This window comes from Phoenix dactylifera, chromosome 6 (assembly GCF_009389715.1).
Source record: "Phoenix dactylifera cultivar Barhee BC4 chromosome 6, palm_55x_up_171113_PBpolish2nd_filt_p, whole genome shotgun sequence".
NCBI lineage: Eukaryota > Viridiplantae > Streptophyta > Magnoliopsida > Arecales > Arecaceae > Phoenix > Phoenix dactylifera.
The window spans coordinates 9,492,048-9,564,136 of record NC_052397.1 but is presented as its reverse complement, the minus strand read 5'-3'; the positions used below and the strand labels follow the sequence as shown (position 1 = coordinate 9,564,136).

General features: G+C 40.2%; 2 protein-coding genes across 2 annotated transcripts; both read right to left on the bottom strand.

Annotated features, from left to right (window-relative positions):
* Positions 1–13,745: 13,745 nt before the first annotated feature.
* On the bottom strand, positions 13,746–15,171 carry LOC120111184. The gene is made up of 2 exons (XM_039127743.1): positions 14,400–15,171; positions 13,746–14,086 (listed from the first exon to the last, which is right to left on the bottom strand). The coding sequence occupies exons 1-2, from the start codon at positions 15,169–15,171 to the stop codon at positions 13,746–13,748; spliced, it is 1,113 nt and encodes a 370-aa protein (XP_038983671.1).
* A 9,083-nt stretch (positions 15,172–24,254) lies between these two features.
* On the bottom strand, positions 24,255–48,243 carry LOC120111042 (F-box protein At4g02760-like). The gene is made up of 12 exons (XM_039127368.1): positions 47,837–48,243; positions 42,470–42,645; positions 31,404–31,598; positions 31,208–31,318; positions 26,204–26,289; positions 26,002–26,123; positions 25,545–25,609; positions 25,357–25,429; positions 25,177–25,239; positions 24,994–25,058; positions 24,844–24,918; positions 24,255–24,717 (listed from the first exon to the last, which is right to left on the bottom strand). Exons 1-12 carry the CDS (start codon positions 48,179–48,181, stop codon positions 24,495–24,497), a joined length of 1,599 nt encoding a protein of 532 aa, XP_038983296.1. The 5' UTR covers positions 48,182–48,243; the 3' UTR covers positions 24,255–24,494.
* Between the last annotated feature and the right edge of the window lie 23,846 nt (positions 48,244–72,089).

Here is a 72,089-nt window from a genome sequence, read left to right as displayed (position 1 = left end):
TTGTAGCTGCTGGGATCCCGCACGAAGAGGTAACGAACGCGATACAGGTGGAAGAAGAGGTGGAGGAGTTTCGGAATGGCTGGATGAAGGAGAATAATCCGGATTGGATCTGGGAACGGGATGCTTCACGATTGGCCGCGGGATCACTGGGAGGAGCCGGGAGCGTGAAGAGGACAGACGCAATCAACGAGGCTTCACGAGCGGCTAGGTCGCGGATGGAATCCGGAAGGATGGGCGCGATGCTTGGATCACGCTTGCAGTCAGACGGGCGTGAGATCCTTTCTTCTCCCCTGTTTCCGCAGGGGATGAAGCTGGAGATCTTTGAAATGGGCGGCCGGATGCGATGCTTGGATCACGCTTGAGGGGCGCTGATTCGGAAAGGGGGTTGATTACGAATGCGATGGAGGTTGGGATCATGGGAGATTGCATGCGTTGGTGATGCTGAAACGGAGGAGGAAATGCTGATGTGAACGCATTGGGAGGATTGAAATCAGGCGTGGAAGGCTTTGGACACTGATATCACAGGAAGGATTTGGCTGCGGCTGGAACGCGGGATGAGCTCCATCACGTGAAGATGCTGGCTTGACTTGAGCTCGGACATGTGTTTGCTCGAAACGGCCGCAAGGAACAGAGACGAGCTGGACATGGGGACTGCATGGCTTCGGTTGGGACCTTCATCGCGTGAAGCTTGGAATGGGCTGATATGCTGAGGCATGGCACGGCACGGCACGGGCTGTTGCTGGCTGGCACGCTGGGATGAGCTGAGCTCAAGCCCAATGTTATTGGGTCTCTTGGATTACTTGCACTTAAACACAAATACAACGTTAGTTAGTTAAGTTTATTATTAATGATTAGCTATAATACTAATTAAGATGGTATGACGATTGCACTTTTGTGCTCTCATCAGTTGCAAAATATATGGAATATACTGGGATAATTTTGGTATTATATGGTTAGTGATCTTGAATTTTTATGACATAACAAATAGCTTACTTGTGGATAACCGAAGATCTTTGATCACTGAAATATAGCACACCAAATATGGTGATCTTAGATCATCGGGATCAAATTACCCTAGGATGAAGAGCGATAGGGATTTAAGATCCCCATAGTGATTCCATTTGGATCACTAAATGATACCTAACTGAATTGGGCAAAATGCTATCCACATTCATCCAAATGGAGGGCTAGATCTAAAATTCATGTGGATTTTCCGTTCCTTTTCTTAGGGAATAAGAAAAGGAAACGTATAAGGTTAAACACATTTTGTTTTGATCCTCTTAAAAGAACAGGTCAGTTCCACTAAGATGTAAAACAACATGCATGAATTATGAAATTCAAATGCAAGAAAGACATCTAGCCTGAACTTCCTTTGAAATCTCCGAAGGCCTATCGGAAACTTCCTGTAGGATTGCCTGGATGAGATTGTGCTAGCGGTAGAGAGGGACAGAGTGGAAGCACGAGAGAAAAGGGCTGAGGGGGTAAAGGGTCACGGATCAGGCCCGCAACACCATGTTCTCCCCCTTTCCCTTTAGTGATCTTTTCTCGGATTGATCCGTCGAATCTACTTGGAAGTTCCACGTATGTCTCTTTTTTTTTATACTTTGATGGGTACTTCATACAATGTGGGTACGAATACACCCAATAAAATCAAAAAATACAGGCTCGCGAAGTGCTTGTGGAATCTCTTATTCTCTTGACCACAGAGTGTATCCTGAGTGATGGGCTGCATAGGCAGCCACTAAGTCGGCCGTCCCGTTGGCTTCTCTGAATACATGCTTGGCCTAGAAGGCCACCGTTCCATATATGTTGTTCGTTGGTTGGATCATGCAGAGGGTGTTTGGAGTTCGGTAAGCGGAGCCTTACAAAAAATTTGCAAGTATGGGTCAGCTCACACATTTGGATACTTTTAGCTCAAATTATATAGAAAATTGAGTTCTTATTAGGAAGCAATTTAAGGCTACTTTGTTGTAGATCAACCCACAGTCAAAATGCCGGTGGGATGAATTGTAGCTGCTTGAGTAGCTATATTAATTAAAAAAAGAGACTCTATACCATCTCAATCAAAGCCATAGCACACCACCCGATTTCATTATTTCCCTTCTCTTCGATGCTTAATCCCAACATTGCCTCTCTCCGAATCTCCGTGGCTATGTCTTGCCAAACCTTTCCACATCCTCCTCCTCCTCCTCCTCCTTCCCTCTCTCTCCTCCCGCACCTTGCTCTCGAGTCTCTCCTTGCCACCAACGTTGACGTTCCTCTGGCACCGGCCACTCTCGAGGGGCCCACTGCTGCCTCTGCATTTGTCTTCAATGTAGCAACTTCCTTGTCCCTTGACTCTACCACTACATTTCTCGCCACTTCATCCCCATCCATCTCTATCCACTCCTCGTCTACGTCTTGGTCTCCCGCTCCAACTGTTATGTGCTACATGGTTGCATGCCTCGTATGTGCATGGTATGCTACATGTTCCTCACCAACATTGCCAAAGAAGACTCACGTGCCTTGTTATTTGCTTTGCTGTTATCCAACCGACAAGAGAACCACCCCCCCCTCCCTATGGAGGACACCCGGACATCCAATCACGAACTATGCGATTAGAATTTTCTAAATTTGATGGCACTAATCCTTCTGGTTGGATTTATAGGGTGAATCAATTTTTCACATATCACCAGACCAATCCAGTGCACCGCTCTTGATTTCTTCATTCCACATGGAGGGTCAAGCTCTCACCTGGTTCCACGATATGGAAGAGTCTGGTAATCTAACAAGTTGGGATGCCTTCACAAAGGCATTGTTAACTCAGTTTGGGCCTCCAGTGTACGGCAATCCGATGGAGAAATTAACAAAGTTACGCAAAACCTCTACTGTGGATGTCTACAAAACCAACTTTGAAGCTCTCACCAACTGCCTACCCCGGTTAGATGAACAATATAAGTTGAGCTGCTTCCTTGGAAGACTCCGAGATGATATCCGCTTGCCGGTAAGAATGCTCCAGCCTACTTTCCTTACTACTGCCTTTGGCCTTGCTAAAATTCAGGAGGAGCACAACAACGATTTGAGGAGGAAAATCCGGGCTTTGCCGGCCCCGTCCAGCACGGCCATTATACCGGCTTCACCTACAACGATCACCACGACCCTTCCATGCCGACAGCCCATTCCGGTTTCGCGACTCTCCCAAGTCTGGATGCACGAATGACACAACTGAGGTCTTTGCTACAACTACGATGAAAAATGGTCACAGGGCCATCAATGCAAGGGTCCACGATTTTTTCTTATGGAAACCTCAGATTTTGATGAAGCTGATGACTCCACCGCCGCATCTTCTATTGCATCATCTTGCCTGCCAAACATAGAAGTGCGCATTGAGGAGTTTCAACTAGAACCGGAGGGTACCCTAGCTCCTCAGATATCTCTTCTTGCTCTCTCCGATACGCCGGCGCCAAAAATCATGAGGTTGCCAAGCACCATTCATGTCCAGGCGATGGTCATCTTACTGGACTTCGGGAGCACGCGCAACTTCATCGATCCAGCAATCGTTCGCTGTGCCCAGCTGAAAGTGCAACACAGTGAACCAATTCGAGTAATGGTTGGAAACGAGAATGTGCTCACTAGTTCGGAAAGGTGTGCGCAGATTCGACTGGAGGTGCAAAGCCACAAGCTAATAGCCGATTTCTAGTCCTCACCCTTGGTGGTTGTAACCTAGTCCACGGGCACCTATTCTCTGGGATTTCATGCACCTCACCATGAAATTTGAGCTCCACGGGCAGACTATCCATTTGCAAGGTAAGTCTTCCACTGATTTGGGGTTTATTCAAAATGATGCGTTGAAAAAAGTTATAAAAACTCCAGCAAAGGGCTTATTCCTTCAATTATTCATGCCTTCTACGAGTGATGAGGCCCAATTCGAGACCATTAGCCTAAACAGTGATAAGGTAACCCTTGAGCAAGAATTTCAATTACTGTTAGATCAATTTTGGGATTTATTTGATGAGCCCAAAGGCCTACCTCGCCCTAGAAGCCATGATCATCACATTTCCCTTCAAAAGGGAGCTAAACCAGTTTGTGTTAAACCTTACCGATACCCTTACTACCAAAAGGAAGAAATAGAGCGAATTGTCCGAAAAATGCTTGATTTCGGCATAATTCACCCAAGCCAAAGCCCATATTCATCTTCGGTGTTACTTTTTCACACGGCGGACGGTAGTTGGAGGTTATGTATTGATTATCGTGTATTCAACCGCAAAACGATCAAAGAAAAGTATCCAATCCCAGTTATGGGTGAGCTTCTAGATGAGTTCAATGGCATGGTAATTTTTTCCAAATTAGATTTACGCTCAGGATATCATCAAATCCGAATGAAACCCGAAGATGTGTCCAAAACCGCTTTCCGCACTCACCAAGGATATTACGAATTTTTCATAATGCCCTTTGGCTTAAATAATGTTCCTTTTGTCTTTCAAAGTTTAATGAATGACATTTTTCGTCCCTTTTTACGAAAATTTGTCTTAGTATTTTTTGACAACATTTTGGTGTATAGCAAGATCCAAGAAGCGCATCTCAATCACTTGCATATATTTCTTGGCCTACTCCGGAAGCACTACCTATTCGCCAAACTTTTCAAGTGCAAGTACGGGTGTCCCCAAATCGACTATCTTGGCCACCTCATTTCCAAAGGAGTTCAAGCTAATCCCGGCAAGATTGATTCTATGCTCACTTGGGCAATTCCCACTTCTTTGAAGCCTCTTAGAGAATTTTTATGACACACCGGTTATTACCAAAAAATTATTTACGATTATGGTAAGATTGCGGCCCCTCTTACTTTTTTGTTAAAGAAAAATGCTTTTCAATGGACTCCCGAAGCCACTACCGCCTTCAACTAACTTAAGAGGGCAGTAACATCTCCACCAGTTCTAGCTATCCTGAATTTTTCGAAACCTTTCACTGTGGAGTGCGATGCATCGGGATTTGGCATTGGGGCGGTCTTAATGCAAGCCAGGCGGCCAATAGCCTTTCTTGCTCATGCTCTTAAAGGTCAGAATCAGCACCTCTTCACCTATGAGAAGGAGCTACTTGCCTTAGTGGTGGTCGTTAAAAAGTGGCGACCTTACCTCCTTGGGAAGCCCTTTATTGTACAAACTGATCAACAATCTTTAAAGTATACTTGGAGTAGTGAATTGGAATGCCTATGCAGCAAAAGTGGGCAACTAAGTTAATTGTCTATGACTTACATGTCCAGTACAAAGCAGGAAAGGAGAATTGTGTTGCAGATGCACTGTCACGAAGAGTCATACATCACTCTCTGTCAGCTATTACAGGGCCTATTGTAACTTGGGTTGACAACTTAAAGGCCGCCTACCTCACAGATCCAGCATTAAGAGCTATCAAAGCCCATTTGGAGCAAGGTACAATGGATTCTCCTAAATATCAATTGCAGAATGGGCTCATATTTTATAAAGACCGGGTTTTAATTGGGGACCAGCCCCACTTAAAGCAACTGCTCCCCTGCCAAATGCATGACAGCTCGTAGGGAGGACACTCTAGTTTTCATCGGACACTTCAACGCTTGAAGAGAGAATTTTTTTGGAAAGGCTTGTAACGTGATGTTATGCAACATGTACACGAGTCTGACATTTGCCAATGAAATAAAGCCAAGAACATCAAACCAACGGGCCTTCTTCAGCCACTCCCCATCCCGCAACGTATATGGTCGAAGTTGTCCATGGATTTTATCGAAGGTTTTCCAGCATCCAAAGGGTCTAGTGTAATCTTTGTGGTTGTTATTGGCTTATTAAGTACAACCATTTTATTAAGCTCTCCCACCCATACATTGCTTCCACAGTTTCATGATTATTCATTGATAATGTTTTCAAACTCCACGGAATGCCGCAATCCATAGTAAGTGATCAAGACCCTATTTTTACCAGCTATTTTTGGCAAGAGTTGTTTTGGCTCAAGGGCATTACGCTTTCTCACGGCTCCTCCTACCACCCACAAATCGACAACCAAATAGAAATTGTGAACAAGAGCATGGAGTACTACCGCACCTTTGCAGGCTCTCGGCTATGAGATTTGTCTTCCTGGTTATCCTTGGCAGAATTTTGGTATAATACCAACACCCTTGAAGCCACAAAAGTCACTCCTTATAAGGCGGTCTACGGTGTCCCTCCCCCAAAGCTTATTTCGTATGTCTCGGCACTACTCGTGTAGCAACAGTGGAAGAGACCCTACGTACACAGAGCAGATTTTATCTCTTCTGCGAGACAACCTCCAGGAAGCTCAAGCATGTATGAAACAACAAACCGATCATCTCCGCACCGAACGAACCTTCTCTATAGGAATTGGGTTTTCCTCCGCTTCTAGCCCTACCACCAACATTTTTGGACCTCCGCCATAATTTGAAGATTTTCCCTCAATTTTTTGGGCCTTTTCAGGTGCTCCAACGTATCGGGAAAGTGGCTTATAAGCTGTCTCTCCTAGAGGACTGCAAACTCCACCCGGTGTTCCATGTTTCCTGCCGCAAACCCAAATACGGTACCAACATCCCAATTCAGCCAACTCTACGCCCAATGACTCCTGAAGGAATATTACACCTGGAGCCAGAGACTATATTAGATCGTAGAATGGTCCGTAAGAAAAATTGGGTGGCCACTGAGGTGCTGGTCAAATGGGTGGGAACCACGGTCGACGATGCCACGTGGGAAGATTATGAACAATTATGGCAGAAGTTTCCAAACCGTGAGGATACAATTTGGAGGGAAGGGTAAATGTTATGTGCTACATGGTTGCATGCCTTGTGGATACATAGTGTTCTACGTGTTCCTCACCAACATTGCCAAAGAAGACTCATGTGCCTTGTTATTTGCGTTGTTATTATTTCCCCGTTATTGCTTTATCAATTGTTATTGTGGACTAGGTCTTACGGAGAGATATTCTTCATTAATTATGGCTAAATAAAAGTGTTAGTTTCCTGTTGTAGCACTAGGCCAATAAGCTACATTTTAGATAGTTAGTTTGTTCTTGTTGTAATGTAGTCTATTTATTTGATTCCTATGCAATGAGAAAGGCATGACTACTTTCATTCAAAAAATTGTGTTAACTTGTTTGGAGGATACAGGTCTCTCAAAGTACCTGGGTTCGTTCATTATTTTTTTTCTGAGCATAACACCAACCCATTCCTCTGGACTACCCTTATGCACAGCACCATCTTCCTCCACTCCGCCTCCTCCTTCGCCACCCCATCCCTATACTTCTACAATGATACAAGCTTCCTTTGATCCCCCACCTTGCTCCTCTCCTTCGCCTTCTCTAGCCTATTCATGGCTTGCACTGTCACCTACTCCCTCCCCATGATTGCTAAGCTCCACACCTGGGTTCTCACCACCAACAGCTTCAATGCTGACCTCTTCATCTAGAACACCCTTATCTTCATGTATGTTGAGTGTTCAACCTAATGTCTGCTCGCATGATGTTCGATGGAAAGTCTACTAGAGATGCCATAACTTGGACTTCTTTAATTATCTCCAATACCAAGATCGGCAACATGAGCTCCATCTTTTCAAGAGAACTTTAGTGAAAGTCATGGTTGCATCGACCACATCGTCCACATCAACCACCATGATCACCAGGTATGACCACACCCCCTCTCCTCTCCGTCTTTCCTATTTCATTCCTCATTTTTACCAAATCTCTTCTAAACACGAGGGATGAGCTTTCCTGTAAGTCAACTTTTGTAACCTAAAATGCAATACAACTTGAGTTGCAGTGCAACTTCAGAACTCTAAATGACATTGTAAAGAAAAAAATATAATATGTTTTTAAAACTCCCAATACTAAGTGGTTCCCAACAAGGTAGTGGTTGCTTTTAGACCTTCCTAAGCTACTACCAATTTTGCATTGGAATGAACTTTCCAAGGAGTAAAACTGAATTGTTTTAATGAATCCATGCTCGAGAATATCAACTGATAGTTTGAATGATGTGCTAGACCTTGTTTCTATCTGTTGACTAAAAAGAATTGATTTTGTTGATACGAAACAATTGAGTAAAAAGTTCACTAATCAGTTCCTTGGAGTGTATTAGAATATTTGCAGAAACCAAGAACACATCTTTCTGTAACTCTCAAATATGGAGAAATGGAACTTAGCTATCTAAAGCTCTCCACAAAGAGTTTCGACTCCAAAAATACCTTGAAGTAACGCTTGACACTTACATGCAATGACAATAAATTTCAACTTGGGCTATCTCACGAGTGGACCCTTGAAATTCGATGAGTCGATCCTGGCACACTGATATAGACTGATACGCTTTTACGAGTGGACTCCAAAAGCAAAAAAGTCGATCCCAGAATAGTATCAGAAGAAGGACAAAGAACCATAAAATTCAGCATATTGGCGAGTCGACTTATAAAGATCACGAGTCGACTTCAGTTAGAGAAGTGTTCACCCTAGAAGCAAATGAGTCGACCCCTAACTGGCCATAGACAAAAAAGAGAGAGCTATAAAATTCAGCATATTGGCAAGTTGACCCATAAAGATCATAAGCCGACTCCATTCAGATATGAGAACCTCAGAACCAAATGAGTTAACCCCTAAATGGACACAGACAAAAGACAAAGAGCTGTAAAATTCAGCATATTGGTGAGTCGACCAATGAAGATAACGAGTTAACCCTATAATGGTTATAGGAGAAAGACAGAGCATAGCAAAAACAATAGCTATATTGAGTCGACCCCTGAAGATCACAAGTCCACTCCTAAAGAAGACGATTCAACCCTAAAGAGGGCGAGTCGACCCGTTTGTGCCTTACAATAGTAACAACTAATTTTTTTGCAAATCAGAACAACCATTTTTGTTTCACAATGGCTCTTTCAACTTGTCTAACGGCTAGAAGTGTCTTCCAACTATTTCTTGATGGTATAAATACATGAGAACATCAAAAGGAAGATAAGATTTTATTTATAGAATGAATGAGAAGTAATTGAAGAGCTAAGAGAGAGAAAAGAGGTTCAAAAAAGAGAACTTTCAAGGGCAATCATTAAGAGCTGCAAGTTCGCATCCTCCAATGTTGAGATAGTTGGTGAAGAGCATTCAAGTTTAATCAAGGTTAATCAACTGATTCATGGCTCCATTTATTTTTGGGTACTAAATTTAAGATTCTTGAAGGTCAAGGTACTTGGTCTATGCTATTTTCACTATCTTTCTTCGATCATCATCTTTTTTGGCCAATCCGACACTAGCATGCCCGCGTATCTACCACAAGCCATCTATTAGGCTTGTTATCCCCTTGCCTATCTCCCAGCAGAGAGACGGCGGCAGCATTAGCACTTCCTAGAAAGAGTAGTTTTGTCTCTTGGGGCAAAACTATATACAAGTTCAGCATAATACCCTCAATAAAATGGACAAACAGAGGTAGTTAAACTATTGCTTGGAAAACTTATTTCGGTTGGTTTTCAGGCAAGCAACATAAAAGTGACTAAATGGCTTTCTTGGGTGGAGTGTTGATATAACATTTCTTTTTCTTCTTCTATTATGATGACCGCATGAAGCAATATATAGGTAGCCGCCTCCTATTATCCTTTCTTATTTTCCTGGTTCTACGAATGCTCATCATGCTGATATTGAATCCCAGGATAGGGATCATATATTATGAATGTTGAAGGAAAATCTTGATAATGCAAAAGCAAGGATGATGCAAGAAGCAAATAAGCACTGAACAATAAAGTAATTTGGAGTTGGTGATATGGTCTATCTTAGGCTTAAACCATACAAATAATCCATAAGTTATTTGCAACAATCTCAAGTTGCCTTCTTGCTTTTATGGACTATATAATATATTGGAGAAAATTGGCCTAGTTGCCTACAAGTTTGGTCTGACTAGTGGATCCAAAACCCACCCAGAAAGAGATTGGGATCTTACATAACCGCATCAAGAGACTAGCCTCAAAAATCGGAAGATGGAGTACTCCAAATTTTGCAAGTTGCTATTCTTGACAGAGACATAAAAGTAGAACAATATTCGAGCCATTACTAAACTACTAGTCCAATGGACTCATTTGCTTCGACAGGATGCCACGTGGGAGGTGTAGCAAAAGCTTCAAGAGTGATTTCTTGATTTCTAACATTGAGGACAAGGGCATTAATTTAAAAGAGGTTAAATAATAGGGTCCGAGTCATTATTACATTACTTTGCTCTTCTCTTTTGAGAAGTTTAGTTTGCTATTTGGTCTTTGAGTTATCTATTGTTTTTGCTTGCATTGGAGTCAATTAGGATTCTTAAGAGTCATTATAAGTAATCTGTCCTGGAGTCTAGGACGAACAAAATTCGATAGAATTTTTCTTCTTAAAATTGGAGGCTTGATCCCCTCAAAGCATTTAATTCTCTTTTCGATATGGTAATATGATACCAAATCGATAGAATGGTAATCTTCGTGATGTTAACTTTTCTTACCTTTATGATCTTTCTTCTAATAAACATTCCTTACATGCTCAAGTGTAGGACAATGATTTCCAAGAATTTACATTCTGAATAAATATTGATTCAAATCAGCCACTCTCTCTTAGCTTATGGATGTCATAAAACCACTTCAACCTTTCTTCTCAATTGTCAAAATTGTGTGGATATGGAATGAATTTGGAACATTCATAATTAAATCCTTTACACATTTCCAAATTTTAGTGGCATCGAAATAGAGAGAGAGCAATGGTCTTGTGGACTACTTGGTTATATAAAATGGTAAAACTCTTCTATTTGTTTAAAATTTGAATCTTGAGAAAGAAACTCCAAATCCACCCGTGGGCTCTTCGTGTTGGTTGTCTAAAGAACCTGAATAAAATTTCTGATTTAATCAAACTTGAGTTGCTACTGCAGAGCTCACAAATCAGATGTGCAGAGAGTAACAGAGGCAATATTTTGAAGGGATTTTTCTTATGTCTTTTTGACTTCCTTTCAAGACAGCAGGGCTTACAAATTTTTTTTAAAACATATTGGATAGTTCTGGAACATTAAAGAGAGCAGACATAATTATAGAGAAATGAAGAGACACATTGACCATACAACTTGGACTGCATAGGAAAAACAACAGTAATTAAAACAGGTTCTAAGTACATTAACTTCCAACACTCCCCCATAATGCACTTTCTTCACAACTCCAATGAGATTTCTGAGATAACAAAACTTATGCTTTGGGAGTGCCTTTGTCAGTATATCTGCTAGCTACTCTTCACTCTTGCAATACTTGAGCTGAATTTCACCATTCTCTATAGCTTCCCTTATGAAATGGTATTTGATTGCAATATGCTTGGTACGATCATGACTGATTGAATTTTTCCCAATAGCAATGGCTGATTTGTTGTCACAAAACAATATGGTTTCTTCTTCCTGTCTTTCTCCAATGTCTTCAAGAATTCTTCGCAGCCACACAGCTTGTGAAGTTGCTTTTGCTGCAGCCACATATTCTGCTTCTGCTGAAGATTGTGCCACAATGTTCTGCTTCTTAGATGCCCATGAACATATGCCTGAACCAAGAGAAAAAACATAGCCACTTGTGCTCTTCATATCATCCAAACAACCAGCCCAATCACTGTCACTGTAACCAATTAAACTTGCACATTCTCCAGCCTTGTAAAGAATCCCATAATCAAGAGTGCCTCTCAAGTATCTAAGAACTCTTTTCCCAGCTCCATAATGGTTCTGACTTGGTTCTTGCATGTAGCGGAAAAGTAAATTTGCAGCAAACATTATGTCTGGTCTAGTGGTTGTAAGATACAAGAGGCTACCAACTAAACTTCTATACATTTTAGCATCTGCCTTCTTAGCACCATCATCCTTCTTCAACTTTTCATTTGGAACCAAGGGAGTAGAAACTGACTTGCATCTGTCCATATTGAATATTTTAATAATGCCTTCTGCATACTTCTTTTGAGAAATGAAAATCCTATTTTGTGTTTGGGATACTTCAATTCCCAAAAAATAATGCATTAGCCCCATGTCACTCATTGCATAAGCCTGCATCATATCTCTTTTGAACTCTTGAATCAAGCTCTCATCATCACCAGTAAAGATTAAGTCATGAACATAAATTGAGACTATCAACATGGAAGCTTTTTTCTTTATGACACAGAGAGTGGGTTCACTTTGGCTTTTCTCAAAGCCCTTCTTAGTGAAGTACTTGTCTATCTCACTATACCAAGCTCGTGGAGCTTGCTTCAGCCCATAAAGGGTCTTTTTCAGTTTGTACACTTTATGTTCTCCCCCATTCACCAAGAATCTCGGTGGTTGCTCAATATATATCTCTTCTTCAAGTGTCCCATTTAAAAAAGCAGATTTAACATCAAGCTGGTATATTTCCCAGCATCTTTGAGCAGCAAGAGCAATGATAGTTCTTATAGTTTCAAGTCTTGCAACTGGTACAAAAGTTTCATAGAAATCAATACCTAGCTTTTGCGCGAATCCTTTGGCGACAAGCCTTGCTTTGTGCTTTTGAATGCTGCCATCTTAATTAAACTTAGTCTTGTATATCCACTTCACTTCAATTACATCTCTTCCTTTAGGCCGATCAACAAGCTCCCATGTATGGTTGTTTTCTATCATACCCATCTCTGCTTCCATTGCTTTGACCTAAACTTCTTGCTGTTTTGCTTCTTCAAAGCTTCCAGGTTCTAGGACAGAAAAATTGCATGCCTCATACACTTCACTCAGACTTTGCATCCTTCTTGGAGGACTTTCAGGTGAAGAGTTGATGGGAGAAGACAATCCCGAGCTTGAGCTTGGATTTGATGGGGCTGTAAATGACTGAGAGGAAGCTCCATCATCTGAAATTTCTGGAGTATTGTGCTCCACTTCACATGTTTCAGATGGAATCTCCTGCACTCTATGGTTAGTCCACTCCCATGAAGCTTTTTCATCAAAAATAACATCTCTACTGATGAATAATTTTTTAGTTTCAATATTATAAAGCTGATACCCTTTTGTCTCTGAGCTATATCCAACAAAGATACATTTTTCACTTTTCATATCAAACTTTGCTCTCTTCACACTAGGAATGTGTGAGTAGGAAATGCAACCGAAAACTTTGAAATGCCTTACCGATGGCTTGATTCCGCACCAAGCTTCAATTGGAGTCTTGTTCTTCACTGCCTTTGTTGGACTTCTGTTGAGAATATAAGCTGCTGTATGAACAGCTTCAGCCCAGAAGGTTTTTGGTAAGCCTTTCTCATTTAACATTGAGGTAGACATCTCCACAAGAGTCCGATTTTTGCGCTCAGCCACTCCATTTTGCTGTGGGTTGTATCCTGCTGTCAATTGCTTCCAAATGCCTTCATCTTTGCAATATTCTTCAAAATTTTCTGAAGTGTACTCGCCTCCTCTGTCACTTTGAATAGTCTTAATAGTCTTGCCACTTTGTTTCTCAACAAATGCCTTGAATTTCTTGAACACAAGAAAGGCCTCTGATTTTTCTTTCAAAAAATAAACCCAGGTCATTCGAGAGAAATCATCAACAAAAATAAGAAAGTACCTATTATGATTCAAAGAGGGAGTTCTCATTTGTCCACATATATCCGTGTGTATAAGCTCCAATGGTGCCTTTGCTCTCCATGAGTTTTGTTTTGGAAATGATCCACGGTGTTGCTTGCCCATTATACACCCTTCACATGGATCCAAACTGATTTCAATGTCAGGTAGTCCATTCACCATATTTTTCTGCTTTAATAGCTTTAGCCCATGGAAGTTTAGATGACAAAATCTTTTATGCCATATATAGCCAAGAATCTTCAACAACTTCTCCTTTAAAAGCTGAAACTGATTCATACTTGAATTCAATAAAAAAATTTCTGTTCTTGGTCATCTTGACAGATGCAATTGCCATAGTCTTATTTTTTCGATCATAAATTATGCAGCCATCATCTTTAAAGCAGAGACGATAGCCATTCTCCACTAGTTGCCCAACACTTAGCAAGTTCTGTTCAAGATTAGGAACAAGCAAAACATCATGAACATGCTTCGTTCCTTTTCTAGTTTCAACAGCAATGCTTCCTTTTCCTTTGGCTTGAACAATAGCTCCATTTCCCAACCGTACCTTAGGTGTGACTGTAGTATCAATACCAACAAATATTTTTTTCATTTGGTGACATATGATTACTACACCCACTATCTAGGTACCATACACTATTCTTTTCTTCACAAGCTACTTGGCAAGCATAAAATAAATTTCCTTCATCATCATCCTTTTGCTCAGTGAAGTTAGCTTGATTATTTGTCTTAAATCTGCAATTTTTTTCAATATGCCCAAACTTTTTACAGTGATTGCATTGAGGCTTTCCACAATGCCAGCAACTTGAGGTATCATGATTTGTCTTTTTGCAAATCTTACATGACATTTTAGAGTCATTGGAGAACATACCTGTCTCATATTTTCTTTCTTCCTTCTTTGAGTCATTCTTCTTCCATCTTCTTTGTTGATTGCTTGAATCACCTTTCTTGAAGGATCTTTGAGGCTTCAAGTTGAGCTTTGATTGAAAAGCACTTTCAATCGATTGGTCTGAACGACATTGTCTCCTTTGCTCATGAGACTCCAAGGAACCCATCAATTGCTCAACGGATAAGGTGCTGAGATCCTTTGACTCTTCAATTGCTACAACAATGTAATCATATTTTTCGGGCAAGCTGATTAAGATTTTCTCAACTATCTTCTGATCAGAAATATCTTCACCATACGTCTTCATCTGATTGACCACATTAATGACTCTGGAGAAATAATCTTTTACAGATTCAGATTGCTTCATTTTTAAATTTTCAAACTCCCTTCGTAAGAATTGGAGTTTTACTGTTATGGCCTTACTGTCACCTTGAAACTCCCGTTGCAAGGTCTCCCAGGCTTGTTTGGCTGTATTGGCTCTGATGATTCTTGGAAAAATGGTTGGAGAAACTCCATTTTGAATCTTGGAGAGGGCTCTAGCATCTGTCATTCTGTTTGCATCAAGTCTCTTCCTTTGGGCATCAGAAAGTCCACTCTCATCATCAGGATCTTCGAAACCTTTTTCAACAATGTTCCAAAGACCTTCAGACAAGAGCAAAGTCCTCATTTTCACCTTCCAAAATTCATAATTTTCACCTCCAAAAACTGGAATAACAGAGAAAGAAGGAGCAGGATTTTCTGCAGCAGAGGAAGCCATCTGGTCTTGTAGTTGCTGTCTTCTTTTGTAGGAGAAATACACCCAGATATATCTATCGAAACACTACTCTGATACCAGTTGTTGGTTGTCTAAAGAACCTGAATAAAATTTTTGATTTAATCAAACTTGAGTTGCTACTGCAGAGCTCACAAATCAGATGTGCAGAGAGTAACAGAGGCAATATTCTGAAGGGATTTTTTTTATGTCTTTTTGACTTCCTTTCAAGACAGCAGGGCTTACAAATTTTTTTTAAAACATATTGGACAGTTCTGGAACATTAAAGAGAGCAAACATGATCATAGAGAAATGAAGAGACACATTGACCATACAACTTGGACTGCATAGAAAAGACAACAGTAATTAAAATAGGTTCTAAGTGCATTAACTTCCAACACTTCGGACTCTTGATGAAGGAATTCCTCCCTCTATGTTCCAGCCACCACCTGTCTCCTTCCCTCCTCTTCGCCTTCTCCTTCTATCTCTCACTCTCCGTCCTTCTCTCTCCTCCCCACTTCACCTCTTTCTCTCTTCCTCTTTATCATTCATTGTGATCTCTACTCTTTATCTCTCTCTCTCTCTCTCTCTCTCTCTTGTCCTCTTTGCTTTCTCTTATTTTGTGCTCACTCCACTCTCTCTATGGTCTCCCATGATTCCCCACCCCCTCTCTTTTTGTCCTTATTTTGTCTCTTTCTTTCTCTCCTCATGGTCCCCTAAGGCTCTGCTTCACCTTCAACTTAGGGTCAGTTTCACTTGGTATCTCTCGAGTTTAAAAAGTTTCAAAATAATCCTTTAAGTTAATTAAGTGGTTCAATATGGTCCTGCCATCCATCTTCTTTGACTTGAGCTCATAAAATTCCTTCATGAGATAGTCACATGAGACTTTTAGAACTAAAATACTTTTATAAGGAGGGATACAAAGGAGGGATGAAGAGGTTTGGAGAGGAAGAAGAGGAGGTATTGAAAGAGGAGGAGATGGTATGAGTGGTTAGGCTCAGGACTAGGTTAGATGGAGAGAAGGAATGAGGACGATGGTGGAGTTTAAAGAGGAGTAGTAGAAGGTGATGGGAGTGGGTGTGGCTCGGGTAGGGCTTGGGGCCAGATTAAATGGAGAGGAGGGATGGAAAGAAGGAATGAGGATCACGGTGGGGTTTAGAAAGGAGGAGAAGGATGTGTTGGAAGAGGAGGAGAAGGATGTGTTGGAAGAGGCTTGGGTGGGACCAGATTAGATGGAGAGGAGAGATGAGGATGGCAATAGGATTTAGAGAGGAGGAGATAGTGGAAGTAAGGAGAGGTGAGAAGAAGAGAAGAGAGAGTATTGTAGATAAATAAACTATTCCAATGAGGTCAAAATTGTTCTTTATGATGACGTCTTAATAGCATTGGATATTGAAGAGGGCTCGGGACCATATTGAGCCACTTACCTAAGTTCAGAAACTATTTTAAAACTTTTAAACTCGAGATTACTAAGTGAAAATGGTCCTAAATGAAGGGGGTGGTTAAGTAACTTTTTTTATGACCACCTTCCTCCCTCTCTCTTTCTTCTTTCTTCCTTCTTTTTTTATTTCCTTTTGGCCCTTTGTGTTCTTATCTCCCTTTTTCTTCGCCTGACCTACTATTCCCATGTGACTGGGAACCTAAACTTCACCCTCTTGACCTTCCTTCCTGGTTAGGTTGTGAGACCTCAATTTGCTAGAAAAAGCAAAAAATCACTACAGAACATTATGGATCGTATGTTCAAAAATATTAGATATCTAGATTTGTATGAAAATGTTGTTGCGTTACCCTTTAAAACTTTAAGTCAGTTCTAGGTAATGGTGGCATGAATAAAGTTATGGATGTTTTGTATACATATCCTCCTAAATTTTGAAATTTGCATGAATACCATCCTAAAATTGATATTTGCATGTATATCCTTATAAAATACTTGTTTCGCTTATATAACCTTTATTTTTCCTTTTTCTTGCATATGTGCCCACACCATCTAATGCCGTCAAAAAATTAGCGGTTTAAAATTAAAAATGACTGAAATATCCTTAATGGATAGATATGCAAAAAAAATATTTATAAGGGTATATATGCAAATAATACTTTGCGAGGGTATTCATGCAATTTCACATATTTAGGAGGGTTTACATACAAAAAATTCTAATTTTATTTTTTTTCTATTTCAGCCTCTTTTAACACTCGGATTTGTTTAGAGTGGCCTTCTACCATATGGTTGTGGAGGTTGTTAATAAATTTGAAGAGTTCAAAATTCTTCAATGATTTTGCTTAGGGATGGTTGATGTTGTTCTTCCACCCATGAGTATTGCAATAGCAAGGAAGCTTGATCATTGTAATTTATCGGGTGCCTTTAAGAGATTCTAATCCTTTACTATATTCTAATGTATGCCCTTATATATGCATCTACAACAATAAATGTTAATTATAAACAATATTTCGATGGAATAAGATATAGAAGTTGTTATAAATAAAGAAGAATAAAGTAGATTAATCCTATAATTAGTGAAAGAACTTCCATAACTCTTTTTGTTATCTAATTGTTGAATCAATTTTTTTTAAGCAATCTTTTTTATAGAAAGCATTACAGAGCAGGTACAAGACAAATCCGAGTGTTAAAATAAGTTGAAATAAAAAATTTTGCACGTAAACCCTCCTAAATATGTGAAACTGCATGAATACCTTCGCAAAGTATTATTTGTACATATACCCTTAAAAATATTTTCTTTTGCATATCTACCCATTAAGGGTATTTTAGTCATTTTCAATTTTAAACCATTAATTTTTTGACGACATTAGATGGTGTGGGCACATATGTAGGAAAAAAAATAAAAGATATACATGCAAAACAAGTATTTTATAAGGGTATTGTTGGACATATTCTGCCGCTGTGCGGGCCATACCTTGCGGGGTCCCTGAGCAGCACAGGGAGGGTCACTGTCAGCATGTCCTGCCGCCTGCCAACGGCGATGGCTTGGTTAGTAGGTGGGTTATACCCGAGGGTCCCTGAACCCATGGCGAGGCCAGGTCGGAGTCCGGGGTGGGCGAGGCCTGGTCGGAGTCGACTCGTGGCGCTGCCTTTAGTAGGGTTTAAGGAAATAGAGTTGCGCCTTCACTAACATCGGTCGGTTTTGGTGTAATAGTAGCGCTTGATCCTGACAATTAGTATCAGAGCCAGAGGTCTCGAGTTCGAAACCCAGGCATCGCGTTGGGGGGGGGGGATGTTGGACATATTCTGCCGCTGTGCGGGCCATACCTTGCGGGGTCCCTGAGCAGCACAGGGAGGGTCACTGTCAGCATGTCCTGCCGCCTGCCAACGGCGATGGCTTGGTTAGTAGGTGGGTTATACCCGAGGGTTCCTGAACCCATGGCGAGGCCAGGTCGGAGTCCGGGGTGGGCGAGGCCTGGTCGGAGTCGACTCGTGGCGCTGCCTTTGGTGGGGTTTAAGGAAATAGAGTTGCGCCTTCACTAACATCGGTCGGTTTTGGTGTAATGGTAGTGCTTGATCCTGACAGGTATACATGCAAATATCAATTTTAAAAGGGTATTCATGCAAATTTTAATATTTAAGAGGATATCTACGCAAAAAATCCTAAAATACTTGTTTTGCTTGTATACCCTTTATTTTTCTTTTTTCTTGCATATGTGCCCACACCATCTAATGCCGTCAAAAAATTACGGTTTAAAATTAAAAATGACTAAAATATCCTTAATGGGTAGATATGCAAAAGAAAATATTTATAAGGGTATATATGCAAATAATACTTTGCAAGGATATTTATGCAATTTCACATATTTAGAAGGATTTATATAAAAAAATTAATTTTATTTGTTTTTCTATTTTAGCCTGTTTTAACTGTCGGATTTATCTAGGGTGGCCTTCTACCACATGGTTGTGGAGGTTGTTAATAACTCTAAAGAGTTCGAAGTCCTTCAATGATTTTGCTTAGGGATGGTTGATGTTGTTCTTCCACCCATGAGTATAGCAATATCAAAAAAGCTTGATCATTGTAATTTATCGGGTGCCTTTAAGAGATTTTAATCCTTTTCTATATTCTAATGTATGCCCTCATATATGCATTTATAACAATAAATATTATAAGCTATATTTCGATGGAATAAGATATAGAGGTTGTTATAAATAAAGAAGAATAAAATAGATTAATCCTATAATTAGTGAAAGAACTTCCATAACTCTTTTTGTTATCTAATTGTCGAATTAATTTTTTTAAGCAATCTTTTTATGAAAAACATTGGGGAGGAGGCACTAGACAAAGGCGAGTGTTAAAACAAGTTGAAATAGAAAAAATTAAATTAAATTTTTTTGCACGTAAATCCTCCTAAATATGTGAAACTGCATGAATACCCTTGCAAAGTATTATTTGTATATATACCCTTATAAATGTTTCTTTTACATATCTATCCATTGAGAATATTTTAGTCATTTTTAATTTTAAACTGCTAATTTTTTGACGGCATTAGATGGTGTGGGTACATATGTAAGAAAAAAAATAAAGGGTATACACGCAAAACAAGTATTTATAAGGGTATACATGCAAATATCAATTTTACGAGGGTATTCATGCAATTTCAATATTTAGGAGGATATCTAAGCAAAAACCCTAAAGTTATTCTTAAGATTAATAAATAATAACAAGTACTAAATATTTGAAAAAAAAATGACATAGAAAATGATTAAAACTGAGAACTCCACTGCAAAGGAATCCACCCGGTAGAGCTCAATGGAGGCCATCTCTAGAAAGTTGCATCTCACACAAAAAATAGATGTCCGAACCATTCACTGGACCAGCCTTCTAAACGAAGTGTTCAAGGAAAACTTGGCTGCTCCCCTGCTATCCCAAACAAGAATCTTCATTCTGCACTACGGTGTGAGTGCAGCTCCTACTCCTTGCCGCACAGGGCTCAACTACTTTCCCCCCTAAGTAGCCGGCCCACCACCAACCCCTTTACCCTCCAATCCGGAATCCTCCCCCATCAATGCCGATCTCACCTTCCTCATCGTCGAAAGGTGATCTACGGGGCTTGCAGCAACACAAGGGACTGGTTAGCCTTTCGTCCGTCAGCCTCCTTGCCGGCCATCTCCCCACTCGGCCTAGACACCAAGTGTCCCGCGTCCAAGCCACCCGGGACGCCACCTCCTAGCGAAATGACGCTCGAAGCATCCCCGAGAAGCTTCGCCACCAACGCCCCTAGTGGAGACAGAGAGAGCCAAGGGTCGTCGAGGTCAAGGTTGCCCTCACCAAGGAAGAAGCTGAAGAAGAGGCAGAAGGCGGGCAATGCCCTGATCCCGCACTCCCGGACCCCGGTCGGGCCTGGCCTATCGCTCGAGCACCATGGCGCACCTAGCTCATCAGCATGGGTGGCCTAGCCTGAAATCCTAGGTCGGACTGGACGCTGGGCTCCTGGGTTGCTTGTTAAACAAGCCTCGGCCTGCGTCTGTCATCAGGACTTCTAGGCCGGTCTGCACCCAGCCTGCCCAATGCCACCTGCGTCGACTATCAAGTCGACCAGGTCATTCAATGGGTCCAAACTTGACCCGACTAGCCACAACCCTGAGCCATTTTCAACCCCAAGCCCAAGTCGCCACCCACATCGGCCGACCGATCCTTCGGGGGGAGCATCGACAAGCCAGGGGAGCTCGAACGGTTGGGTGGGGACTGCAGCCTAAAGGAGGACGACTCGGACGTAGACTCGATCCTCTTCATCGACCATGGCAATCCCTTCACAACACATAGCGGCCGGATCCTCGTGGCCACCAGCTAAAGGCCAAAGATTGGCTGCCTCACTCGAGCTGAAATCTGGCTCCCCCAGGTTACCGCCGGTCTCCACCACTATGGGCGTCCGCTCCAGGTCCTCCTCCACCACCGGCGCTGGAAATCTACAGGACGCTTCAGCATGCCCGATCCACCCACAGTTGTGGCAAAAACCGGGCATGTTCTCATAGACGAAGGATAGCCACAACACCCTTGCCTTTCCTCTAATTTGAACATCGGGCAGTAGCGGCGCAGTATCGTCGATGGCCACCTTGACTTTAGCAAAGCCCATGACCTTCTGTTACTCAATAATCCCATTGACGATGAGCAGTCGGCCAGCCACTGCTGTGATTCGAAGGATTGTCTCCCTCGACCAATATTCCACTAGATGCCGAGATAACCGAATCCAAACCACCGTAGCTTTCACAGCGTCCAAACCTGACATGAAGTCAAGAGCCCACGGCTCCATGGCCAAAAACTACCCCGCCACCACCTACGGCCCGCTGGACAGGACGAGGTCCTGGTATGCCGTTGATTTGAACCGGAGAGTGAGGTGGTCGTCGACGAGAGGCACCGCTTCAACCTCGACTTTCGTTTTTCTCCGCAGAGCAACATTCCAGGCCTCCCACTCCGCCAACACCCGGCGGCCTAGGCTACAGACCACCACCGTCGGATCCTCCCACTCCTTCCGAGAAGCCTCAATCAGCTCCTCCGAAGCTCGAGGACTGCCAAAAAGGGCCGTCGGAGCTTCTTCACCTCCACCTACAAAATCAGGTGCATTGCCCAGCCCTCGGGCTTCACCCAACTACCCATCTCCTCCCACTCGTCGGTGGACCCCGGCTCCCACCTACAGCTACGCCGCCCACTGCCTTGCTCGCCTTGGTCTTCTCCACCATCACCGATTGTGCATGGTTTTCAAAGCTTTCGCCACAGAGCGAACTAGCCATTACACTCCTCTCCCCTTCTCTGCCCGAAGAGAGTAGCGACCCCCACTTTGCCAGTACTGTTTGGTGCTAATGACAATTTTTCAGCATGTTACTTTTAATCCCAGGTATGTTGCAGCTCAAACTATCAAATTGGCATCTAAATTTGTGGAAGTCTCAGTGGATCTAAACTTCAGTTCTTCATGGCTCTAGGTTACCTGCAGCTCTGGTAGCTCCCTTTATTTATCACTACAACAGATTTATTGGATGTCCTCTCCTCATGGATTACCAAAAGTCAACTTTTATGGCTTACTTAGAGACAATATAGGTGCAGCTGGTTTTGTTATCAGGGATCATTATAGGCGACTATTGTATGATGGAGCTAGAAAATTTCATACCACTTCAGTTTCTAAGACCGACTTGAGAACAGCTTGGGAAGGTTTTATGGTGGCCGCCACCATCTTGAAATGTAAAAGAATCTTACTTGAATGTGACTCTAGGTTTGCGATATGCTGGATACAGGGGAAATCTTGCACTAATCCTAATCCTTAGTGCTGAACATTCTGCACCTTTTCTCAAACTTGGATTATTTCAATGTGTCAGGGAAGTCATTTTTTCTATAGATTGGCTAGTTGGAACATCAATGAATTTGGACTTCATGGATGGGGATGCTGTGCCTCTTGACCTAGCACTTCTGCTGCAAATGGATTCTATAGGGTTCGATTATCTTCGGCATTCATGATTTGTACTTTGATCTTTTGTTTTTGTTTTTGCATTCTCCACTTGTGGAATTACCCAAAACAAAAAATTCCATAGAACTGCCCGCCTACAAAAGTTAATTTTTTTTGTCAAGACCACATCTGGACATCCTCCAATGATGTAGGCGTAGTAAATAGTGGAACTTGCTGAGAAAGAATGTACCAAATGCAATGAATGATTCAGTAGTGGTACTTAAATTTCAATCTCTAGCCAATCAATGAAGTTACTTGTTGAGCTTACAAAGAGATGGAAGCAGAATGTCTTAAAAGATCTAGACAATTGGGAAGCAACCTATTTATTGTTAATTGACGTAAAACTAAAACTGCACGATTTAAAAATTTATTAGCAAACATGTATGGTTATCCAAAGAGAACCACGAGATTTCTAAGTCTCCTGCAACAAAGAAGCTACAAGAACTTAGTCTTACATAGTCGAACTGACCTCTAATATTAGTTCTATCTAACGCAACAATTTGGTGATCATACCATTGTCGATGGTGATCCTTGGTGCTTTAACTTTCTCATTATCACTTTAATTTTAATAAGTTTTTAATACAATGGAAAGTTTCAAAGATACTGGGCTCATTCTTAGTTTCCAATCATGGTTTCCTCTCTTGGTGAAAAACTTTTCAACTGCTGTTCGCTAAGGACAAAATGAACCTTGTTGTTTAAGTGGTGGGCCAATGTTACACAATGGAAGGTAGGAATCGTAAGTCAATATGGGAATCATTTGCCAACCCCAATACCATCCGAATAAAGGGAATAAAATGATTATGTGAAATCACGAGTCGCAAATCGATTTCTGTTACAGCCGTGCACGCTCCATCAATCACAAGTATGTCCCTGGGAGAAAGGAATATCAAAGAAAACCCTCTGATGCATCAAGTATTCTAAAAATTTATCCTGCCATCATCATTGTCCTCGTACATGCTTGGTCAAACTTTTAGGTGAGCCAGGAGGGCCAAAATGACGAGGAAATAGAGGCCAAATCTAGCGTCAAAACAGCTAGGCAGTCCTAAGTCGAACCTCATTGAACCGTTTGGGCTATAAATGCCTAGACAGCCAGGTGGATGCCTGGAGTGACCTAAAAAAAATCCTAAAAACTTAGATGATAGCCTTGTATAATCAAGTTACTGTAGATACATAAAGTTGATTTACATAACAGTGAATAACAAATAGTGAATAAATATGCACTAAACATATGCATTAATAAATAGCGAAAAAATTTACTGTATCCATCAAGAAACGTGGTTGTAATTTATAGTCATAAATAATAAAAAAATAGGAACCCAACTCGTGATAAACAATCAAAAAGCGGCGAAGGACCAACCTTGGCACCAATCTAAGTAGTCAAGTGGCCTGGATAGTGGGGTTACCGAGGCGTGTGAGATGGCCTAGGTGGTCTATCTAAAACAACCTGCTCATACTGCTTGGTGTACCTTCTTTTTGGCTCATTTGATCCGATAGCTGCCATCTCATGCCCTATGTTGTTGCAATTCATACCATGGTACCTATGATACCGATAAGTGACCAGCACCATTGTTAAAATCCTTTGTCTTGCATGCTTTGAAACACTATCATGAAAAAGTCCTAAGCACGAATAAGAAAGGCAGAGGGTTGAATTTAGGTTGACAGCCAATTGTAAAACTTTTTTAGACTAAGACTATTATGGTTTTGCTTAATTTAAGGTGCACAAATAGTCCAATGAAATCAGTATCAAACTTCCATGGCATATACAAATTCATTCAATGCAATGTAGCATCACCTTCCATTAGTTTAAAACTAATTCAACTAACGAGGAGAGGGTGGGGTGTAGCATTCAGATGGATGAGTCTGTATCATCTTGCATTGACCCATCTGACCTCTTGCTAAGCCAATTGAAACTCCATTTCATCATAGCTATCTGCACCATAGAATGCGAAGCTCACATCATTCACATCATGGACATCCTCATTACCGCTCCCTGGATCACTGCTATAGCTGCTGTCAGATGAGCTTGTAGAATAAGAACCAAATACAGCAGCAGCCATCATCTGAAAGCTTGTGCTGCTGCTTATTTCACTGTCACTAAAGTTTTCAATATCAATGAAGCTGCAAAATGCATGAAAAAAACTTGTAACTAAGATCGCCAAAAACAATTCCTTGCATGATAAAAAGTAATCACCAGACAGCACGTGAGAGAGAGAGAGAGAGAGAGAGAGAGAGAGAGAGAGAGACCTCCCTTCTGGGGGAAAATTGGCAATTAAACAAATATCAGGTCTGTCCTTTAAAACTCGTGAAATTGGAATAGCACTGCACCAGTGAAAAATAAAAGAATTAGCTAGAAAGTAAGATTTTCAAAGAAATTCACAAGTGGCACACTGCTACCTTGGGTTATAGCACCGATAGTTCCAGTCATTATTAGCAGAAAGGCCATCCTTATTCGAAATGTCCTGTTCAAAGAAGTCCAAGAACAACAGCAATTACATGCTAGACTAAACAAATATCTATCAAATTTGCAGGAAGTTTTTTCCATTTATTGGAAGCCCAAGTGATTATCTAGCTGCCTACCAAATATCTGAGGGTTTTGAGGTCTCCATCAAGCACAGCAGATAAGAACCGGGAAACTTCAACCTGCATAAAAAAATAGTATATAAAACGTCCAAATATATATTCTGGTACACGTCCATAAGAAAAAATATCAACAAAATGGTAGAGGGTATGAATCATCTGGTGTTCCGAGATCATCACCTCTTTGAGATGCAAACAGTCACGTAAAATCAAGACCTCCAATGCAACGGGATTTGTGCCATTGGCAAGGTTCCTAAACAACTGAAATTGTGAAATACAGCTCAAGAAAAAGAAACTTAGGAACAAGAGAAGCATAACTTAGGATATCCCAAGTGAAAAGGCTCAAATTGCAGTAAAAGAATTCATACCTTAAAAACATGCCTGTGATTGAATAAGATGTTGAAAAATCAACAAATTTGAGATAGCGAAATCCCTACAAAAGAAAATGTCACTGTGCAAAGATATTCTTAAATTCAAAAATCAACAATCCAGTTCAGAATGTTGTATTCTATTGAAGAGTCCAACTCAGATTAGTGATTCTTGCAAGCAAAATCTCAGAATAATCAAGCTAAATATGATTGAATACGGACATAAGTAGAATATACTAGAAAATAAATAAATTGTTTGGTCAGTACCAACAGCTATGTGCAATTCCAACCATAACTTGACAGCCATATATAGAATGCCTAGCTAGTAGAATAGGTTCTTCTTGGCCAAAAGGAAAAAAGAAAGTCAAAATATAAAACCGGGTGCCCTTAAATCAAAAGCAATAAATAAAAGGACAAAAGGAAAAAATAAACAGACTTTATGATAAAAAAATGATACCTTAACCAGCATACGGACTTTATGATCATGAAGCTTGAATCCCCTGAGGGCTAATGTTGTCAAATTAGGACAGCCATTTACCAGATTGATGCAAGTTGGGGATTTCAGACTATCATCTCTGCCTGATTATACAGAAATTTTATGGATGTACAAGTGGGGTGTAGAGAGAGAGAGAGGCGAGATAACCAGGAATGTAGCATACCAGTATCAGAAGACTCAAAGAACAAACGCTCTATGGAGTGACAATGTGTGCTGACTGCATCCAATGTTCGCCTCAGCTCAACATGTCTGTTCAGACATTCATGTCAAAGAACTTCCGTGCAAATATGCTCTTTCAAAAACAGACTGCAAAGCAAGGTAAAAGCAATCTACAGCAACAACGTAAACCTATTATAACAAAGCCAGAAATTGACATTACAAATTTACAAAATTAAAAAAAAAAAAGAAAAAAAGGGTACTCTCTATCTATTCATACATACAGTGAACCTAGCTCAGGTTAAGAACTAAGATGAGAGGAAGCACATCCAAAATCTGGCTCGCCCGAACTAAGATGAGAGGAAGCACATCCAAAATCTGGCTCGCCCACCCCTGCGCCCCATCCCCCCCCCCCCCCCCCAACCCACACAAGACTTCAGCAACTGAAATAATTGGGACTCTCTCACTATTGAGTTCGTTTGCATTTGTTTAGGAATTTTGAATGGGCAGCTTTGAATTTTTTCTGAGGAAAGGAAGGTTCATGATGGTAGTCAGGAAGCTTAGATTACTCTTGCAGACATGGGTATTTGTGTCAGTGTCTAACATGGAATCTTAGTGCATCTCTCTTCTGCCGATTGACTCAAGGAAACTTATGATATAAATATATAATACAAATGTATGTATTGATAAAGTTAGATGTATAACCCCGGTGACTTCATATTTATGTTTCAGAATATTACTTGTACAGGCACCTTATATCTATATCACATAGTAAATGTATCCATGCTAGCCATATTGTATTAGGAACAAGAAGTAAAGTGCTTATCTATACCGTGTCAAATATGTATTTGATGACTTGCATCAAGAATCAACACTGAGCTCATATTTTTTCTGCATATTTAAGGATAAATACACTGCTACTATTCAAAAAAGATGTACATGGTGTCTTTGCAAATGAGATATAAGTGTTGATTGATGAAGAGAGGACTACATGAAATACTAAATTAAACTTATCAAAGAAAACTTCAAAAGATAAGGGTTTAAAAATTAGTAGAACAATGTAAGTTAGTGAGAATAGAAATGAGGATACCATCCCGATCAAGGGTCACCGTGCCGATACCAGGGTCTGGACCAGTTGCCAAGCGGCACGGTTCGGTATGCCGCCATGTCGTTCCATGTCGGGCTGGTACCAAAATAGCAGAGAGGGCGGGAAAGAGGGAGAACGAGAGAGGAAGAGAGAGAGAGAGAGGGGTGGAGGGAGAGGGAGAGGAAAAAGAGGAGAGAGAGGGAGAAGACCAACGGAGGCCGGCGGAGCGCGTCCCAACACGATAGAGAGGGCGGGTGAGAGGGACAACGGGAGAGAGAAAAAGAGAGAGGGGGAGGGAGGGAGATGGAGACGAAGGGAGAGAGGAGGTTGGCGGACGTCCATCCCTTGTCGACTTCACTTAAGCTTTTCAAAATAAGCTTTTTTTTATTTTGCAAAAATTAAGTGAAGTCGGCAAGAGGGTTGCCAGCTCCACTTAAAATTTTCAAAATTAAAAAGCCCCCCCTTTGGGACTCTTGTTTCGAATGAAACAAGAAAACCGGAGGCGGAGCCCTCCTCCGCCCCTATATGCAGCTCCTCGGCCCTCCACCGGCTATCAACCACCCTCCCTCTCTCTTCCTCCTTCTCCCTCTTCTCTTTTCCTCTCTTTCCTTCTTCCTCTCCCCCTCCTTCGTTGGTTTCTCAATTTCATTGTTGGAACCATCCGGATCTGCCGTCGATATGGCTCGATATGCTTCAAACCAGACGATTCAGAACGATTCCACCTTCCTCAATCTCGATGAAGATTGATGGACAAGAGATGCCACAAAATGATCTTTCATTATTTCGGGTCTATTATACAAAATAATGGGGAGATAGATGGAGATATATGTAATAGAATTAGAGCTGGTTAGATAAGCGGAGAGGTGCTTTATAGAACAACAACGAGGCCTACAATGTTGTAGAGATTGTAGTACAAGAGAATAAAGAGAGTTTGCTAAAACAAGTTGAGTGTAGCAAAAATGAAAATATTAAAATCTTAAAATAGATGTATGTGTGTGTATGAGGGGTTGTAAGAGTTGTACCAAATTAAGGACAAAGTGATGAGGAATTGATCTAAATAGTACGGATGAGTACAACAAAGATCCGAGAAGGCTCTGGTATAAAGAGTTAGAGGAAGATCTAAGATAACGGAGATGAAGGTTTTAAGGATATGGTGAAGCTTTGGAATAATATTAGAGGTAGCCCTAAATAGGAATACTTGGAGAATATAGATCCAACCACAAATAGTTCGGAAATGGCTAGATGGTCATGGTTATGGTTATGCATTTTTAACATGCAAGTCTATAATGCATAACAGGCCAAAAAGTAATACATAGGGTAAACAGGTGCATTCTTTTATGCTTCCCCTTTCTAGACTAGACTGCATTAATATATGTCAAAGTAACGTTTAGTTGTACAGGCAGATGCATAGCATGATAGCAATATTTGTTTGCAAGCTTCTTTCACATTTTAAGCAGTTATCTCTATTGCAGAAAATTAGAAACTCTCATTAATTTATTATTAAAGAAAAAAGAATCTGAAAGCCCAATCCAGATATTAGACATTATAATGATGAAAAATCCTTTTCCTAGATATGCCAAATATTACAAACTGAGGTAACCAATAGCATTTAAGTTTCTTATAGTACTATTGCTAGTAAGATTTACACAAAAGTGGCAGTTTGTATGCAAAACCTAAAATATGTTGGTAAAGTATAACATAGTTACCTATTCCCAAATTCTTTGTTGATGAATTGTGAGCTCGAATTGAATATAAATATCTCTTGTTAGCATGCATAGAAAATTTTTTGAAACTACCCAACCATAGAACTCACGGATTATTTATGATTTATAACTTTATTAAATAGTAAAATATTTAGTATCTATTTGAAATGCTCTGTATAATTATTTGGTATACATCTGCGAGCTAGCATAAAACAATTAAATTTGTTTATATTAATTGTATATTGTAACTTAGCATGCCAACTGTGCATATTTTCACAAACTAGCTTGTCTTTCCTGGATAATACAAGCCATGTTTTAGCGTGTTATGGCATGACACTTGTACTATGTAGGCTCTTGACTGGTGAAATCACAATATGCATGTTATTTTAATCCTCCCTTAGCAGATTCAGTCATCCCAAACCTGAATTGGAATCCAAATTTAAATTAACTAATAGGAATACAAGGCCAAGCAGCTAGAATACCGGAAAATTCTTTATATTTAGTGTGTTAGATCAGTCCGAGTTGGCATCTACACTTGAAGAAGAGAAATTTGGAGAGGAGGGTTAGAGAACTCTGAATAAAATATACTTCATCTATTTAAGCAAAGAATGCTTATTTTTAAATCAATTAACATTATTTAGCATATAAAAAATCAATTAGATGGCACATGTGCCAGAGATGTAGTTCAATGAATTAGCACACCATTTTGAAATATTAATCTCTATTTTAACCATTATAACCTACCTATCAATAATAAAACAACAAAATCAAGGAATCTGAATCTTTAAATAAAACATCTGAAATCAGTTTTGGACTAAAAGAGAGTGGAAAATGAATTGGTATGATAAGAATTTAATTTATTCAAGCATCATGAAGAATACGAGTTTGAAGTTCATACCCTTACAAAAAGAAAAGTAACAACTAACAAGTATGCCCTACAATAGAACAACTAATATAGTGCACGACAGAAAATGGTTCACAATACATACCCTTGAATTATCATATGGTATCAATATAGTGAAATAGATATCAAATAGTAGCGTATGATAGAGACCAATACTTAAATCATAACTTGAAAAATGCATCAAGCTCATGATTTTCTTATGTAAATATACTGGCTAAGCAACCATATCCATTATGTAATCTAAAGATGTTGATTGGTTAGAAGAAAGTGCTTAGAACAGAAATTCTAAATCAAGCAAGGACACAGTATGTGGCAGATGATCAACTCTTATAGTCGCTAATACACCAAAATACACTAAACCAAGGATCGTTGTGCTGATAGCAGGGCTCCTACCAGTTGGCCGGTAGCATAGTTCAATATGCCCTCATGTTGTTCTATGCCGGGCTCGTACCAACGCAGCAGAGAGTATGAGGGAGAGGGAGAATGGGCGAGAGGAAAAGACAGAGGGGGGAGGGAGAGGGTGAGGGAGGGGGAAGAAGCGGGGGAGAGTGAGAGTAAGAAGGCCGGTAGAGCACGGCCCGACACGGCAGAGGTGGGGGAAAGGAAGAACGGAAGAGAGGGAGAGGGGGCGGACGGCTGGTAGAGGCCGTCGGAGAGCCAAGGAGGGGCGTGAGAGGCTGGAGGAGCAGCTCTACAATCTAAACCCTATTTCGTTCAAAACAGGAGTCCCAGATGGAGCCCCTTCTTTAGCCCTTCGGACCCCTCCCCGGCCCTCTGCGACCCTCAAACGGCCTCTGTCGGCCATTCGCCACCCTCCATCTCTCTCCCTTCATCCCCCTCTTTCTCTCTCTTTTCCTCTCTTTCCTTCTCTCTCTCCTCCTCCTTTGTCGATTTCTCGTTTTGAATGCCAGAACCATCCCAATCCGCCACCGATACGGCTTGAAACAATCCGAACTGGGTGGTTCGTGATGACTCTGTATTCCTTGCTCTAAACAGAAACTATGTAGCCTCAAATAAATTAGCATGATATATACCTACATGCATTTTGCAGATGACCAACTATTCATGGTCACTAATTTTCTGAAAAGAACTTCACAATTCAGTACCTTTAAATTAAGTAACATGGTAGGTGTGGACGAAATGCACATAAACATAAACCTAAACTTTTCTTGAGAAGTAATATGAAACCTACACTTAATTGTGGCTCTCTCCATTCAAAAAGAGCAGATCTTCAATTCTTTGTTTAAGAATCTAAAATGTAAAACTGACTAGAAATCACCTTTATTAAGATGTAGACATAAGAATAGCGGTACTTACAAACCAATGAGTTCCAGATCAAGGAGAGACTGACAGGCTGCCAATGCTGTGCAAAGTGCAGAATTATCCATCTTATCAATATTGTACAGGTGCAGCCTCCTCAGGAGAGCCCTTCAAACATGTAAGTGTAAACATCAACCAAAAAAAAAAATGAAGTTCTAAAAAAAATAGCAGCCACATGCCAATCCTGCCGTACCCAGAAGCACCACCATCCACACTTAAAGCCAGCAGACAGGACCGGGTAAGAACAGATGACTCCCTCCTTGGCCTAGGTCTCTTGTCATTCCATGGAAGACCAAATGTATCTATGGGATTTTTAATAGGATTGGACATTGGTTGAGAAAGCTCTGCTGTTGAAGTTGGGCTAGGTCGCATACCAAGCTTGAGTGACCTAATTTTAGAGAAATGAATAGAAAGAGTGAATTGAAAAAAAACATATATGCAACAAATAAGAAAGCATCTTCATAAATATACTAATGAATTTCATTTACAGTTATACACAAGGGACAACTGAAATAAGAATCAATGTTCTCCATCAAGCAGAAGCAGGATACGGTACGACTGAAAGTATTTGGTTTCAGACGTGTTGAATGATTCTTCTGATAACTTTTTACAAATTATAACTGATTTTGAGAAAAGATATTCAAGGAAGATAATAAAGTCTGGATGATAATGGAAAATTCTACAATGTAGAGCAATACTCATGTAAGAATAAGGATGGTTAAGAAACATGCAGCAGAAGAGGAAAAGTTAAAACACCTTAAAGATTCTCATAGAACCAAATCATGATAGTTTTATTATAGCCCTAAAATACTGAGCTCCCATTACAATCTAGTCTTATCAGCAGGTACATCTATTTAGGAATATCTCAAATTTTGAGGTCATTAGATTGGGAAATCAATCAAGGTTGTGTTTCACCACAATGTGGATTGTATATATTTCAACTCTAAATCCTTTTTGTACATTGGATAAAAAGCAGAATAGGCTATTCAATTCTCACATATTTGAGTTTCAATTGGCATTTCTTCTGACAGCTATCCTTTTCTTTCTTTCTCATTCTTTCTTCTCTTATTCTTTGCTTCTTATCTTCTCTCCTTTCATTTTTCGTCACCATATTTCTTGCAGCATACTTAATGCTTTTATATTTGATTAAATATCAGAAAACAATGATTATACTTGCTGTCTGAATTCCAATCTACTTATAAGTTTGAAATTTTAAAATGCACTAAATGAATATCTAAAATATAAAGCCAGCTTAACTTCCTTGTCTAAACCCTCCCATCATCTTCTTCCAAAATAATTGTTGATTTGAACACAACAACTTACAAAGCTATATGTTTGCAGATCAGAGTTGCAGCAATCCAGCTACCAGTACAAGATGCAGCATACAAAAGCTAAATTAAATATGGTCAAGTTACCGATCATAAAGAAGGACAATAGAACATATATACTTTGTAAACCTAGAGAAATGCATAACATTACTGGCTCAGGAGTTCATTTGATGTAATTTTTTGCACTAGCTCTTCAAAATAACCAGACTGCCCTCTATGGCTACCCAGAAGGAACGCTATTTATTCATGTAGTGAGTTCCTAAAACAAACCATGTTTTCCTCAAAACCATACAACCAAGTACTGCCGAACTACCTGGTTCGGGCAGTGCCAAACCGATCCGGTGTGGAACCGGGTAAGTTCGGCTATTACTTTCAGTTCCGGTTCCATATCGGCCGGAACCCATACAAAACCAGCCGGAACTGGTCACTTACTGACCGAAACTAGCCAATAAGTGCCTGAACCAGTCGGAACCGGCCAAAACCGGTCGGTTCGGTGCAGACTCAGTGTGAACTCGGTTTCAAATCGGGTTGACACTGTAGCAGTCTACCTGATGCTTTTTAAAGCATCGATTTCAACAGCATTTTGAAAACTCTTGGTCGCTTCCCCTTCTTAAATATTTCAAAATAATACTGATTCAGGCTATCTAAAGAAATATCCAAGGATAAATAAGGTGTGCTTCCTCTCTCCTACCTCATTTCCTCCTTTTTGGGGGGAGGGCTTCAAAAAATAACTCAAAAATTGCAAAATAAAGGAAAATCAGGCCAAAATTTTAAATTTGGACTTGATTTTTTTATATGTTGTAGATCTATGGACAATCTACACGCTGACATAAAAATTTTTAATTTTTGAATGATATAAATTTTTTAAAAATTAAAAATATATGTAGCATCTATTGTTGGATTCTACATGATCTGAGCTAAAATTAATTTTTAAATATTAATATTTAAAATTTATTTTTTAAATTTAAAAATAATTTAAAATATATAAATAATATCAAAAATTATGAAAAAATAATAGTACGTATTACATAATTCAGAAGTAATTTCTGAGGTAGAAATCATATTTTTTTGAATTTATAATATTTAAATATATTTTTAAATTTAAAAACTATTAAAAATATATAAATAAATAAGAAAAAATAGGATTATTTATTAGAAAAATCTGATGTTTAAAGATAAAAATATTATTCTTGTCAAAAATTAATTTTGATATTTTTAAATAATTGATAAACTGACGTACTTGATAAACTTACAGAAATTGAGCTATCAAGCAAAAATGACCCAGAGTGTGACATTGGCCGGAATCATGGGCAAATACTCTTGAACTGGCACCATTGAAAGTGCAATTGATGCAACACAGAGTTCAAGGAAGGACGGATAACCAGATTAAAGAAGTGGTTACCTCGACGTATTTATGTGCCAAAAATGCTCATAGGAGGTTCGGCAGTTGATGAAGTACTTCGCTTATTTTAGAACAGTGAAAAAGGGTTGCCGAGAAGAAAGCGGAGGTGGACCGTCGAGCAGCAGAGCCACCTTCGTATGACTCCGGAGAGTCAAAGGATGCATCCGCTCTAGATGACGAGGCACAACTCTAAGTTGCCATGCAGACGAGCCTGCATCATCAGTGGGAGCAGAATGAGGTGGCCAAGCATAAGGCTCGATTTAGGACCTCGTACTACGAATCAGGCTTCGATTTTGCGAGCAACAAGCCAGATCCAAAGTTTAGGAGGACCACCTCAGTCAGAGAGGCCATCAGCAAAGGCGGTGGCTGGATTGCATCTTTGTTGGCGATTTTTGATAATAGAAAGAAGTCATCTAGAGAGATTCCATCAGCAGCAACAATCAATGATTTAGATCTACATGCCTTTCCCAACAGAGAATCGAAGCAGCAAAGAGTTGACTCGATGTTGAAGAAGAATAAGAAGGATATGCAGCGAGTTATTGAATCCTGATTCCACTTCAGCCACATCCTAGCAATGTTGCAGACAATACGTACTACAGGTTTGCCATTTCCGCCATACAGATTGCCGGTCCCGATATAGATCCTTCTGGCCCAAAAGACATCTACGGTGAGCTTCTTGACAGTAATAAGAAGCTAGAAAAATGGATTGCCTCCTACAAGATCAAGCGGCCCATATATGACTGGTTGTAATGTGTGATAGTTGAACCAGTCCTACTAGGTGGAGCATCATTAATTTTCTGACAAACTGTGATATGAAGACTTTCTTCTACAAGTTAATTGATACTTTTGAACGAGTGCACAACGTCGCGTACATCCTCAAACTGATAGAGGAGATAATTGATCAGGTAGAAAAGGAGAATATCATGCAAGTCATCACTGACAATGGGCCACAATATAAGGCCGCCGGAAAAATTTTGATGGAACAACAACCATATTTTTTGGAGATTCGAAGCAGCAGAGGGTTGACTCAATGCTGAAAAAGGATAAGAAGGATATGCGGCGAGCTATTGGATCCTGATTCCACTTCAGCCACATCCTAGCAATATTGCAGACAATACGTACTATAGATCTGCCATTTCCGTCATACAGGCTGCTGGTCCCGGTGTAGATCCTTCTGGCCCAAAAGATATCTACGATGAGCTTCCTGACAGTAATAAGAAGCTAGAGAAATGGATTACTTCCTACAAGAGCAAGTGGCCCACGTATAATTGGTTGTGATGTGTGATAGTTATACCGGTCCTACTAGGCGGAGCATCATTAATTTGCCAGACAAACTGTGATACGAAGGCTTTCTTCTACAAGTCGATTGATGCTTTTGATCAAGTGCACAACGCCGCGTACATCCTCAAACTGATGGAGGAGATAATTGATCAGGTAGGAGAGACAAATGTCATGCAAGTCATCGCTGATAATAGGCTACAATATAAGGCCGCCGGAAAAATTTTGATGGAACGACCACATATTTTTTAGACCCCATGTGCTGCACATTATATCAACCTCATGTTGATGGACCTTATGAAGATTCATAAAATGCAGCAAACAGTGGAGACAACCCAAACCATCACCAATCATACGTGGGTCCTTTCACCAATGAGGAAGCATGCAGGAAAAAAGATCTTAAGACCAGAAGTCATACGATTTGCTACGAACTGCGTTGCACTTGATTTCCTTCTTGAGAAGAAAGCAGCCCTACGTTAAATGTTTGTTAGTCCCGAGTGGCAGGCAAGTAGATATACGAGGGCTGACACTGAAGGAAGCAATGTCGAGGACTTGGTGACAAGGCAGACATTCTAGCAACGGGCCACTACTATAGTGAAAGCTATCAAACTATTGTATAAAGAGCTTCAGGCCGTAAATAGCGAGAGGTACCCTCAGATGGACTTCCTGTATCACATGGAGAGAGAAAAGAATAAGATCATCGAGGCAGATCCGATGCATGTCCAGGAGTACATCGACATCATTGAGCAGCGGTGGGACTACCAGATGGGTAGGAACTTGCATCTAGCAAGTAAACAAGAACATTAAAAATTAAACTGCTCCTATACTTGTATAATTTTACTAAGACAATAACGAATTTTATATACAGTATACTACCTGAACCCTCGGTTCTAGTACAATGTACCTGAAATTGATGTGGACGACGAACTTTGGCCGCTCTCCATAATGTGATTTACAAGATGAAGCCAGATCCAGAAATCGCGGCCCTAATACGCCTAGGATAGATAAGTTAACTTAAGTGACATGTGTAAGTTAACTGGTATCTTCTATTATTAACATAGTACAACATGATTTTTTCACATACCAAAATATTTAAAAAAGGCAGCGACAGCTTTGGAGTATCAGCAATTGTCGTAAGTAAGAAAAGTATGAATCTAGATATCTTACACATCAAAAAAATATTTATCTAGCATTAAATGGTTATTAATATGGTACTATCTTATACGTAATTTTCTTTAATATTTTTGCAACTAAATGTTGGATTCATTTTGGGTTGTCCGCGAAAAATCTTAAGTGGATAGCTATCCGGATCCTCTTCTAAACGGTCTCTTCGAGTGGTTGTAAGCGCAACTAGTCCACCTTCATCCCCACCCACAGCAAGCAGAAGAATCATTTGACACAGAAGTGCCTTAACAACCTTATGTATGTTCACTACAATCTGAGGTTGAGACTGAAGTGCATTCAGAAGTGGAGCTCAAATATATAGATCTGATCCATAGTACTTTTGTTGATGATGACAAAAAATATCAAAAAAATAACAAATTAGAATTAAATTCATAAATTAAATTCAAAAGAAGTGATTACCAATTAATTTTTTTTTTGAAAACTCCAAAAAAATAGGTGCCAGTCTATGAACCGGCACGCCCTACCGATACCGGTTCGGTACGGTACCGAACTAGTACCAAACCGTACCGGGCGCCGACCGATACGGATCCCGATACCGGTTCAACGAACCTTGCATACAACCATGAATATCATCATGCAGCTTCACATGCATGCACATATACATTTTAGCATAGATGTACAGGCATACATATATACAAATTATTTTTACTTAACATGTAGCAATTGAAATTACAAATTCCTTGCACAGGATGCTCAAATAAGTGAATAACATTTTTTAGCTTATTAAAAAGTTAAAAAGAAAAAATATATATATATATTGGTTACTAATCATATCTCATCATAAGAGATCTTGGTTTAACATGAATTGTCTCTCCCCTGAGCTACTCACTGACAACAGGAAAAACTTTAAAAGTATTTAGAGGCTTTTGTTTGCATACAGTCGAGCAAGTTGCAGTCGCAAATGCTGCAGTTAAATTGCAGGTATCTAGAACAACTATTTGGATGCCTGCAAGTGTTGCAGGTTGCATTTGAACCACAAAAAAGGACCCAAATCTTGTGTTTGAACTGCAGACATAATTGGCCATAGTTCCAATTACAAGATTTATTGCAATTGGAAGCAGCCCTCAAAAGAGTCACTTCATCACTTTCCAACAATTAAAATTTCAAACTATATATTCAAAAAGTCAATATATTTAAATATTCTAATAAGTATATTATTCTATGTAACTTCATTGTTTTAGTATACATATTTATTATAATATCAAATTAATGTTATAATAGTATCTTTCTATAATAATTATTCTTATGACAAGAATAATATACCTATTATTATTATGATACTAATATACTTATATAATCATTATTCTTGTATCATTGTTATCCTTATTACCATCTATCAACAATATAAGATCATAATTATTTAATAATTTCTATTATAAAATAATTATTAGTTATTAAAAATTTAAAATGATACATATTGTAAAAAAAATATAAGGGAACAATGATATCAAATTATTCCAATATCAAATTCTTTATAATGATATAAGTACTATAATACAATAATGATTTTATGACATCAACATTTTTTTATGAAAATTATAAAAATAATATATTATGTAATATAATAAATATATTACCATAATAAGTATTGTTATGATCTTATTTAACATTTATGATCATAATATACTTATTTAATTAATTGCATCATAATGATTCTTATTAAAATCTATATAATGTAAAAATTATTGTAATTATATTAAATAACATTTACTAGTTATCATAATATTATATATTATAAACATAATTATCACTATAATAACCCAACTAAAATTTAATAATAATAATACTATTTCTCTTAAATTATAAAAATATCATAATTATTATACTATAATAAAAAGAGTATATTAAATAATAACTATTTTTATAATATTTTAAATATCTTTATATAAAGATTATTACTGTGACCATAATATACTTATTTAGTCACTATTATTGTACCATAATGATTCTTATATAATCTATATATAATATTACAGTAAGAGTCATAATTATACTATAAAGTTCCAAGGTACGCGGTACCGACTATACCGACGTACCGGTGGGCATCGGCACCGGTACGGTGCCGAACCAAACCGAGCCAAACCGGTACTATACTGATGGGGCTAAAACCAAAAAAAAAAATTTGGAGCCGGTACGGACTGGTCAGTTTGGGCCGGTACGGTTCAGTACCGAAATATATAGTTGTACCGTACCGGTAGGATCGATATCGGTATGTACCGGCCCGTACCGACCGGTACGGTAGACCATGCTATAAACTATTACATAATAGGGCATTTTATACAAATTAGCCCCTACAATCATCCATATTTGTACATTATTCCCTATATTTTCATGTTCCTATAAAAATCCTTGTGAACTTCTCCACTTGCATCAATCGGTCCTTCCACTAGTGTTTGTTGATGGAACACTGGTCAACTAGGATTATATAAGGACAAAAATGTTTCTAATTTAATAGCAAATGAGGCTCAAGATTAACCTCTTCTCACTCACTTTACCCTCTTCTAGTTCAGGATTTGGTTGCTAGAGAACAACGGTAAAGGGGAGAGGTTAAGAGTAGGGGTCCAAATGGGTCAGGTCCGATCAAGTCATGAGTGACCCCGACCCAACTCGGTTCCTTATTCGGATCCTAATTTTGAACCCAGAACCAACCGAATAAAAGATCCAGTCAGGTCTGGTCGGATCCACCGCTACAATTTTTGACCCGAGTCACTCGGGTCAGGTTGGGTCCATGTATAACCCAAACCCAACCCAAAAAATTCGGGTTCGGGTTAGATCTGCTTTGGGTCAACCCATCCATGGCTTTTCTCTTCCCTTTATTGCAAAAAAACTTACATCTTTCCTAAGGATTGCTATTGGAAATAGGCCAATATAGGGCGGTCTTCAAATGGGGCTGAATCATTGCCGACTGAAGGCACCACATGCATGTAAGGAGCAATGACATCTTTCTTGAGATTCGCAACCTCAACCGGGTATCTCCCGAAATCTGCGAGCAGCAACATAGCCAACCCAAGCTTCCTCCGAGCCTCCAACATGTTGTTCGGATGATGGGCTACAATCACATGATCCTTTCCACCCGCTCTCCTCCACTCCTCTCAGCTCATCAAGTAGTCCACCAATTCATTCTGCAAAAGCTTATTCTGACCAACCTTTCCCTTCCCATGGAGCTCAGAATGTCTATTGTAGCTCAATGATGAGAACGGCACAAAGATTGCATATGCATGGCTTGAACCCATCACTCTAATTGCCGAGCAAGGCCTAACGACACTTGGAGAATTCGAAGAGAGAAGATCCAATGTAAGCCAGTATTTGGCATTGAGCTGCAAATTTAAGGCACCCGGGTAGGTCGGGTACGATTACAAACATCTGGCCATATCTGATTTTTTCTACCCTTCCAACCCAACAGTCCAGAATGAAACTCACGAGGCAAGTCGTACATATAAACCTTGAGCAAATTCTGATTTGAGTCACATCGTTTCCTTTTTCCTTCACCTAAGACCCTCGCATCCTTCTTAGAATTGGAATTTCGTCGAACACCGATTCGACATATCATAGGAGGAGGCAATAAGTCAAGATGATGAGTGCTATGATCCCTGAATCGAGTATGGAGCTCTGATGTCTTATTGGCAAGCACTAGCATATGAACTGATTCAGGTATGAGGTAACCATTGCTGGCCATTAGAAGAGTGAAGCAAGAGAAACCAAGAGGACGATGGACAGAAAGACAACAAAGAAGAGAAATCTCTTGGTCACAAAAGACAAAGGCTGCAACATCCTCTCTGACATGGTCATCAAAATAGAGCATTGTTGCACAAGGGACGCCTACTTAAGTTTATCCATTAATTTGTTGAGACAGTGGTCAATGACATTGGCCTAGACACAGAGCTTGGGTCGAGCCTTAACAGAACTTGTTTGCACCCCCGCAAACTGCGGCCCGCGGGCCCAAATAATTTTACACATTCGGATCCGGTCGGAGCGAGTCATAGGATTGAAAACCCAAAATTATCCATATTTCAAATGAGTCGGGTCAGGTCTATATTCTAATAAACCCAGACCCGATCCGAAAATGGAACGGGTCCAATTTTAAGACCCAACCCGACCCCACAGGTCCTCCAAAACAGATCGGGTAGGGTCGGGTCGGGTCGGGTCGGGTCACGGGTCAACCCGACCCATTTGCAGCCTTAGTTAAGAGTTACCCAAAGAAGGGGACAGGTTAAGGGGTTGATTAAGCATGGGGGCTAGACATAAAAATGCCAAGATGATATGGATTTAACACTGTGAGGAGAATATAAGCAGAATATTCATTATCATCTAGTTAACTTAGGAATGCATAAGCAATAAGTTGCAAGATTTTTAGGATTAAATTACAAATACAAAAGAAGACAAGAACCAACATGCAAATATGAAAGATTTTAGGGATATCTAAAAAACCCATACAATAATTATTAGTTATTAATAACAACACATATTATAAATATATTCAGCATTATAACAATATAACTAATTACTATAATATCAAATTATTATATACTGATACAATTATTATAGTAATTATTGTTATAATAATCCAATATAATTTAATAACATTACTACTTTTTGTTGTAGGTAAAAACAATGATGATTGTTATACTATAATAACAAAAGTAAATAGTTCACTGTTCCCAAGGAGGTAATCTTATCAAATAATTTGCAAGGTTATCATATCTCTTTTAACATCATACAACCAAGAAGCTACAATTGCATTTGCAGTTTCAATTACAAACAGTCAAACAGAAACAAATTTTGCAGCTACATTTCCAACCGCAGCTTGTATTTGAATTGCATGTAGTTGAATTGCAGGCAAACAAACAGCCCCCTATAGGTGACAATGGCCAAGCACTTATTGGTAACAATCAAAACAAATGGACAGACAAGCAAATTGATTTGATTCTTTGACAAAAACAAAATAAAATTTGAATACCTGAATGATACCTAAAAACTAGGAAATGGTTGTCACCCACAAGGGTAAATAAGATAAAATACCTAAGGAAATGATACTTTTATTAAACAACCTCCAATCATAACTTGGAGATATGGATAACATAACAATGCTTTTAAACTTTGTTACCAGCCATGAAAAAAGCATTCCATTGAGCCACAAAATATGTTTGGTGACACTAGTGAAACGGGTGACCCTCAAATAATTATACAAGCTCAAGAACTGCCTTTAATTTAAGCAACCCAGGTTTCCAATCTATCGTCATCAATAACTATCGGAATGCAAAAATTTCTCTAACCTATTGCTTCCCCATTACTGCTATAGGATAATGTGCAATTATTATGTGCATGGTAACAAGGCATATTCTTTATAGTTATTGCACTGCAATGTTTTTATTCATAACCAGCTTTATTTTATTAAACTAGCAAACAACAACACCAGCTTAGCATATTCTTTAATAATGGTTTGCATGGGGGAAGCATATTTGGCTAGGGACCAACATCTCAACTTCCCGATAGGACTCTTAACTTGTGAAATGAATCTCATTAGCAATTATATTCATCCCTGATCATATATGAGTTAAATGTCAACAGAAATCTTTGTCAAGTTAACCATAAACAGGAATTTGGGGAAATGCTCATTGGTATATGTAGCCAGCAAAATATGCTAATTAACACTCCTGACACCAGAAGTATAATGGACGAATCTCATTTTCATCACCACTCTAGATACTTCTGAGTTTTGTGGAGTGGACTTCCATAAAGCTGCATAAATATGGCATCATTGTCAGACAGCAGGAAGTATGATGTGATGGATAAAGAGATCTAACATGCCACCTAAGTGTCCATGTCATAAAATGGAGTTTACACCAGTAAAGTAATGAGCTTTTATCTTTTACTTAACCCAGTACAGCTTTAATTTTCAGGCAGATAGCTTGCTGGTATATCATGCATTAACCAATGATCAATCAAAGAATAAAAATTATCTTCCAGTATTTTAGAATAAAATGCATTATGACAAACAGTCCACCAAAAGGCCAAAATTTTAAATAAAAAAATCCTTTATCAAATATAAAGTAGAAATATACTCACTGAAGGTTTTTTCCTGCCCGTTGTATCATTGTAGACACAATCATGTTATTAACCTTCGGTACTGGCACTGTTAAGTCAATGTTAGCATAGCATAATGGATCTGTTGCACACTTGTGGAACATAGAACAAGCAGCTGCAGCATGGCACAGACTCTGTGTGTCTAGCATAGAGAAAACCTTCAGAATTCAAATTTGTTAGTACATTGCCATCAACGATTATGAGAACCAACAGAAAGGACAAGTAGATAGTATAATTAACAATTTTACTCATGATACTCTTCATTGCAAGAAAACATAATTATAGAATTACACATCTTATTAAAAAATTTTAAAAAAGCACTTAAGTGGAGTTCATAGATTAATCTAACGGCAGAACAATTTAATAAAAAAAATTTGAACAGCATATATAAAAGAAAAAAAAATGAAAGGAATAAACGAGCAACCTTGAAAAAATGCAAGAAATCAAAGCAAATAGTGCACAAGAAATCACAAGATGCACACAACAAATAGTATGATGCAAATTAGCAACAAACAGAAAGCAGAACGGTGGCATGGAAGCAAAATTAAGTTATATATTTAATATAAAATACATAAAAAGGAGGGAGAGGAAGGTAGAGAAAAAAATTATAATTGACAATGAACAGCTCAACACTTGAATTAATATCCAAGGCAAAGCTTGGTGCTAAAACACATAACATGACACAATTCAATAATCAACAAATTTCACCATTTTTACTTTGATTTTTTATTGATAAAATGCAGCCAAACAGAATAATCATAGAGACCTACTCATGGCTTCATTGTTCTCTTAGGCTATAGATCGATGCAGCTACTGGGATAGGCTTAAATCCACAAGGGTAGCAATAGCCCCACTGGCCTAAGTCATCCAAAGCAAGGCTTGTCTGGCCCATCAATTACAAGTTACAACCAAAATCTTTCACATAATCATGTGACATGGCCCAGGGGTATGTCAACCTCTCCAAACCCACATGCCATGCTGAAGAAAGGTGCTTAAATCACAAAATTTCCATTCATCATCATCACAGAAGTGTTTTATTTAAGCCATAGTGCCATCATGAAACCAAAAGCTGCCCCTAGCCTTCAACCCTTGATCTCCACTCACTAGGGCTTGAAATTGTACTCAATCAACGGTCTCAATGCCTTCTTTTCTCGAGGGAAGAAGGATTAAAGAGTGGAGATCCAATATCCAGCAACAGATAAGAAAAGGAAAAGAATGGTTTCCTGCCTGAAAAGTATTGAGGGCCAGGCTGAATTTGAGCACTATACAAAGCTTCTCTCTCTAGGCATGCTCTTTAGAGAGAAAAGTAGAAAGTATGTAAAGTAGTCATAGTTCAAAGTTCAAACCATCTAATAAACCTATCATAGCCACAACATCAAGCCTTGTCCTTACTATTTGGGGTTGGCTTTCTACACCCTTATCTAGATAAGGCCTACCGCTGGTTGATGTATATAGTGTTTAATAATTTTAGCATCGGTTAATAACTAGCTAACAAAGTAATGCCAACCCTTCACTATTTTCATCCAGAAATTGGACCAGCATTGACAATGTGTTCAATGTTATTTTTCCCATGCATCAAGTACACACCAAGCGAATTGATTTCAAGAACATGTGACTTTGAGATAATTTGTAGTTTATAAGTAAACAAATGAATTAAACTCAACCATTTTCAGTGGAAAATTTATAAATGATGGTGAGCATTTCCTATCTGAATTTTGCAACTGCATGTTAGCATGACATTCAAGAAAGACACAAGGCCAGTATCCTTTCTCCCATTTTGATAAATGCAGTGGAATCCCACCATTCCAAGTCGAAATCAGGACCTCCCCAAGGAAGATAGGGAGCTATGCCCAGCTAGCACATGCCCTGGAGTCATGAAGCACTGTGGAGCACCCATTGGTATGCACATGCACATATACATATTACAACTATATACATGTAAGTATACAAACATGAATCTACATATGCAACAATAATAGATTCACACGTAAATACATATAATGTATGTCCGTTCACACATACATTTTATATACACACACACACACACACATACATACATATGTATGTATGTATGTATATGTATATGAATATGTAATGAGAGCATTTAAAAGAAAAGAAATATGGTAGTAATGGAGTGTGGCATTCAATGCAATCAATTGCTAAGGTGTCACATTATGCAATTTAATTGAATATAACACCCAGGAACTAAAGAATTCTAGAAGGATATAAGCATGAGTATGCTAAAAGCAAATAAATTAATGCACATACAATATAGAGAAACTGTGAAATGTATTTTAATCGGTACAAGATTTACCACCAAGCATAGGTTTGTATTCCCAAGCATGCTGAACAATAAGAGCTTGATGAGAGGGTGAAACCATGTGAGAGGCAGGTAGGGGAATGGTTGGGAATAAGTGATAGAGATGGGAAGAAAGTAATCCTATCAATTGGGTGGGAGAGAGAGAATAATACACAGCTATCAAACTGATTGATACTCGATTGCCAGAGTAATGGGTTTGTGAAGCCATTAGAAAGAAATCTGGGCAGTTTAAGACTTCCCATGAGAGGCATATCATTAACTCATTTGTCATCATATATGTCCATGGTACAAGACATTTCTACTACTTAATTAGAATAGTAAGTTGATCATAATATGCAGCATTGTTAATTTAATTTACAGCAAAATTAAATCTTTAAGGGAAAAATACAGTACACCCCTCCAACTTTTCCCCAAAAACACTTTGGTCCCAAAATCTTACAACTTTCCTTAGCCCTCAAAAATAATTTTCTGTGTCATCCATCCATCTCCATGAGGATGCATCACATGTTATCGCATGATCATCACATGATAACTTAAAAATTGTGCTTTGACGAAATATCCTCCACTCCTACTTAATCCCCTTTCCCCTTCTCCTCCTCCCCCACTACTCTCTCTCTCTCTCTCATGGCAGAGCACCAATCAACTGCCTCTGTGACAGCCAGTAACCCACTGCAATGGTGTTGCGCACCACCACCACCCTCCCCATGGAGAGCTTCCATCACCAGCAGTCCCTCGGCATGGACCACTTCCTCAACCACTTCATCCCGCCCCCCCATTGCAATCAATATCCCCACCACCAATAGGGAGGATGAGCTCCACAAGGACAACACCTTCCGGACCGGGGCCACCCCCCTCATCCATCCTCAACCGCTTGGAATCTCTCCCCCACTACCACCATCCCTAACCCTCACCCTAGCCAATATCATGCTCTCTCGTGCCAGGTGCAAGAGCCTCTCGGAAGCAGAACTTTGGCATCCTCGCTGCCCTCTCGAAGGATGACAAGAAGTGGCTCATGATGAAGGCCGCCAAACAGTTCCTCCAATAAAAAGATCATGGCTGTCACCACTTACGACATCTCTATCTTCTCATCAGTCTTCATCTCTCGTTCCTCCACCTTCTCACAGATGAACCTAACGATCCCAAAGCCGAAGCCAGAGTTCATGCTCTTGATGCTGGGTACGAAGATCTAACACTAGTCCGCAACTATGGCACCACCGAAGGTGAGGTGAGGATAGGAGAGTTCGTGATGGATGACGAATATTCGGACAACGATGAAGAGAGATCTCCCGCCCCATGAGAGATCACTAACATGATACCTTAAAAATCCTGGCAGCACTATAGGAGAGTGACCGGGTGGGCGGACCAAAGGTTACAAGACTCGTTCCTAATGGAGGTTGCGAAGAAAAGTTGATCAAGGTGGCACTGCGTTGAATGGTGGCAGATGCGAGGAGGAGGCCAAACATGATCTAGGTCGCAAGGAAGGTTTGGAAGCAGTTGATCGAGGCAAAGGCATGGGAATGGATTTCTCGGTAACTAGAGTGGATTTTTTCACTATTTTTTATATTACATTATATCATTAATATTAAGGGTGTTTTCATTTTTCAAGCCAGTCCATTAACGACATCAAAAGCTAGATGAACAGCTAGACCACATTAATATAGAAAAATATTTTGGGGTGTTAATTAAAAACTTTTACAATTTTGGGGGGTAAAGTGTTTCTCAAGTAAAGTTGAAGGTAACATATTGTATATTTTTCCAATCCTTATCATAATAGTTGATATTAATTAGGGAATTGAGATGATGAAGGTACATGTGATTGAGAGATATTGCATGCAAGAGAGATACGTCAAAGGGGGATAAACAATATTACTTTTAAGAATTTTTCAAGTAGTAAAGAAGTTGTATACCATCCCATGTGAAAAAGATCAGGAAAGCAAAAATCTATGCAAAGACAAGAGGCCATTTATGCAGCATTCTAGGAATGGAAGTTGATAATTTAGAGATCTTTCTAGAATATTTCTAAAATTCAAGACTATGCCCCTAATATAGCATAGATTTTATTGCTTCAGCTATGTGGATCTTCATTATTTTTGCACTTGGGTACCGCCTCTACTAAATCCCTCCAATCTCATGGATTCACCACCCCTAGAGGAGCCAAAACATGGTACTAAAAATCTTAAGCAACATGAAAAAACTATGATATGGAAAATATGGAAGCAACAATTAGTATTTCTATATGTAAACATTTATTTTAGTATTCTGTAAACTGATCGAAAAGGAGACAGCAATTGCAATGAAGATCGTAAGTTGCTTAAAGTATAATAAGTAAACATCATGATCTGATTTCTGATGACTGAGAAATTTAAATTATGACTAAATGAGACTACCGCGAATTTTGCAACCTTCATAACTGAAGGCATATTACATGGTGCCACATAACAAAAGTTCCATTGATGAACTAAAGCACAAACAAAACGTGTAAAGATATTTTTCACAATATGCATGAAAATGTATTAAACATTAATGTAATACCTAAAATCAATACTCAAATTCTATGGATCGGAGATAGCATAAAACCTAGAGCAGGCTATCTATCGTTAAACAGGTTTGTAATTAGTTCATTTTGCATCTTCTGAAACAGAGGCATCCAAGGACATGCATCAACTTGAATTGAAAAACAAGAAATCCATGTCAGAGAGGAAAAGAGGAAGAAAGAAAAATTTATCAGTCACAATGAACCATTTGTTGCTTGTTTGATCCATACTTTAACAACTTAACCTAGAACATAAACAACATAAATTTAGCAACCACAATAAACTAGCTGATAATATAATCATAAAACAGTCACAACCTTTACAAAACCCATTACATGCATCTTCCCCAAACCATATATATTCATCGCTCTAATTGCATTTATCAATAGAACAACAATCCGCACACATTGAATTAAAGGTGTATCTGAAAGAGATAATTATGACAAAAAGTGGATGGACTTAAGAAACAAAAGAGAATGACGAAAGATAGAGTACTTTGATGGTGAGATCGGGGGGAAGAGGCCAGGAGGCCGAGTTGTGCTTGGAGGAGCGCTTCCGATCGGATCTCTTGGCGGCCTCCAGGAGGGCCGATCCTACCCGGATGGCGCCCTCGATGGCACGGTCCTTATCCGACTCCTGGACCCGGGAGCCGAGGAGGCGCTCGAGGGAGAGATCGAGAGCGAGGGAGGGGTCCGAGAGGGAGAGGAAGGCCTCCAGGAGGCAGTCCATGGCAGCGGGGTCCGACGGAACCCTAGTGCCGCTGGCTGCGAGGGGGTCGCGGGGGCAGGGACGCTTGAGGACGGAGGAGGAGGAGGAGGATGAGAGGAGGAAAGCGTCCATGACCGACAAGCGGTGGAGAAGGGCAAGGGTGGAAGAGGGAGAGCGATCGCTTCGCAGATCGCGTCGCACGTAGGTAGGGGTGCAAATTGGTCGGATTGGGTCGGGTCCTGGATGACCCGATCCGATCCCCTTTTTTTTTTTTTTTGTTCGGAACCTAATTTTAGATCCAGATTTGATCCGATTCGACATCAAATCGGATCGGGTCCGAATTGGATTCGGATCAGATCTGGATCCGAATCGGATCGGGTTGGGATCCAAATTCGGTCCTTTTTTTTTATGCTTTTGGAAAAGAATCTGGGCAAATCTAATTTAGCTATATCATAATTATGAGGTGCTGGGTGACCCATCACTTGAAAGACTTACAATTGACCTCCAGTCAGAACAGATGACCCATGACTTACTAACTAAGTCGGTCTACAAGCCAAATTTCATATCACACTATTTTTTGCCTATATGACTGGTTGGACGGAACTTGGTGTCTCCCAGCTCCTCTCTCACGAGGACACAAAAAATCCCAGACCTTCTTCCAAAATCCAATTCCATTGTAGAAAACTGGCACATGACCCATATTCAGTTCAGTGTTCCCTCGCTTCCTCCCTGCAGAAGTTAAAAAAACAAAAACCAAAAAACAGAAGGAAAAAAAAAAGCTAGCTACCGAGAAACCAGAGATATCAACAGTGTAATAGATTGAGAGAGAATTCTGGCGGACCAATAGTGCCACGACCTACACACACAAAAAAACTCTCTTTTGCTTTTTTCCCTCTCTCTCTCTCTCTTTTCGGGTTCATTCGGATCGGATCGGGTCCGTTCGATAAACCCAGACCTAATCCAGAAAATGATTCAGGTCCAATTTTAGGATTCGATCCTGTTGCCCAGAGATGGTCACCCAAGAGGGGGGTGAATTGGGTGTTTTAAAACTTTTTGACTATTTAAAAGGTAAAACGCACAAATGAATGAACTAAAGCAAAGATAGAGGTATGAAAACAACCAATCGCAAACACACGGTTTTATAGTGGTTCGGAGCTTCCACTGCTCCTACATCCACTCCCCAAAGCACCTTTGGGAATTTCCACTATAATCCAAGATTACAGTCCGGTAGTTTTGCGAGTGCACTACCCAACTCGTTGTTTTACACCGGGCTAACAACAAACCCTATAACCCCCAATTTCACCTAGGCTTGGGACGCCTTTCCCTTGTTCCAAGTCCCTTGACTGGAACAAGCACGATATTGAAAGAGTTTTACAAAAGATTGGAAAGCTCTAAATAAGCAAATATAACAATGATAAACTTTAAAACCCGGAAGAATCCTTTTGCCGTTGGAAGCGTGGAAAATGATGATTCTTCCGATGTGGATCGCGTAGGCTTGAGTGTGAGCTTTGAATCCCGAGCGGAAGAGAGTAGTCGAGCTTGAAATCAGTTGGGAAGCTTGAAGGCACTTGATTTCTTCACTTGAATGCACTAACTCCCTTGAACCTCTCTCTCTTGCTTCTCTCTTGAATGATCTTGTGTTGGGTTGGTGAGAAGTTGTTGAGAAGCACTTAAGAGGTCCCTTTTATAGCCCAAAAAGCAAATATAGCCGTTAGAGATAAAGTAAAAGAGATTTGAAATTCAAACCAAACCTGCAAAAGTTGTCAGTCGCGTTCCAGGCGCTCCGGAGACGTCTCCGCTTCAACGAGAGACGTCTCGGCTACAAGATTTTACTTTTGACGTTGTTTGGGGTCGACTCGGCGCTTTACGGGGACGACTCCGCTGATGAATGGTTTGAATCCTTGTTTTTCTGTTTTTCTGAGAGGGTCGTCTCGGCACTTTACGGGGACGTCTCGGCTTGTTCGTGCTTTTTGCATGGGGACGACTCCGCTCCCTCGGGGACGACTTCGCTTCTTTATCTCCGAAAAATATGTCTTCTGGAATTCTCTGAGAGAGTCGACTCCGCTCTTTCAGGGGACGTCTCCGCTGCTTTGTCACCGAAAAAGACATTCTCTGAAAAACCCTGAGAGAGCCGACTCCGCTACACTAGGGACGACTCGGAAACTCAGCTTTTTAACTTGCGGGGACAACTCCGCGTACTGTGGGGACGGCTCGCGCGTATCACTTGAAATCTGCCTTTCTGCCGCCACTGAGAGAGTCAACTCCGCTACTGAGAGAGTCGACTCCGACCCTGCGAGACGCCTCGCCAGGTGCCGGGGACATCTCCAAGTGTGCCAGTTCTTCCGGTTTGTGCCAGAGACGTCTCTGAGACTATCCGGAGACGTCTCGGCTGTCCCTGATCTGTTTTCTTCATCTCAAAAATTCTTCAATAAATCCTTAAAAATTATGGGAACTTGCTTAGACATTTCTTAATAATATTCTTAATAAAACACATGAATTCCTCAATTAAATTGTTAAGATAAATGAAATTATACTCTAGTGTTTTGTATTCATCAAAATCCATTAGGGGGTCAACAATCTCCCCCTTTTTGATGATGACAAAACACTGAGTATATGCAAAATTTGAATTTTAAACATATACACAGTATTTGATCAGATGTACAAGTCTAATGTTTTGATTAGAGCTAGATACAATGTGCATAATTTAAAATAGTCAATTTTCAGTTCTATCCTTATGCATAAAATTAATCTTAATAGCTCTTGAGCAATTTTAGCATATCAACTGAATTTGAATCAAGTTAAAATGAAATATTGATGCTAAAGATAATTAAAAGCTAAGTTCTTTTTGACTCCCCCTTTCTTTTCCAGAAGGGCAATTATCTTAAAGCCAATATTCTTCAATTTTATCTTTTCTAATTCAACTTTGGAGTATGAATTTCATATTTTGCATTCCAATGTATCCAATATCCATATTGGTTCTACTCAATATATAAGTTCTATAAGTTCTATTATATCTACTCCCCCTTTTTGTCATCAACAATGAAGGGGACAAATTATCCTTAGGTGCTTAAAGCATACTTCCTAGTAAAATTCAGCATATTTCCATGAACCACTCAAGGATATTCAAGTTGTGCTCCCCTTGTCCAAGTTATTTCTATTAATGAATTTAGTCATTCATATCACTCCCCCTTTGTTTTGGTATTCATTTCAGACTCCTCTTTTTGTTAATCATAGTTATCACAAGATGTGCTCCCCCTATGTCATATGCATTGATAAGTTGTGTTAAATTTTACCACTTAAGGCATGCTATGAGATTTTTATGGCACATCACAATCACAGAATCACATACACAGAGTTAGCAATGTACACAAAGTTTCAAAAGAAATTGTATTCATGTATCATTGTAAACCTTTGAAGTCAGTACAAAGTTAAGAGAAGAAATCATTACAAGTATTGATTTTTAATACAAAAAGTGTTTCAAAATAGCCTAGGGTTTACAAAAAGAAGATCCCTAGATGTCTACAAAATGTCCCTCATCGGCGACGTTGCTCATAAGCCCTAGCAGCTGCATCTATGAAAGCATTGATGGAATCTAGCAGTGTTCTGAATTGATCTCCCTGTGACTGATGGAAGGCTGCCACTAGTGCTTCAAATTCTATGGTTGCCCTTTCAATTCTTCCTCTAAGTTGGGCAACCAAGGTGCCCACATTTCCTCCAGGGCTTGTCAACTCTTGAAGGCTATTTGAGATGCTCCTCAAGTCATCCTTTAGCTCGATGGATCTGAAGGTTTGGGTGGCACTCACACCAACTAGTTCTTGCGCTGTAGCTTCTATTTGAGCTCTAATTTCCTTCAGCTCTTGTAGAATCCCTTCATGTGAAGCTCTGATAGGGGCCAACTCAGTAGAGATCATCGATCTCATTTCCTCCCTCATTTGCTGGCATCTCACAGATGCTAAAGTGCGCATCTGGTCTTCGGATAGGGAGAAGGGCCCACTGACTGGAGGAGGTGGTGGCATGGATGTGGAAGGTCCAGCTGAGCTGGAGGGTACATCAGGATAATCCATGTGGCTATGTGGAGGAGAGTGATGGTCAGGCTCCTGAAGTGGGAGCTCAGGCTCTAGGGTTTGAGCTTTTCTCTTTGGTACCTTGACCCATGACCCATCTACCTTGTGAAACTCCATTCTACGCATTGTGCTCTCATTATAATAGTCGGTATTTCTCAAGGATTTTGCAGGCTCATTTTCTGGAATGGGTACTTTGAAATGTTTGAAGAGTAGGGTAAGGATCATCCCATAAGGTATGCTAAACCTAGAATACCTATGACATGTAGCAATGTAGTTCAACATGAGTCTAGGGAGGTTTAGAGGAATCCCTAGTAGGATATGGTGCATGATAACTAAATCTCGCTCCGAAACAAAATCGAAGCGACCGGTTTTAGGAAACAAGACCCGGTTGACAATACTTAGAAGTAGTCTCATTTCGGCATTTAGGTCTTGGGAGTTGACTACATCAAGAGGGCCGCAGTCCTCTCTTCCTAGAAGCAAATTTAGGGCTATTTTCCTTTGGGGATGTGATGTCGGAGCCTCACCATCTTTAGGAATTTGCAGAACAGTGGATAGAATATCCTCATTAATTTCTACCAATGTCCCCCGGACATATGCAGTGTACCCTAAGTCCCCTAAGGCCATATTGCTAAATAGTTCTCTAACTAGGCCAGGGTAGGTCGAGGTATTGAGGGTACAAAGGTATTCCCACCCTTGGGCACGGAGTCTCTCTCCAATAGAGAACCCCTCACTACCTAGAAATGCAAAGTCTATGTACCTACCGGTCGTCACTGTGCGATTTGCACAGGAAATGGTCGTGGTTGGCGGAGCAACCGGAGGAGACGGCGCGGAAGGTTCTTCCCTCCGTTCCTCACCGTCGGCCGCTGCCCTAGGACGCCTCCCACCAGTCCTCCTAGCTCTTTTAGGTGCCATTGAATGGAAGACCTAGGGAAATGGGGAGAAAGAGGCTAGGGTTTGTGTTGGAGAGAAAATGGAGGCTAGGGTTTTTGTTTTTGTCGGGGATGAAAGGGATAGCTCGGGTCGGCTCGAGCTGTTTCGACCTATTTTAAAAACCCTCGTTCGGTCCCCGAGACGTCTCCGCGACTAAGGCGAGACGTCTCGCCGGGGGGACGTCTTTACGATTTGCCAGAGACGTCTCCGGCACTGAAAAATTTCAGACTGATTTTTTTATCTTTTCCCAATTTGTTTCATTTAATCACACTAATTATGATTTCTTTAGGTGAATACAGAATGAGTTTGTTTGTGATCCTCCCCCTTAATAATACATCCTATAGAGGTTTGATAATGATTTTTGAATTATTAATGTTGAAATGAGGAATGTTTGACCAAATTTCGAATACCTATGAAATAGGCTCTGAAAATATCTCTATGAAGAGTCCAAGGGAGGGTAACCATCCTCCGGAAAGTCAAACAGTTCGTCATTTAGCTTAGATGGATTCATGCTTTCACTTATGTTGACCTTGAGGTGGATTACTAGTTTTTTGAGTAGCAAGGCATTGCAATACAAGTTGAATTTATTTGCTAGGGTCATACAAGCTCAAAGCATTTCTTAAGAAGTTGAACCTGGCTTTGTAAAGATATCGGCCAATTGATTTTCAGTACATACATATTCAATCATCACATCATTTTTCAGCACATGATCCCTAATAAAATGATGTCTAATCTCTATATGCTTTGATTTAGAGTGTTGGACAGGATTTTTTGTTAAATTAATTGCACTTGTATTATCACATTTAATTGGTATGTTGTCCATTTTGATGCCGAAGTCTTCAAGTTGTTGCTTAATTCAAAGAACTTGGGCACAACAGCTTCCAGCTGCAATGTACTCAGCCTCAGCTGTAGACAAGGCAACTGAATTCTGTTTCTTGCTAAACCAAGAAACCAAATTAGCACCCAAGAATTGACATGTGCCACTTGTGCTTTTTCTGTCGAGTTTGCACCCGGCAAAATCAGCATCGGAATAAGCAATTAAATTTATGTCAGATTGTTTAGAATACCATAAGCCTACATTAGATGTCCCTACTAGATATCTAAAAATTCTTTTAACAGCTTGCAAGTGTGATTCCTTAGGACATGCTTGGTATCTAGCACACATACAAACACTGAATAATATATCTGGTCTACTAGCAGTAAGATAAAGTAAAGAGCCTATCATACCTCTGTACAATTTACAGTCTATACTTTTACCTTTTTCATCTTTGTCAAGCTTGCAACTTGAGCCCATGGGTGTGCTGATTTCCTTTGCATCCTTCATCTTGAATTTTTTCAACATTTCCTTGATATATTTGGATTGACTGATGAAGATGCCTTCCTCTGATTATTTTATTTGTAGCCCAAGGAAGAAGTTGAGCTCACCCATCATGCTCATTTCAAATTCTCCCTGCATAAGCTTGGCAAACTCTTGACAAAGACTATCATTAGTAGCACCAAAAATTATATCATCCATATAAATTTGTACAAGCAATAAGTCATTTCCTTTTCTTTTAATGAAGAGGGTTTTGTCTACATTTCCTCTCTTAAATTTATTTTCAATTAGAAAATTACTTAATCTTTCATACCATGCCCTAGGGGCTTGCTTAAGTCCATACAATGCTTTATGCAATTTATACACATAATCTGGATGTAAGTGATTTTCAAAACCTGGAGGTTGTCCTACATAAACTTTCTTCATTATATAACCATTTAAAAAAGCACTTTTTACATCTATTTGATAGAGTTTAAAATCCATGAAGCATGCATATGCCAAAAGTAGTCTAATAGCTTCTAATCTAGCAACAGGAGCAAAAGTTTCATCAAAGTCTATTCCTTCCTCCTGATTATAACCTTTGGCAACTAGTCTAGCTTTGTTTCTTATGACTATTCCATCTTCATCTAGTTTATTTCTATACACCCACTTGGTGCCTATGATTGAGACATTAGGGGGTCTTTTCATTAAAGTCCAAACTTCATTTCTTTGAAATTGGTTTAATTCCTCTTGCATAGCATTCATCCAATTAACATCTTTTTCGGCTTCTTCTAGTGATTTAGGCTCTATTTGTGAAACGAAAGCAAGATAATTACTAGTATTTCTTAGAGAGGATCTTGTCCTTACCCCTTGTGAAGGATCACCAAGAATTAGATCTTTTGGATGACCATGTGCATACCTCCATTCCTTAGGAAGATCTTGATTTCTCAATGGAGGTTGATCTTCTTCATCTTGCTGAATTGTATCTTCTTTGATCTCATCCTCATGTTGTTTGTCTTGTATGGAGAATTCCTTCATTCGGTCTTCAAGTATACCTGCATCACCATCTTCTTCTTTTCTAGAAGAATCTCCATTAGCTTCATCAAAAACAACATGAATTGATTCTTCAACAACGAGAGTTCTCTTGTTGAAGACCCTGTATGCTCTACTAGATGAGGAATAACCTAAGAAGATCCCCTCATCTGATTTAGCACTAAATTTGCTTAGATTGTCCTTTCCATTATTTAAAATAAAACACCTACAACCGAACACATGAAAGTAACTTATATTGGGCTTCTTATTTTTTATTAGCTCATAAGGTGTTTTCTTTAAAATAGATCTAACTAATGCACGGTTTAAAATGTGACATGCAGTATTTATTGCTTCAGCCCAAAAATATTTTGGTAGATCCGATTCGCACAACATGGTACGAGCCATATCTGCTAGTGTGCGATTCTTCCTTTCTACCACCCCATTTTGTTGGGGTGTCCTAGGGGCCGAGAAATTGTGATTGATACCATTTTCGTCACAAAACTTTTCAAAGTGCTGATTTTCAAACTCGGTACCATGATCACTCCTAATTGCTTTTAGTTTAAGATTGAGTTCATTCGAAACTCTATTATGAAACTTGATAAAAGCGGGAAAGGACTCATCTTTATGTGCAAGAAATGAAACCCATGTAAAGCGTGAAAAATCATCAACAATTACAGGACCAAATCTCTTACCCCCTAGACTAGCAGTTCTAGTGGGTCCAAATAAATCCATGTGAATTAGTTCTAAGGGTTTTGTTGTTGAGACTATGTTTTTAGGCTTGAAAGAGCTTCTCGTTTGTTTCCCTAATTGACATGCAGCACAAATTTTGTTCTTTTCGAAATCTATCTTTGGTAGTCTTTTGACTAGATCTTTTGTAATCAATTTAGAAATTAAATCCATGCTAGCATGTCCTAACCTACGATGCCATAACCAACTAGTCTCATTGACTTTGGGATCCATGGCTACAAGACATTGGCCATCCTTCATGGTGAGATCATCAAGATCTACCATGTAAATATTTCCATGCCTATGTCCTGTGAGTATGATCTCATTGTCAATTGGACTACTAATTATGCATAGTGATGATTCAAATGATACTTTAAAGCCCTTGTCACAAAATTGACTAATACTTAATAAATTATGTTTTAGTCCATTAACTAACAATACATTGTCAATAAAAGAGGAGGGTGATATGGAGATTTTACCAACACCAATTATTTGACCTTTAGCATTGTCTCCAAATGTGACTACTCCTCCTTCTTTTGATTTCAAGGTGACGAAGAGACTCTTGTCACCGGTCATATGCCTTGAGCAACCACTATCAAGATACCACATTCTCTTTTTATTCTCGGCTGCAAGGCATACCTGCAAAATGATTATGTGAGGCTCTTAGGTACCCAAGTCTTCTTGGGTCCTTCGTGGTTAGTGTAGTTGGTTCCCTTAGGCACCCATACTTTAGTTACGTTTTTAGCTTTTACAAATGTACTCTTGTTAGTTTGGATCTTTCTTTGAATACAAGAGTAGGCTTTATGTCCACCTTTTTTACAATGAAAGCATGTAGGTTTTTCAGTTTTGACATCTTTTGCTTTCACAAAGAAATTCTTTAGATACTTTTGTTGCTTGTTAGTTTTATATCCTAATCCGGCTTTATTAAAAACAGCTTTTTGATTTGAAAGAATAAGATTTAATTTTTCAGAGCTTTGTGTAAATTTTTCAACAATTGGTTTGTACTTATGTACCTCATTCTTAAGATTCAAATTTTCTTTAACTAGTTCTTCCTTGTCCTTTTTAAGGGATTCAACATTTTGTGCAAGTGAGGTATTATTATTGAGTAGAGATTTAACTTTTAGATTCAATTCCTTAATTAGTGTTTTTGCCATTTCATTTTCAATGCTAAGTTTTGAATTTTTGTTTTCTAGATCAATGGTGTTAACATTTTCAATGCTCTCTTTCTCAATCAATAGATTTTTAATATCTTCCTTTAGTTTTAGATTGGAGGCTTTTAATTCTTTATTCTTTGCTCCTAACATACTACAATCACTCATAAGTTCTTGAAAAGCTTCATACAATTCTTCTAAAGTAAAATTTATAGTTGAATTTTGACATACCTCGTCGTCTTCGAATGCCATGAAGCACAAATTGGCGGTCTCTTCCTTCTCTTCCTCGAAGGATGATGTGTCACTATCATCCCATGTTGCCTTCAATGCCTCCTTCTTCTTCTTTCCAAAATGCTTCTTTTGTTGAGGGCATTCGGAACGAATGTGTCCCGGTCTCTTGCAATCATAGCATATGATTGGGTCTCTTTCTTTTTCTTTTTCTTTTTCCCAATCATTTCTTCCTCCAAACTTTTTCCTTGGGAAGGGTTTCTTTTTCCTCATGAATTTTTTAAACTTCCTAACTATCAAACCCAAGTCCTCGTCCTCGCTTTCTTCCTCACTCTCCCTACTTTCTTCTTCACACACACTCGAAGTAGCCTTGAGTGCAATTGTCTTCTTCTTTGGCAAATCATCTTCATGTTGCTTCATCGTGAGCTCATGCGTCATCAATGAGCCCAAAAGTTGTTCTAGTCCCAAGGTGTTGAGGTCTTTGGCTTCTACAATTGCCGTGACCTTTGCTTCCCATGCTTTCGGCAAAGACCTGAGAATTTTACTTACAAGTTCCGGATTAGTATAAGATTTACCCAAACTCTTTAGACCATTAATTATATCGGTAAAGCGTGTAAACATGCATGTGATGGTTTCATTGGGTTCCATCTTAAACAACTCATATTTGTGAACTAGAATGTTCACTTTGGACTCTTTGACTTGATTTGTACCCTCGTGGGTAACTTCAAGCCTATCCCATATTTCCTTAGCGGAACTACATGTGGAGACTCTATTAAACTCATTTACATCTAGAGCACAAAATAATGAGTTCATGGCTCTAGAATTGAGTTGAGCCATCCTATCATCATTCTCATCCCAATCCTCCTCAGGTTTGGGAACTTGAATGCCATTAACCATGTGTGATGGTTCTTGTGGTCCCTTGACTATAACCCTCCACAAGGCATAGTCTTGTGCTTGAATGAAGATCCTCATTCTAGTCTTCCAATAGGTATAATTTGTCCCATTGAAGAGTGGAGGTCTATTGGTTGCTTGCCCCTCAGCAGGAACATTGTTAAAGGGTGTTGCCATCTAGATCTTTGGCTAAGACGGTTAGGTCTTTCAAGAAATACACAGAGCACCCGCTCTGATACCACTTGTTGCCCAGAGATGGTCACCCAAGAGGGGGGTGAATTGGGTGTTTTAAAACTTTTTGGCTATTTAAAAGGTAAAACGCACAAATGAATGAACTAAAGCAAAGATAGAGGTATGAAAACAACCAATCGCAAACACACGGTTTTATAGTGGTTCGGAGCTTCCACTGCTCCTACATCCACTCTCCAAAGCACCTTTGGGAATTTTTACTATAATCCAAGATTACAGTCCAGTAGTTTTGCGAGTGCACTACCCAACTCGTTGTTTTACACCGGGCTAACAACAAACCCTATAACCCCCAATTTCACCTAGGCTTGGGACGCCTTTCCCTTGTTCCAAGTCCCTTGACTGGAACAAGCACGATATTGAAAGAGTTTTACAAAAGATTGGAAAGCTCTAAATAAGCAAATATAACAATGATAAACTTTAAAACCCGGAAGAATCCTTTTGCCGTTGGAAGCGTGGGAAATGATGATTCTTCCGATGTGGATCGCGTAGGCTTGAGTGTGAGCTTTGAATCCCGAGCGGAAGAGAGTAGTCGAGCTTGAAATCAGTTGGGAAGCTTGAAGGCACTTGATTTCTTCACTTGAATGCACTAACTCCCTTGAACCTCTCTCTCTTGCTTCTCTCTTGAATGATCTTGTGTTGGGTTGGTGAGAAGTTGTTGAGAAGCACTTAAGAGGTCCCTTTTATAGCCCAAAAAGCAAATATAGCCGTTAGAGATAAAGTAAAAGAGATTTAAAATTCAAACCAAACCTGCAAAAGTTGTCAGTCGCGTTCCAGGCGCTCCGGAGACGTCTCCGCTTCAACGAGAGACGTCTCGGCTACAAGATTTTACTTTTGACGTTGTTTGGGGTCGACTCGGCGCTTTACGGGGACGACTCCGCTGATGAATGGTTTGAATCCTTGTTTTTCTGTTTTTCTGAGAGGGTCGTCTCGGCACTTTACGGGGACGTCTCGGCTTGTTCGTGCTCTTTGCATGGGGACGACTCCGTTCCCTCGGGGACGACTCCGCTTCTTTATCTCCGAAAAACATGTCTTCTGGAATTCTCTGAGAGAGTCGACTCCGCTCTTTCAGGGGACGTCTCCGCTGCTTTGTCACCGAAAAAGACATTCTCTGGAAAACCCTGAGAGAGCCGACTCCGCTACACTGGGGACGACTCGGAAACTCAGCTTTTTAACTTGCGGGGACGACTCCGCGTACTGTGGGGACGGCTCGCGCGTATCACTTGAAATCTGCCTTTCTGCCGCCACTGAGAGAGTCGACTCCGCTACTGAGAGAGTCGGCTCCGACCCTGCGAGACGCCTCGCCAGGTGCCGGGGACGTCTCCAAGTGTGCCAGTTCTTCCGGTTTGTGCCAGAGACGTCTCTGAGACTATCCGGAGACGTCTCGGCTGTCCCTGATCTGTTTTCTTCACCTCAAAAATTCTTCAATAAATCCTTAAAAATTATGGAAACTTGCCTAGACATTTCTTAACAATATTCTTAATAAAACACATGAATTCCTCAATTAAATTGTTAAGATAAATGGAACTATACTCTAGTGTTTTGTATTCATCAAAATCCATTAGGGGGTCAACAGATCCGGATCCGTAGGTCTTAAAATTCGGATCGGATCGGATCTACGCGGGTTGGGCCGGGCCGGATCTTGGGTCGACCCGACCCATTTGCAGCCTTACACGTAGGAGGATGTAGGTCCTCAACACGGATCCGAAAGTATTCCGAACTCGACCGTCCGCACAGATCTCAAAGTTTTTCCACTGGTGGAGTCTGTCCGGTCCTCAAAACATGCGCGGCGAGGGAAAAATATGGGCAGGATAATATTCTTCCAAATTCATTTGGTATCTAAATTTATTTAGTCAATTTATTTGATTTATATTTAAATATTTTATTTATAATTTTATTTAATTTTATATAATATAAATTTGAAAAAAATAAATGATTATATTAATATAGTATTAATTTGATTTATTTTTTACTTAGTAATATTTTCAATACTGCGGTCATAAAATTTAATTATCCAATCTACATCCATATTTTCACTATCTAATCTGTATGTTCATTCTTTTAAAATACATATAGATATGAATTTTTTCATCCAACTAATAATTATATCCTGCATCTGTCAAACAAAATAAATATGAATATACATATATTGATATCTAATTCATACCTAATTTCAACCCTAACGTGAGCTAATGGCAAGAAGGTAGGTCCCACTAAAATTTTTGGTTCAATGGTGGTGATGTTGAAATACAATATGTCATGTATACAAGTTAGGGGAATGACGGACTGGACCATATTTTGTCTTCCTTTTTTTTTTTGCAGTACAAGAGGGACTGCATTTTAATAATAGAAAACAAAACAAAATTTGTTAAATGCTTGAATTTTTAAGAACAAAACACCAAGCATATCAGCAAGAATAAAGGGACAAGTACCATCCGCAATCGAGTGTATCAAGAAATAGGCTTATTGATTCGGTCTTCACCTTAGTCTTCGTTGACTAGCCCTTTTGCAAGCTTATCTGCTGATTGATTGCCCTCTCTAAATACATGACTTGCATAGGAAAATGATAACAATTGCTTTGCACTAATCCAACTTATGACTGTTGATATTATAATTATAAGAAATATCCCTTTATATTACAAAATTCTGCAGGAGTTCCAACAAAAAAAATAAAAAAACCCAAAAATTAATTCCTAAAAATATTATATTAATAAAATATTAATATATAATGATAATAATTATAATATTTTATACCTTTATTATTGTATTACACTATAAATATAATATTATATTACATTATATCATGATACATTGATATGTTATATTATATAATATCAAATTATGTTATATTCTTATTCTATAGTATATAATATTATATTACTACATCATAATAATATTATATTACATTATAGTAATATTATATTATATCATATATATATATTAATATATATTATATTTTATTATGCTCTACTGTATAATACTATGCAATATCCGTTATAGTTATTTTTTCATACCAAAAGTACTTTCTCAGTTTGTTTACCAAATACATATTAGTTCTACGACACATTAGAAATGTAGCTACTAAACAGCAAATAGTTTTTTTATAAAAGCTCTACAAAAAATTCAACAAGCTCTACTTCAAAAAATTCTACTTTTGAAAGCTTTACTTCCGAAAGCTCTACTGTCAATAGCTTTGCCAAATAGGGTCCAGCTCTTTCGCAAACTTATCTACTGACTGATTGCCCTCTCTAAATACATGACTTGCATAGGAAAAGAGTAACAATTGCTTAAATTGCAATATGTCCATGAGAAGGGGCTGTCATAGGATCATAGTAGCATTACTCTGACGTACACTAATCCAACCTATGACTGTTGATGAGTCGCCTTCCAACTAGATCCTAGAGCATTGTAGGCTTTCAACATCCGCGGTCAACCCTTTCCAACCTGCTCTTAGTTCAGCTATAGGAACCGAAAATGTATAAAACAATCTCGTACCAGCCAAAAGTGCATTACCACAATCATAACGAACTATAAAATCTGTACCTGCCTTCCCATCCTTCCACGATGCATTGAATCTTCCCCTGGCTTTGGCTTCGAGCTGGTCCAAAGCCACACAAAAAAATTATTTGAGTATTCTTCTCTTTTCTTTTTTTTGGTAAAAAGATAGGAGGGAAGGAGGGGCACGAGACTTAGAATGGCTGGAGCGGGTGAGTGGGTGCATCAAATTTCATGCACTGTAGGAGGGTCAGTGGGGAGTTATTAGGGGTGGAACTATGGAGGCTTGTTGGGGGGGGGGGGGGGGGGACTCAGCCGGAGACGGGGAAGGTCGGTGGTCAGGCAGCCTGAGGTCTCGGGGATGCACCGAAGGATCGCTCATGGGCGAAGGTTGTGAAGGGAGTCCCTCGGCAGCCGGCTTGGACGAGTCACCGGATGCCTTCTCGGATTTTGGAGATGTTGCGGAGTAGGACTGCCGAGGTGGTGGATGTTCCAGAGGAAGAGTTGGAGGGGATTCGAGCGGAATGGTGAAGCACTACCGTCATTGTGAGGAGCTTGGGGAGGCCTGTTTCGGTTGATTGGGTGGCCAGAGAGTTCAAACGGGTAGGTCGCCTGGACTATAACGTGGAGTGCTTCCTGCTAATGGATGGTTTCATTGCCGTCCGGTTTGCCAAGGAGGAGAACCGCGAGGCTGCTCTGAAGAACGGTCCATGGACGGTGGCCGGTCAACTTCTGGCAATGGAGCGGTGGCGGCCCAATTTTGTGCCCGGTGTAGGGGGTATTGATCGGGTGGTCGTCTGGTTGCGTCTACCACGATTGCCCCTGGATTATTGGAAGAGAGAGGCCATCCTTAGGATAGCGGCCAGTGCTGGTAATCCTTTGGCCGTGGATGGTTTCACGGAGCAGGGGGGACGGTATGGTTTTGCCAGGGTGAAGGTAGAGCTGAATGTTTCGAACCCTCTCAAGCCGGGTACCCTTGTTAGGGAGAAATACGGGGGTGTCGAGGAGACCTTTTAGCAGGGGTTCATCTACAAAAACCTACCTGCTCCCTGTTCTAAGTGTGGGTGGATTGGGCACTCGGTGCCGGAGTGCGGTTACCCGTCTTCGGCGGGTGGCAAAGTGGAGCCGGCAGTGGCCCGAAGAAAAGAGAAGGAAGATACCGGGGCGGATAACCCAGAGGTTGATGTGCAGACCAATGGGGGAGCTTCTATCCTAGAGGAACCATCGGCGTTTGGCCCGTGGTTGGTTACCAATCGTATCTGGCAATAATGACCGGCCAAGAAGACGCCGCGGAGGAAGGAGACGACTGAGTCCGGGTCTAGGCCGAACTCGATGCCCATTCCTCCCCGTCCCGATAAGGGTGGAATGGGGGATGGGTCGGGTTCTTCGGTCTCCCCGATCGACCTTGAAGCATGGCAGAAGCCATCGAAGGTCGCCCGACGGAGGACACCAGAGAAGGACGTCGCGGCGGCCAGGGCGGGCAAGGTTAAGGCGGGCCCGAGTCAATCCATCCAGGTCGATGACGATGGTCCGGGTCGACTCAACCCGAGTTTGAACTAGGATGCGGGCTGGGGTGTGTGTGGGCTGGATGGTGGTTCGGGCCGGGCTGTGGATAGACCAGGCCCCTCAGTGGTGCAGTGCCCCGATGGATCGGGCCCGAGCCCGAGGAAGCGATCCAGAAGCCCATGTCGGGCTTCGGGGATTGGAGGCAAGGGTGAGAAAGGGTCGGTCTTTTCCGCCGGGGGGATCCGCCCCCTGTCAACGGCGAAGGGGCGGCCGGAGCTTGACATCCATCATAGGAGCAAGAGCTCCCCTCCTCCCCTCTCGGCGGCTCGTCTTCGACCTCCGCAGGCGGAGCGTGAGTCTAGGGGTGGTGGTGAGCACGTCCGGCGTGGAGTGGCGGACCCACTGAGGAAGCTAAATAGAGCTAGCTCGGCGGCGGCGACCTCTTGGAACTGGGGATGACGGCTCCGGTCAAGGTGGTTGGCAAGGAGGGCTGGTCGGAACGAATGGGGGTTGGGGAGTCCGGTGCTTGTAGCGGGCAGGTGAATCCAGCCGGCAACCCCAAAGCTTCTTCACAGGGTCTTTCGGGCCATTTGGCACGAGAGAAGGGTGGTTCTTCTAGTTCGGTGACAAAGCTGGGAGCGGGGAAACAAGTCGCCAGTGAATCAAGTTTCATCAATGCTGCGGGCGGCACCAAGACTGAACCAGGAGGGGGGATGATGGAGGGCCCTGTGGCAAATGGTGAAGACGTTGGGGACTCACCGTGACATTTGGCACAACCCGGCTATGGAAGGGATCACCAGCGTATTTTGATTCAGTTGTTGGCAGTAGCAAAAGGTGCGAGTTCTGCAAATTTGGAGAATGTAGGAGCTATAGAAGAGGCAGTGTTCCATGATTGCAACCCCGGGGTAGGGGGTTGTGATGCATCCTTGGGTGCCCAATGAAGGTTATGTTATGGAACTGTCGTGGCGCGGGGAAGCCTTCCTTTGCCCCGACTTTTCGGAGGATTGTGCAACTGCATAGACCGGATATTTGTGTGCTGTTTGAGACCCGGTTATCAGGGAGGAGCCTACAGAAAGCTAGGAGAGCGGTACCTTGCTCGTGGGGATTTTATGCAGTGGAGTCTCGCGGGTTGTCGGGTGGTATCATCGTAACGTGGATGCAGGGTTCCTGTAGTTTGGATGTGTTCCATGTGTGCTCCCAGTGTTGGGAATTGTGTCCCAAAGCCAATTTTTAATTGTAAGAAATTGGATTATGTATATATTTTATTAAAATGAATAAAAATTTATTCTGGCAATTTTCTATTCATCACAAGTGTTACATCTTCAAATTGAACTCCTGTGTATTGTGATGAAGTCCTTAGGACTAATTTAGTGGATAAAAGAGGTTTTATCATTTAGTCCTTAAACCAGTTCGCGACCAAATGATGAGCTGTCAATTGGACAATAGCTATGTCAAGTATAGGTCGTTGTGTGTCATTTAGTTGGTTGTCCTCTTAAACCAAGAAGTGTGGAGACACTGTATGGCATACAGGTGAGATGTAGGAGTACATCATCACTGAACAGTGACTCACCTGCGTAGCACTCTACTGTCGGGAGTTAGCTCGCAAAGCGTATGGGCATAAGTACCCCTTAGACCTGAGACTGTCACGGTGACTTGCAAGCAACTCACTGTACTTAGGCACTGGATGACCTGAATTTCTAATTCAGGGATCGGAAGGATGCTGGGTGCAGTCAAGTACTCGCGAAGTCTGTGTACGAGTCAAGATGGGATTGACCGCTCCAGATTATAGGAGTTGATGTCTCGCTGTATTTCAATTCAGTAAAACCTTGGCCAGGGTAAACCAAGTGATGGTCACTTGATTTGATTAATTGAAATACACTATGGATGACCGGACCCAGAGTTCGACAGTCCACTCTGAGGTCATCTTGAGCATCGATGGTCATAGGGATGAATTATGCAACAACCATACGTCTAGGTTCTTGAATGTTGCTTTGCATATTCGACCTATCCGGACGTCGGGTATCATTGCTAGATGGTCACCTCGATTAGTGCATGGAGTAGTCCATGTACTACCGGCTTAGTGTTCGAACCTATCGGAGTCACGCACATTAGTCAAACTAAGTAAGAAGGTCTTGACCCAATTTAATTAAGAATTAAATTGTGGGTCATTTGGAATTTGGTTCTGTCTATGTTCAGCTAGCACTGAACATGAGGTACATGCTAAATTTCATGGATGAACAACTAATTAAGTCTGTATTTCGGGTCAATCAAGTTTCAATTAATGTAATGGAACTTGATCAGGACTCAATTGTTGAGATTGGATTTGATTGGGTCTAAATTAGTGTAATTGGGCTCGATCATGATTTAAGTGGGATTTAATTTCGTATTTGTTCTGATCTAAGTCGGACTTGGATCGAGCCGAAACTGGACCCAATTGAATTTCCCATGAGTCGGACTCATGTGGAATTTTTTCCGAGTCAACAATCATTTAAATCGGCTGTCAATTTGGATTAGAACCAAATAGGCTTGCTTTATTACAAAATGGGCTAACCCATTTTCTATTTGGCTAAAACCATTTCAATGGTTAACGGCTGACTTGGTTTTTAAATCCCATTTAAATACCTCCTGTGGACCCATGGACCCTTAAGCTCATGGACCCTTAAGAGATGCTTGTGAGCCGCGATGGAAAGGAAGCCTGGGAGCAAAAACAGAGTCTTCTCCGTCCTTGGTTCAACGCCACGACGTGCCACCATCCGGACTCCGTTCGGCTTGCCGTCTGGACCGGAATGTTCGGTTTTGAACCGGCTACATTCCGGTTCATTTAGATCTTTGAAATCTGGCACGTTTTCATCGATTCATTAGTTTTTTCCCACCGTTTGTTTTGAAACAAGCGTTATGAAATTCATCCATAAATGAATTCTTTAATGCTTGGTCAATAGCGCCTCTTAACTCCTCTTAGCGTTGGCCTATTTGAGGCCACCGTATCATCTTGAAGTTGAGAGGATGAGAATTTTCTTGAGAAGAAAATAGTCAGACAGAAGGAGTTTTTGATTCTGTGGAGAAGAAGAAGAAGAGAGAGGAAGGAGTCCTTTCTCTCTGGTGGTTTGGAGCTCGGCCCAGATCCGATGTCCTCTCCTCCCTTCTATTCCCTCTGTGATCAGGATCAAGAGACGGGCGTCTGTGGCTTAGGCGTGCTGTGAAGAAACGGGAGAAAAGAAACCGAAGAAAGAAAGAAAGAGAAGAAAGAAAGAAAGAGAAAAGGGAAGGTCCTTTTTCTGGATTTCTTTTCTTCCAAGGGTCCCTTTTGCAAAAGATTGTTTTGCACGAGTAAAGACATCATCCAACCTTCTTGCGAAGCTTGACGTGCGTGCGAAGTAGAGGGCTTGCAGATCCAGGCCTTGCAGAGCTACCTTCAGGGATCCAGATCCAGATCCAGATTCAAATTACCTCGACCAACTTCCGCTACGGGCTTGAGGTAATTTTATATAAAATTTAAATTTAATATTTATAATTATTATAAATAAAATAAAAAAAATTTTAAAACTGATTTTTCATGCCTGGCGTTCGATTTTATCGGACAACTCGGAAAATTTTCCCTTCAACTGGTATCAGAGCCAGGTTGGCCGATGGAATTGGCCTATAATATCTAGAATTATGCATGATTTAATTTTTAAATTTAGATTAGATCTAGATTTATTGATAAAATATCAATCTTGTGCTGAATTAAAAGGTTGTCCTAGCACAAAATTGAGATAAATTTGTATCATAAAATAAATAGTTTATTTTTGTGAAATTATGCATAATTGATGTTTATGAAATTTCAGTTTTAAATTTATTATGACCACAAAATTTAAATATAAATTGTTTATATTTGGAATAAATTGACACCTTGAATCCATGATCATAATGCATTTAATAAAGAATTAAATGTTGAATTTAAAATTTAAATTTTGAATTTCAAATAAAGATTTAAAATTCAAAATTTGAAATTCGAATTAAAATTTAAATTTTGAACATGGGATTTGGGGATGGGTTAGCACAATCAGATTAGTTGACTAGGTTAGACCTAATCATGAAATCAAATTGAAATGGACTAACTTAAGAAACATGATTTAATCTAATCAATAGTTGAACTAGACTAAATCAAGGTTTATAAAATGATCAAACTCAATAGTTGTAGTTTATCATATCCAAACATTTCAATTGGATCTGATTGTGGCTTAGTGGTCGAGCCCGAGTTCCCAAGGATAACCTAAATCAACTTGATAAACCAATTGGTGTCTAAGGTAAGTCGGCATTTGATCATGGTTTTTAATTGGGGCTACCTCTTACCTGGCCAACATAGTTGGTGTCTAGGAAAGAGGTTAATGGTGTAACCCTCTCATGATCTCTCTTACCTGGCCAATTTGGTCGATCAAGTTTTGATTAAGGTACCTTGATACTTGGCACTCACCCATGCCATTAAGAAAAATCAGTGTGACTGATTTAGGTGTCTAATAGACCAATAAGAGCTAGTCCTCTATATGATTTGGTGAAGTCAGTGGGAGGATTTAGAATTATCGGTCAGTGTTACATATCATTTAAAATCCTCTAAATTATTAGGTCCTTAAAATGATAAAGTTATATAGATAACTAGATCATAGCCTCCCATTAAGGTGAATGATAATAGGTCCAATATTACAGTTGAACATGCAGGACGCTTCCGTCTGGTGTTTCTCTAAATACTGGAATTATCCTTCATTATATGATAGCTTTTTGAGCTATCTAATTGTGATTAGGTTGGCCGAGCCTTCCTCGGGCCTGATCATACATTAGGTAGTGTCATCGAGTTAGTTCATTAATGGTTGGACCTAACCAGGATCTTCAGTGGAGGCCTCCGCCTACTGATTACCACCTGGGGCAAAATTGATTACTAGAAATTGGTTAGAGAAACAATTGGTAATAGACCTACCCTTAGATGCAAATGGGTTGGCCGAGCCTTCCTCGGGCCCGTATGCAGTCTATGCGGATTCTAGTACTCACTAGGGAATTAAAGTAATTCCTCGAATTAAAGGTAGAGGCTATTAATTCGATTAAAATAGTGGGAGAAAACTTTTGACTAAAGTCCAAGTCTTTAGGATTAAATAAATCATATACTGATTAGTTGGGTTTTTCCTTTATTTTTCAGATATGGCTAACTCATTGTCCCTCCGAACACTATTAGACAATGATAAGCTTAATGGACCTAACTTCGATAGCTGGTATCGAAAGATGAAAATAGTATTAGAGCATGAGCGGATCCTGTATGTGATATCGGATCCTGCACCTGAGGAACCTGCAGCCAATGCACCACGTGCAATCAGAGACGCTTATCAGAAGTGGCTCAACGATCGCACTACAGTGCGTTGCATCATGAGGGCCTCGATGAATGACGAGTTTAGTCGTAAATTCGAGAAAGCGCAGCCAGTGGAAATCCTTCAAATGTTGAAGGAGTCTTTCGGCACACCTGATGATGTTGAACGACATAAGACCTCCTGCGCTATATTCAATGCCCGCATGAGGGAAGGGGCATCGGTCACCGATCATGTATTGTATATGGTCGAACAAATCGATCGCCTAAGTAAACTTGGCTTTCCTTTGCACGAGCAATTGGGCAAGGACGCCATTTTGAACTCACTTCCCAAGTCCTACCTGACCTTCCTTAGTCATTATAGAATGACTAAACCTGAAGTATCCTATCATGGTTCGCTAGGTTTACTGCAGACCTATGAGAAGGATCACCAACTCAAAAAGGAGTCGGTGAATGTGGTAGGTGGGACTTCTGCAGGACTTTCTTCCTTTAAGAAAGGAAAGAAGAAGAAGGTGCAAAAAGCTCGTGCTGGGGTCTCTAAGCCCAGCCAGACTAAGAAGCGTAAAGCCGATAAGAGCAAGGCAGAGTGCTTCTTCTGTAAGAAGATGGGTCATTGGAAGCGGAACTGTCCGGCTTACATAGCGTCCCTTGATCCAAACAGGCCTAAGAAGAAAAAACAGCAAACAGTTGCTGCACAAGGTAATTATATGATAACACCTTGTAATTTTTCTATTTATGATTCTACTGCTTGGGTATTGGATACCGGAAGTCCAATTAATATTTGCAATTCATTGCAGGGACTTCAAGTTAGTAGAAGATTCAAGAGTGGCGAAAGATTCCTGAACGTTGGAGATGGAAGATCAGTTCCAGTCCTAGCTTTAGGAGTCATTGAGCTTGTTTTTGAATCTAGAGTAGTCATATTAGATGATTGTCATTATTGTCCAACATTTTTAATGAATGTCATCTCTGTAGGCCTTTTGGCCAAAAATGGTTATTGCTTATCAATAAAAGAAAATTTTTGTGATATCATTTTGAATGGTATTAAAATTTTTCGTGGACAATTGAAATATGGCATTTATACTCTATCACTGCCTGTGAATGTAATGTACACCTCTAATAAACGCCCTAAGTTAGATAATGTCAATGAAGCCTATTTATGGCATTGCCGGCTAGGTCACATAAATAAAAACAGGATAAACAGGTTAGCCCAACAGGGCATTTTAGAAATCAATGATTGTGAATCATTGCCAACTTGTGAATCCTGTCTTCTGGGTAAGATGACCAAGTCACCTTTTTCTGGAAAGGGTGAACGAGCCAGCGATGTTCTTGGCCTCATACATACTTATGTATGTGGACCTATGAACGTAAGTGCCAAAGGTGGTTATGCCTACTTCATAACCTTCACAGATGACCTATCCAGGTATGGGTATGTCTATCTGATGAAGCATAAGTCGGAATCATTTGAAATGTTCAAACGATTTCGTAATGAAGTAGAAAAACAGACTGGAAAGAGTATTAGGATCCTTCGGTCAGACCGAGGAGGAGAATACCTTTCCGGTGATTTCTTGACTTATCTAGAGGAGAATGGGATTCTCTCACAATGGACCCCTCCAGGAACACCTCAACACAATGGTGTATCCGAAAGGAGGAATCGAACTCTGTTAGACATGGTTCGATCCATGATGGGGTTTACTAGTCTGCCTCTATCTTTTTGGGGTTATGCTTTAGAGTCTGCGTGTATAATACTAAATAAGGTTTCAAGTAAGTCTGTTGAGAAAACTCCATATGAGATATGGACTGGGCGTAAGCCGACACTTTCATACCTTAGGGTTTGGGGATGTCCGGCTTATGTTAAACGTTCTCAAACTGACAAACTTGGTCCTAGGTCCGATAAGTGTTATTTTGTAGGGTACCCCAAGGAAACTAGGGGTTATTACTTCTACCTTCCAAATGAACAAAAGGTGTTCGTAGGACTTAAGGCAACCTTTTGGAAAGGAAATTCCTTAGTGAAGGAATTGTTGCCTCTAAGGTTGAACTTAGTGAAGTTCAGCAGGTGGAAGATTTAACACAATCTACTGAACCCACAGAACCGGATTCAATTAGATCAAACCCGGAGCCCAATGTAGAAGCACCATTAAGGCGATCAGGTAGAGTACTGCGTCAAGTGGATAGATACTATGGTTTCTTGGTCCAAGACGCAGATCCCATTGAGCTCGATGAGAACAATGAGGATCCGATCACCTATATGGATGCTATGCAGAGGTCCGACTCTGAGTTATGGCTTAACGCCATGAGATCCGAAATGGAATCCATGGAAATCAATAGTGTATGGACACTAGTTGATCCACCCGAAGGGATAAAACCCATAGGGTGCAAATGAATCTTCAAAAGAAAGAGAGGCGCAGACGGAAAGGTGGAGACCTATAAAGCCTGTCTGGTTGCCAAGGGGTATCGTCAACGTTATGGCATCGACTATGACGAGACTTTTTCTCCTGTGGCAATGCTAAAATCTATTCGGATCATGCTTGCTATTGCAGCATATATGGATTATGAAATCTGGCAAATGGATGTGAAAACAGCTTTTCTAAATGGAGAGCTGGGAGAAGAGGTGTATATGATACAACCTGAGGGTTTCACATCCACAGACGAGTCCAAAGTATGCAAGCTACAAAAGTCTATTTATGGACTTAAGCAAGCTTCTCGAAGTTGGAACATACGTTTCGATAAAACTATCAAAACGTATGGCTTTGTTAAGAACGAAGAAGAACCTTGTGTCTACAAGTGGGTTAACGGTTCAGTGATCACATTTCTTGTGTTGTATGTGGATGACATTCTCTTAATTGGGAATGACATTCCTGCATTACAAAATGTGAAACTTTGGCTGTCATCACAATTCTCCATGAAGGATTTGGGAGAAGCATCCTACATCTTAGGGATGAAGATCTATAGAGATAGATCTAAGAAGTTGCTTGGATTGTCCCAATCCACGTACATCGACACTATGTTGAAGCGGTTCAACATGGAGAATTCCAAGAAGGGCTATCTTCCGATAGGCCAAGAAATTTCTCTCTCTAAGAAAGATTGTCCGACAACTTCCGAAGAGAGAGAGCGTATGAGTAGAATCCCATATGCTTCTGCAGTAGGTTCT

Excerpts from the sequence above, each read along its gene's own strand:
- LOC120111184 (XM_039127743.1), bottom strand. The coding sequence starts at position 15,171 with ATGGCTTCCTCTGCTGCAGAAAATCCTGCTCCTTCTTTCTCTGTTATT. Across the intron at positions 14,087-14,399 it reads AGAAAGAAAATATGAGACAG|TCACACCTAAGGTACGGTTG; the intron begins GTATGTTCTCCA and ends TTGATACTACAG.
- LOC120111042 (XM_039127368.1), bottom strand. The coding sequence starts at position 48,181 with ATGGACGCTTTCCTCCTCTCATCCTCCTCCTCCTCCTCCGTCCTCAAG. Across the intron at positions 31,599-42,469 it reads CGGGCAGGAAAAAACCTTCA|GTCACTCAAGCTTGGTATGC; the intron begins GTGAGTATATTT and ends CTCTAAAATTAG. Across the intron at positions 31,319-31,403 it reads GTGGATGGTGGTGCTTCTGG|GGCTCTCCTGAGGAGGCTGC; the intron begins GTACGGCAGGAT and ends ACATGTTTGAAG.